A 72089-nucleotide genomic window follows, 5' to 3' on the forward strand; every position below is an offset into this window, starting at 1 on the left:
TTCAGATTTATGGTGACTGAATTGCACATCTATGAGTGGAGTGGGCTCGTCGCATACTGAAGTGGCTCCCAAAAATACACCCTTCCCCAAAATGTGTCTACCTATCTGGAACTCCGGTTTCGGGAAAAGTTTGCAGACATCAGCACCCAGGACTGGGTCAAAATTCACAGGGCAATCAGTAGAATGCTGTGTTAGCATCCGCATGGATTACTGGCTCCCCGGCTTCTAATACAACCTGTTATGCATGCACACACACCCACACACACTCTAATATAGACTTTTGCAAATAACTCCTTAGCCACTACTCCCATCCAGGCAGATTTCTGGATTGCATTCAAACTCTTGGCTGTGTTTCAGGCAAGTGATTTCATCACCCATTGACTACATTTAGCTTCAGTTAACTACATTTGTAAAAGGACTACATTCCACCCTGACCCTCACCCCAGTACAGTTCACTGTTTACAGGCTGGTACAAAGCAGAATAGTAACAGAGAAGTTAACATAAGGGTCATATTTTTAACACCCCAGTACATGGTAGCAAGAATGTGTGAGGTTTCTATTAAAATTCCATGTAATGCTGGTGGTGGGTCAGCAGCGGGACAGTAAGCCCCTGGCATGTAATTCACCATTAGTGGATACGTGCTGTTACACACAGCTGGTAATAACTTTTGCATTGGTTCATAAACTGGAAATCCCTCCCATTATTAAATTAACAACAAACATGGAGCCAAAAACTTGCCAGGCTCCATGGCAACTTCTGCCTCTTCTGTTTCTAACTGCATCAGAAAGCTCCTCCGAGTAGGGACCCATGATGTGCTGCAGCTGCCCCAGCAGCAAAGCTTCCTCAGGAACTGGTTTCAGTAGTAGAGTCATTTCAGTAGCCTCATCAAGCACCTGCTGGCTCCCTCTACTCCTATACTGGATTTGTGGATGAGAAGGTTAGGCCCCCGGCTGGCCAGGCTGTCATGAAGTGCTGGTGGCTCAGTGCTTGGGACAGTACCCAGTACTCGGTCCAACTTCTCATAAAAAGTGCAGTGTGACAGCAAGTTCCCAGAGGTGTGTGGTTCTTTTCCCTGGCTTTCCAGTAGTCGGTCTTGAGCCACTTAATCCTCTCTCTGCACCGGGCAGCAGCCTGGTGAATCCCCAATGCTACCAGCTTCTTTTCTATTTCCTGGTACGCATGGTCATTCCTAGACTTCTTGCTAAAATCAAATTTCTTGCTCGCCTCATCCCACAGATTCACCAAAATCTGGCTGTGCTCCCCTAACAACGAAGTGGCACACTTGGCAAAGGACTACTTTTTGTTGGTGGCCATAGCTAATGCAAGACATGATTCACTCTGTTTGTAGCTCAGCAGTCAGTCAGGGTTCCTTCTGCTTCCTTGGGGTTGATTGTCCTCTTTATCCCAAGAGTAACAAAAGAATACTGGCCCATGGGATTGTGGGATAGTGTTGGTGGACTCTCAGGGCCCAAGTATGGGGGCCCTGGGCCCAATCAGGCCCCCTTTGCAAAACTATGATGTTTGATCCCAAGCCCCCACAGGACCCAGCTCAATCCCTCTCCCTCCTGCAGGGCCTGGGCCCAAGTCAGAGAGAATTGTGTGTAGATGGAAGAGGGGAGTGAGCCTGAGTCTGAGCCCAGGCTTACATTGCAGTGAATACTAGTGGTGCACGTAAGCCAGTACGGTCAGGTACGCTGTACCATTAAGACGCTGTACCGGAAAGACACATTTTCAAGAATGAATTGTAGAGCCCTGCTTGTATAGAAATGTATACCCATGGATGTGGATATCTGTGGAAAGAAATCAGTATCCGTTGAACCACAGGGCTCTCCCGGGAACCACATCAGCGAAAGGAACAGAACTTGGGGCCACTGCTCCCAGGAGCCAGAATCCTGCACCGGCAGCTCCTCTGGCACGGCTGTGCCAACCCCAGCCCTATCCTCTGGCGGGGCTGTACAGACCCCAGACAGGAGACACAGCTGCATGGAAGGGCTGGGGGTGGGGCAGGGGCAATACAGCTATGCCAGAGGAGCTGCCAGTGCATGGTGCCTGCAAGTTCTGCTCCTTTCACCACTGCGGTTCCTGGGAGAGCCCTGTGGTTCAGGGGACACCAATTTCTATACGCAGATATCCACATCCATAGGTATAAGACACCAATTTCTATCCGCACAGGGCTCTAGTCACGGAACATTTATTGGAAGGGGTTGGGGGGGGGGGGAACGACAGTACTGTACTGATAAGAGTTAAAAATCTACTTGCACCATTGGTGTATACATACCCTATGACTTCATTAGAGGGGAAATCAGAGGCTACGGATGGTAGATTGACCACAGTGGAAAAAAATAGGAAAAAAAAACAAAACAGAACATAATGGAAAAATAAAGGAAAAAACAAAGCAAACCAATCTTAACTGAGTATATCATCTTCAAACTCTAAGTATTAACCTCTGGTTAAAAGTAATGCTTTACTTGAGAGACAGGAAGAATGATTAGAAAGCCAGGTGTGTTCCCAGAACGTATGCATTCTGGGCACTCCAGCAGAGAAGGAAAATCTGGACCCCACAGCATTTATGGAAAAGCTGCTGCCCAAATTGCTTAACTTGAATACATGTGGAAAAAAGCAACTGAATACCTGTGAGGGAGCAGAATGAAAGCAATAACTTGGAGGTACCATTATAGCACTTTTCATGCATTTGAGACATGTAAAGAGCCCTGGATGCAGCAGAAAAAGGAGGAAAATAAATCCTATGAAAGGGAAGGAATCCAGCCTTCACCAATTCTACTTGTGCTACCTGGGCAAGAAGAAAGAATCTTAGAGAAATGAAGTGACTATTTCATGGCACAGGTAGTGGAAATAAGTGTATGATGGTACCCAAATAAACACTAGGCACAATTTTAAATCTGGAACACACACACACACACACACACACCTTGACATTTTCTACAATATCTTTAATCAATGTTTTATATTTAAATAGTTTTCAAAGTCATTGTTGAATTTTGTTTACTGTAAATCACATTTTCTTATTAAAAACCAGGTTCTTGGTAAATGAAAAACATTTAAACATTTTAAAATTACTTCAAGTTTGGTTTACAAACTCTGGTAAAAATATTACAGAAATTTTTACAAAACAGATGAAAATTGGTGCATTTCAAACCCTGCAAAATAGAAACAGTTTAATATTATTGGCAAAATCTTTTTTTTTTTTTTTTTTTTTTTTTTTGCATTTTTCAGCCAGGTCTAATATTCTGGGATCAAATAGCCACGGATGTAGTGCTAAAAAGAATCTCTAGAGAGCATGACGGAATAAAGAATTAATATTTCTTTAGGAAAATGACTAAAGTACAAATGCAAGAAGCAATTAAAATCAATTATTTAAATTAAGGTTTAAATCATGATTAAAATCCATGTTTTAAATCATTTTGATTTAAATCAATCTGCCTGGAAGAAAGAAACAGAAAAATAAGAGATTACAGAAGGAAAGTAACCAGATATAAAGGGGTATTTGTGGAATATTAAACTACCATCATTGTTTGGGGTGGAGGAATGTATAATATCTCAGTTGCCTTTTTGGCATCGGATAGTCTAAATGAGATGTTGATCTGGGGTGGGGAAGCAACCAAGATACTTATTATTGTCTTTTTAAAGTCTTGGCTGATTGCAGTCATCATTTGTGCTTACCAAATCCCAGTGAATTTCAGACATTTTATATAAAAGAATGGTAGGCAAATAATTTCATGACAAGATGCTGCAGTTAGGTAATTTATTATTTAAGTATCAGAGGGGTAGCCGTGTTAGTCTGGTTCTGTAGAAGCAGCAAAGAATCCTGTGGCACCTTATAGACTAACAGACGTTTTGCAGCATGAGCTTTCGTGGGTGAATACCCACTTCTTCGGATGGCTTGCATCTAAAGAAGTGGGTATTCACCCACAAAAGCTCATGCTGCAAATCGTCTGTTAGTCTATAAAGTGCCACAGGATTCTTTGCTGCTTATTATTTAAGCACCACTACTGTGCTTGGTGCTGTGCAAGAAACACAAACTCATGGACCCTGCCTGAAAGAACTTTCCAATGTAAAAAATGTAGCCTCAGTCAGTGAAAATAAACTTATCAGAATCTAATTAATCAGTTCTCAGTGATTGATAACTATTAAAACGTTGATTTACAACTAAATATAGCCTTTACACAAATGCTATGCTTCTTTTTAGAAACCAGGAGAATACACTGTATTTATACACATGTATTTAAACAATTATATAGCTTAACTTACATTTATTGAGAGTCTCAATTTTTATATTTTGTATTAAGTTCAGAAATAGTGAATCATCCTTTACTAAGTGATGATTAATTTACTTGTGATTAGTGTCAAGCTCAATTTGGATGGAAATTCAAATTCCATTAAAAATGAACAAAAACAGCATTTTATGTATGTATTTATTTTATAAATAAAGCTACCTTAAATGTACTGGAAACAGAAAAAAAGTTTAACATAGTTTATCAAAACATGTTTTGCATTTAAAACTGATTAATTAAACAAAGGAAGTATTATCTGCAGCTAATAAATTAAATTGATTATCTCTGGTCACAACATCCTTCAAGATTTTAGAACTAGTAGAGCTCATCCTTTCATGACTAGTTTTAATTCATCGTTTGGTGGAGCAAAAACAAGCTTTCCAGTTTTTCCATCTCTCAAATGGTTTCTTAACTTTGAATGAACTAGTAATTGAACTGAACTAGTTGAATAAACTGAAGTGAAAAAAATATTCTCTTTGTACCTGCAGAAGAGGCTGCTGCTGTCTAAAGCTGATTCAGCATCAATACACTCTGGTCCTAGGTGCTTAGCCACTGTTTTTAACTAATTCGGTGGTTTGACTTTCTTTAAAGCTTGCTAGCAAATATATACCATTTAATATTTTTGTGTTTAGTTTAAATGATTTTAATAGATTATGTTTAGGCTTTAACATGGGTTGTCAATTTCAAATTTATTTGTAAATAGATTTTTTTTAAAATAAACCTGTATTAAATTTAAATTTAAAAAATCCAAAGTTTAAAAATCTGATTTTTTTAAATTATTGATTTTTATCCACCGTGCTTTCTTCTTTCCTTACACAAATGCATGAAGGTTACTATTTTTCTAGCAGAAAGAGTAGGACAGTTGTTTTCTGCTTTGCACAAGAGCACACAGTGAACAAAACTAAAAAGCTTAAAAATAGGTAACTTGTGGTACTATGATAGTAACTGACACGGCTGCTACTCTGAAACCTGTATGATATCAGTTACTGTAGGATAGTAACTATGTAGCTCTTGCTTTTCTTTCAGAACATGCTGAATTCTATGACTCACTATATCCTTTTTCTTAATAAATATTATACATTGTTTCAGTTTGCTGCAGTACAGTATTTATTTTACTAGGGATGGATTTTATGCACTTTCCAAATTAAATGTGAGCAATATAATGTTCTGTTTAAAATAATAACACAGGTTGCAGGGGACATGGATTCCTTTTCTAACTTTTATACAGGATTTTCTCTCCTCTCCCACCTCAACACTCTTTGTGAAAGAGGACAGACTGATGGTTATGAACATAGCCATCTTTAATATGGGAGACTGAAATACAAGGCAAAGATGCCTATTTGGATTTCCTTTTCTTTGTTCTCTGGAGCCTGGATTTAACTGTGCCTGTTTGTTTTGACAGCCAGGCCACCCAGTGACTTTAAGGAAGAGTTGGATCTATGTTTTATACATAGTAGTGTATAAAATGTAAAAGTTAATAACTAATTTTTAAAAATATGTAGCCTAGTAAAATGAAATGACATGAAGTAGTAAACAATTTTAAGGACAGAATCTGATAATGCCTTGATAATTGTGGATTAGCCTTCTTACAGTATGTGTGTAAATGAATTCCTAAAGTATCGGTCATTCTATTCTTACTTTTTGTAGACTTTTTGTGGTGAAAGTTGCTAGGCACCTTATCAGTATTTTAAACACACAGGGTGAAATCCCAGCCCCACAGAAATCCATAGGCATTTTGCCATTGACTTCATTGCAGCCAGGATTTCACTCATGCCATTCTTCTTGTACAAATGTTTTGCTCTTCATTTAACTAAAAATATATTACAACATTTTTCTGGCAAATATTAAATCCCTAGAACTGAACATTTTTAATTGTTTTAAAATTGCCATCTGCAATAAAATTAAGCTAACATCTAATGTGACTCCCAAAACTCCAAGAAATGAATCTGCACTAACTCTGCATAGTTGAGCCAAGTGCAGTTACAGGTTAGTAACATAAGAGTACCCCCTTGATTTTTTTTTTTAAAAAGGCAAATATATAAACGCTATATTTTTAACATTTAAGAATATATCGCACTCTTTACATGTTGTTTCATCCTAAAGTTTACAGTAGATGTGTAACATTTATGAAAAGCTGAATGTTTGTCTCTAGATATGTCCATTTGTCTCCACGAACCTTTTAAAATATGCTTTAATTAAAGTACACAAGACTCTTAAGACACATTATACAGATATGAAAGTCACACCACCACTCCTCCCATTCCCCCCCAACGAGCATTAATACAGTTAGAGATTACAATGATTGCACAGTCTTTGGGGCAGGAACCTTGCTTTTCTATCTGCACTCTGAAGCATTTGGCATGCTTTTGGGTGTTGTGAAATAAACACCTATATAATCATATTTCCATGAAACAAATCAAAAAATAATAAAATAAAAGCTAGTTTTTCAAATTGGGCTCTTTACCACATTCCATAAGGAACTACATGGTGATATTTCACATTAGTACTTTGAAAACAGCTCAGTTAGTTTGAACAGCCAATTTTGTATTTTTGAATCAAATTCAATAAAAAGAAATTCCTATAAGTAGAAATTTCAGAGATACTCTCTTTGAATGTACTAATGCCATATTTAAATGCAGATACTGAGTTTATTAACCAGTCTACAGTTTGAACAGTGTATGCAGGCTTAAATGGTGTTTAGATTTAGTGCATTCCTTTTCACTTAGAGTTACATTATGTCACACTTTAGGCATGCTTTTATTTAGATGTATTCAATCGCTAGTGGGAGTTTATACCTTGCACACTGGACAATTCTCTGAGTGAACAACAGTCCAGCATGAAGAAGAGTTTCATGTAGAATACAAATAGGAAGCATTAGATGACTGCCTCCTGGGGATACAGAGTTCTCCAGGCTTCATCACTTTAACTGACGTAGAGGCTCAGGATTGGTCAACCTGTTCACCCTCAGGGGCTGTCTGGAATTATAGATCAGGGACCTTATTGTCATACCCCAGCTGCTGCACAAAGACACTAGAAGAAAGGAGATTTACGAGTATTTCAGCAGCACTGAACCAGGGATAGAGAAGCTATACAACAGGGAGTACAGTGACTCTAAATCTGTAGGCATTATGCAAAAAGAAAATGCAGAGTTTGGTGTCAAGGGAGCTCTCCAGAAGCAATAGGACATTTTTGTAAAATCTCTAAAGAATAAATTTAACAGTTATTAAAGAACAACACCCTGTTATTGCAGTCACTGAACTTTACATCACAAGGAAAGATGCAAGGGATTTTCAGGAAGACATCTGTCATTTAACAGTGACAGTGACCTCAGCACTGACAAGCAATTCAAATCCCCAGTGATGGAAACACATTAACCCTTTGGTAAAGGGTGAGTTGAGACCTCTAGCATTAGGGCTGCTGCATGTTACTACAGCACATTCTACTGAGGCTTTTAGCCTCAGAATAATAATAAAATAATAAGTAAAATAATAATAAAGTGTTAGAATATAGTTTAATTAAAATTGCTGCACACAAAAGATTATTCACATATTAATTTAACTTCACTTATACAAAATGGACAGCCTGATAAAGGGGCATTAGGATTTGATGGGCAGCATTAGGTTCCTCATTCAAATTTTTTTATAAATGTGCTACTAAAAAAACCTGGACATGCACATTAAGGGATTGAACTCCTACATTAAAGTTAGCAGTTCAAAAATAAAAGACAATAATTTGTTACACTAATCTGGAATTCAGCCAATCAGATGCAGTATGGGGATGCTCTATAGATCCTGATGGACAGCTGCACAGTTTTTTTCATTGGTAAAGGCTAAGATCCAGTGCTGCAGCCTGATCAACACAAACTAACCCTTACACTCATGCAGAGTCCCACTGAAATCAATGGGGCTCCACACAGGCATGGAAGTCTGCTCAGAAGTACCGCACACTTGATGGATGTGCCAGGAAGGAATCCTTTCACAGGCCATGGAGGCTACCCTAACCCAATGACTCAAGTAGCCTCAGTAAGCCTTTGGAGGGAAGGGCAAGAAGATCTGAGCAGAGATGGAACTTCCAGCCCTGCCCTCCCCAGGCCCACTCTCTGTGCACTATCACACAGGGAGCTAGCATAGACCAGGGCACCATGAAAGAGATGCATCCTCAAATCCAACCCCCTCCCCCTTTTTAGGCAGCAGAATCATGCCACTTCTACAACCAAAGGGGTGTCCACAGCCAAAGAGGAGACTACATTTTCCCCATAGTGAATTCTGTTGTAAAACTTAATAATGTGCAATTGTATAGTGCTTTCCTTCCAGGGATTTTAATGCACTTCATAAACATTGAGTTAACTTCATAACACCCCTAGGAGCCTATGGTTGAGTCAGGAATAGAACACAGGAATCACTACATGAAATTCTATAGCCTGTGTCATGCAGGAGGTCAGACTACATAATCATAGTGTTTCTTTCTGGATTTAAGAATCTATGAATTTAGAGTAATCTGTCACCTGCTAAAACCTAGGGCAGCCTGCTTATACCCTACCAACGGCTGAAGGCGTGACCTAATCAATTTAGGCACCCCACTCTTTCCCTTCATGTGGGTTCCAGAAAGTGGGCAGGCTTGTCTGGTAAAGGTCTCTCCCACAGCCTATGAGGAGGATCCATTGGACCCGCAACTCAAATAATTACTTGGGACAACAGAAAAAAGAACAGGGACAAGTGTGAAGGTCAAAGGGTCAAAAGTAGGAAACCTCTGCTCTTTATCCCCTACAGAACCCCGGACAGCACCCACTGCTCCTCAAAGGTGTCAAGGGAGCCAGCGGACGCCAGTGCTAGGAGGAGGTCCCGTAACTTTGTGGGGCCACAGATAGGGTGTGCACATAGAAGAAGTTGGGGGGGAAGTGCAGCCAAAAATGTTAAAGGATATCCAGGAGGATCCGGAATAGGAGCTGCAACCTGGCACACTCCTGGTATATGTGCACCAGGGTGTCCCTCACACCACAAAAGGGGCTGGCGTCAGGGCCAGGGCTGAACTGCGTCACGTACATGCCTGTGCTCACAGCTCCATGGAGGAGCCACCAACTGATATCCCAGCCGAGGGCTCAGGGAGTAAAGCACCTATCCTTACCCCCAGGGCTCAGGAAGAAACCTAGTCAATTTAAGTACCCACCCTTTCCCTCGGAGCATAGGGCACTATGGGTCTGTGGAACCTTTTCCCAGTGAAAGAGCCTTACACAGTTGTGCTCTAAACCTCTACTTATTAGCAACACACACAGAATATGTATACCAAGCAAATCTCTTATGCTCACCACTCCCAATATACAGACAAATTTCACTCAATGGCCAGTCACGATCCACTCATCTGGAGGTTCCCGGCGATGCCTCTGGACATCACGGTCATGCAGAGGGTCAGAGTTCCAGCAGCTTGATGTTGAACTGCAGTCTGGAAATGGTTCCCAAAGAGCATTGTTTTACCTATATAATGTAAATGAAAAACAATCTTCCCTCCTTCAAATTTACTAAACCTATCACATTATCCCACACTCCTAAACAACAAAAATGTTAGCCAATTACACACTGGCACTGATGTGTCCTCCTTCCTACTCGTTTTTCTTCATTTTACCATTCATGCCCAAATTGTAACTTAGTTATGACCTTGTCTGTTTATGCTGATGGTCAGCATAAAAACACTGGGTAGAGCTTATTTTACCATTTATTGAGTCTCTCTCGCTATATCCTCTCTAATGTCCCAGCATCTGGGTGTGTCTATTTTACAACCTTGGTGGTTATAACTCTCATTAGAGACATTCCTGAGGGGTGTGGGGGAGGAAGTGGGGTGCTTTAGCCACAGAACATTCTTTTTTCAGTTTTGGTGATGAACTCCCTGAGTTTCACATAAGGCTGGTTTGGGGGGCGGGGTGGGGGGATTGATCAGGTCTCAGGCCTACAAATCCAAGTGAGGGCTTACCATTATATACATAATGGTACCGTATTTTCAGCGTAATTTTTCATCCCATTACTTACTGCATCATAACCTTGTTTACTTTATTGGCCATCGCTGCCCATTGAGCAGATGTTTCATTCATCTGCCCACAGCGATGCCCAAATCTTTTCCTAAGTTGTTTTAGTTCATTTAGAACCCAGGAAGCTGTACAAGTAGCTCAAATTATTCATTCTAATGCACATTACCTTGCATGTATCCACCCTGAATTTTATCTGTCATTGTATCTCCATCCCCCTAGCTTTGTCAAGTGCCTCTAAAGTTCTGCAGAATCTTTTCCGGTCTTGATTAACACCACAGAGAAGACTATGAATAAAAAAAGAAATCAAAAGATATGAGAAGTTACATGACCAAGGAGGACAAATCGTTCTTTCCTGGCGTTGGAACGAAGAGCCCCCAGAATGAGAGAGATGTGCTTGGCATGAAAAATCAAGTTGCAGTGCAATGAAAATCTTAATACTAAGGGACTGTGAACTGAAGTGGGGAAACTATCCCAGAATTGTTAGTGTACTTGTATACTGTAAAAGCCCCTTGAAGGGTTACTGTGACCAGCTGAGGTGCCCAAGCAAACAGTCCTCTGGCTTACACCAGAAAGAACTGGGGGCAGGCTGTTCACAGGGAAGAGGACTTTGACTGTAGAATGATTTTTTTTCCTTTTTCTACCAAGCCGATTTGGTGACCTGACCTACAAGTCCCACTACAGACGTTTATCAGTTTGCTCAGGCTTTTTGTGGGGGTAAGTTGAATAGACAGGAGAGTGAGAGGGGAGAGTGCTTTTGTGGAGGGAGAGAAGACTCTTTTTGGTTTTAGGCATTAGACCAATTTGTTATATTTTTATTATTTATATATGAAGAAATGTACCCCATGCTCTATATGCACTTGACTAAAACATTCAAAATCTTATTTAAACTGGACCATCTTGAGGTGTAGGTGCTCAGCTCTTCTAAAAATAGAACTACTTTTATTTATGTTACTGCATATGACTTGAGATGCCTAGAATTTTAGGCACTCAAGGCCGAAATTTATTACAATTCTTATAACTTAAGAGTCCATCTGCTTTACCTAACTCCCCTGACCAACAATGACCAAGCAAAAAACAATCCTTTTCGGTCATAGAATCTACCTGTTGCCAAAGAATTGTGCTCCAGTACTAAGCTAAGCTTTTATTTTAAAAAGTTTACAGTCTACAGGGTTGTGAAGGTAACCTTGAAAACAATAATGCAAACCAACACTGTGTTGTCTTCCCAAGTCTGCAGACAGCCTGAAACAAATGCTCAGAGGTATGAACAGTACCATCAATCTCCATAATCTCACATCTAATGACAATTAAAACATTAATATGAAACATTTTATTTCTGTTTCAAGAGAAACATTCACCTAATGTGGTTATCCTACAACCCCCACATAAAAAAATCCCAAACTGTCCCCAAGTCAGCTTCCAAAATCTCCAATTTCCTCTCCATCTTCTACAATACAATTATGCATGGTCAGAAGAAAAGCCTGTACAACACTGAAAATGACAAAAAAAATTAATTTAATATCAGAATAAACAGGAGCTACTATACCACTATGTATAATATAAATTATTCATTCATTTTCATATTTAATTCATGACAAATCTCCATTTTTATTTAAATGAATCTGCTGCAGAATTTCAAGTCTGTTACACCAGCATGCCACAAAAATTCAAAGGCTGTTGCAGATTTTAGACCCTACTCACTACAGAGGACACAGGGAGGAAAAGAGACACTGCTTCTGACTGGTATGGAATCTTTTCTGACAAAAGATTTTCCCTAGAGTTTTAACAACTTCAGTGTGCAAGACTACATTTAGGTGGAGCAAACCTATCTGAAGAGAGGCTGTGTTACTCATATCCCAGGGTCACTTACAAAGAATATGCAGTAATATGACAATTTCTAAGGCTTGCTCAGCAAATTTTTGCATATTGGCTTCTCAAAAATGTTGGAACAATAGACTGATATTTGAAGCAGAATTGAATCTTCCTGAGCCCTTCCTTACCTTCTGGCTCTCCCCACTTCCCTGGGTTTGCCAGCCCCACACTCCCACCTCACAGGGAGTAACTGTAGGCTACTTGCCTTTGTAGCCCCCAACACAGCTCCCTTCTCCCACTACTAAACCATGAAGCCTCAGCTGCTCTCAGCTCCTCCTGGGCTTTATAGAGCCCCTCATAGTCCTGTTCAGCTGAGCCTCGTCTAATTGACTCCCTGGCTCTTCCTCCAGCTGCAGTCTTGGCAGTTAGTTGGCCCACCTAGCCACCTTAACCCCTTCACACCTTATCTGGGGTGGACACCCCCATCACAAGCACCCTCTTGCTTCATTTGTTGCAGACGTTCGGTGTGTGGTGAATGAGACAAGGGATTGCAGGAAAAGACAGGGTGGTCTCATGGTTTAGGCAGCTGAATGCTACCTTGGAAAACTGGTTTCCACCCCTATCTTTGTCAGAGTCCCTGGGTGATGCTTCACAAGTCACTTAAACCAAACTTTTCATGGGTGGTCACTGTGTGTTCCTCATTTTTTTGGGTGCTCAATTTGAGACCTTAGGGTCTGACTCAACTGCAACTGGAGTCAGTGGGAACTGTTCTGAACGTTTGCTATTAAAATGGCAAGTACTTTGAAAAATCAGGTTCCATCTGTAAATGGCGATAATGCCAACACCTCATGGGACAGTGGTGGTGTAAAAATAAATTCATGAATGTTTGGGAAGCACTCAGATACATTAGTGATGAGTGCCATAGAAAAGCTGATTAGGAAATTAACAATGCTGCATTTACCGCAATGTGTTGATGGAGAACAGTAAATAAAGCATTGGGCCACACAATTAATGAAGATAAAAATATTGAATAGCTACACATTCAGTGAGCACCAGCTATCCTTCACGTATCTCCCTGTACCCAGGGCAGTCGTCTCTTGCTATTCAGGTGCTATACTGTGAGAGATCAGTTTCTTAGGCTTGTGTCTAATAGGAAGTTGAATTGCTTGGACTAGGTGTGTGCATATGGGGATGCGGATAGGGTCACATTTAAACTAATAATTCTTGCCCACTCCCAACACAATCTTGTAAATTGCCCTAAACCAGGAAAGTATTGGAGAAAATAAAGCATCTTAATTCACACTGCAACATGTCCACCCTGCCTGCTTCTCTTGTCCCTCTAAAGCTGCAAATCTGTCTTGCCATTGTTTCTAATACAAACTAATCAGCCTGTAGTTTTCCAGTCTTAGATACTGTCAATTGGAAGACCCAAGTGGCCTGATGACCACTTTCCTGGGTGTTTTGTCTTTCAGCTGAGGCAAGGAGGCACAAAGGGAACTAAGTTGTAAGTTCTGGTGGAGCTTGGTTCCCTTTGTGCCTCCTTGCCTAGTGGGAGGTAGGTTATTATGGTGCATCACACAGTAGTGGTCACCTCTACAGGCATGGTTGTATCTCTTTGCCAGACGTCAGCCTCTTACCTCCAAGAGGCTGATGCTGCTGTTCTTTTTAAGCAGTTTGTGAACATTGTCCCTGTTTACTGAGGCAGGCATTGTGATAGGGTCTCTCTGAAAACAGGATCTGAAGCCTCTGAAGACTCCCTCAGGAGCAATCAGGATGATCACTACCACAAATAGGGTAGAGAACTGTCTATCTGTAAACTAACTCTGTCTTGCATGTATCGTTCCCCAAGCAACTTGCTGTGAATGACCCTTTAAAATGTCCTGATGTACCCACTGTCCAAAGTAGTACATGATGCAGCTTTCCCTCATCACCAGAAGACTCCCACGATCCTTGATGTTGGTTCTAGGATATCATCATAGTGATGATTGACTTTTGCTAGACCAATTTGACAAAACTCAGTTGATTTATTTCTCTTTCTTAACTGATTTAACTCCCACCATGTGAACTGTTTGAGGCAGTACAATTGCCCTTTTGGGAACTGATGGTAAAGCCGTGTTTCAGAAGTGCTCATAGTTCTTTGGCTGGCGTCTCCCGATAGTTGACATCTCAGATATGTCATTTAGAAATGACTCCAAGGGGCTGGTACACTCCTTGGTCTGACTGTGACCAGGACAGTTGTGAATGGCTGAGCTTTGACAGAGAACATGAAAGTAAATCTGAAGAGCTTCCTGTGGCTTTCTGATAGTGAAATGCATACATGCCTTCCTGATAGCTGTGTAAGTACTTGTGGTATATTCTAGGGTGGTGTCAGCATCTCCATCCCAAACTCCCTAGAGGAGTCGGGTTTATTTTTGTTGAGATTCTAGGACTAAAGTAAGCCAATTTCAGACTGGCACTCTTGGGTAAGTGTGTAATCGTACCAACAATTTGCATTGTCTGGAGTAGGGGAGCCTGAAGTCACATTCTGTCTCTGAGGTTCCTACCGCCGTACTTTTTCTCAGGATGATGGAAGACCCATTTGATTGAATCAGATGAAACAGATACAAAAAAGAATCCTGTTTTTCATGGAAGGGCATATGGCAGAGCCTACTTTTCTTTCCTTGCATTACATCTGCAATGACGTTGTTGAGCTTTCTGAAGTTGGGTTGAGGCTGCCACGTAGTGTGCCTCGTAGATGTTTTACATATACTGTCCCCCACTTGCCGCCCAGGTACTTCATCGATTGCCACTAAGTTCAAAGATGCAAAGAGATTCTTAGAGTCTGTAGTGGAAGTGGCAACTAAGGAGAAAGATATTTAGAGTTTGTTTAGAAGGGCTTATGAATCCTTGCCCTATAACAGGAGCAGCTTCTTGACCTTTCTGAACCAGGCCAAGAATACATGTGCAAAGTATATGGCAGAAGATACTTACAGAAATCTATCAGCAGCACAATTCCTCAGTTTTCTCATCAACTATCTGAAGAATAGGTTTTGACATGCTGCCACAGTTCCTGTTAGTTTCCACCACTGCTGCTAAAGATGATTGTTGGAGCCTTTTACCAGGGGCCAAATTATTCTTTGATTGCCTGTTGATCCACTTAAGCAGGGCCAATGGCTTGCAAGCAAAACCCCCCCCCAAAACGGTTACCTACCTTTCGTAACTGCTGTTCTTTGAGATGTGTTGCTCATATTCGTTACAAGTAGGTGTGTGCGCGCTGCAGGCACGGTTGCTGGAAGGTTTTTTTCCCCTTGCGGTACCTGCCGGTTCAGCTGTGGAACCCCCTGAAGTCATGCCTTAATGACAGTGTACATAACTCCCTGACAATCCACCACCTCTTCAGTTCCTTCTTGCTGGATATTCTGACAAAGGGGAGGCGGGTCGGTCTTGGAATGGACATGAGCAACACATGGTAGATAGCTGTTTTTTTTTCCAAGTGATTGCTCATGTTGATTCCAAGTAGGTGATTCCCAAGCAGTCCCTAGGAGGGGGTCGGAATTTACTAAGTCACAGACTGTAGCACTGCTCTGACAAATGCAACATCATCTCTAGCCTGCTGTGTAATGGTGTAGTGCGACGTAAAGGTGTGACTAGACGACCACATCTGCAGATGTCTTGAATAGGAACCTGCGCCAGGAATGCTGCAGACAAAGCTTGTGCTCTTGTGGAGTGTGCCATTAATACTGGGGCTGGTATCTTTGCTAGGTCACCACACACTCTGATACATGCTGTGATCCATGAAGAGATCCTTTGGGAGGACACCAGGAGCCCCTTCATCTGCTCAGTAATTGCAATAAAAAGCTGTGTCGATTTCCGAAACAGCTTTATCTGTTCAATGGTCAAAGCTAATGCTCATCTGACGTCTAGGGAATGGAGCAGCCATTCCCGGTTATTAGCATGTGGCTTAGGAAAGAAGACTGGAAGAAAAACATCCTGGTTCACTCAAAACTGCAAGAGCACCTACGGGAGGAAAGCTGAGTGCGGCCACAACTGCACCTTGTCTTTATAAAACCCAGTGTAAGGGGCCTCGTACGTCAAGGCCTTGAGCTCAGACACCCTCCTCACTGACGTTATAGCCACAAGGAATGCTACCTTCCAAGGAAGGTCAAAGAGAGGGCATGTTGCTAGGGGCTCAAAGGGCGGGCCCATCAGCCTTGAGATTCCATGGAGGAATCAGCTGCCTTACTTGCGGGTACAGTCTATCTAGCTCTTTGAGGAAGCAGCCAACCATGGGGTTAGCAAATACTGACCATCCAGCTGAAGTAAATAGTTCAGGGTGAAGGGAATCAATGACTGCAATGGAGGAGTGCCCTTCGGCAGAAACCAAACTGAAAACCTTTTCCACTTAGCCAGATAAGTGGCCCAAGTAGATGGCTTTCTGCTGCCAAGGAGAACCTCTCTAACCCAGTCTGAGCATGCAAGCTCTAATGGGTTTAGCCATGGAGTTTCCATGCCATGGAGGTGAAGAGACTCTAGATTGGGATGCTGGAAGCGACCGTGGTCCTGTGTGATCAAGTCTGGAACTATGGGCAGAGTTATAGGCATCTAGCAGACTGACAGGTCTAGCAGCTGATGTGGCCACGCTGGTGCTATCAAGATTATTGATGCGTCCTCTCGTTGGACCTTGAGGATGAGCGGGAAAGGCAGAAATGCATACAGCAGGCACCCCTTCCAAGGAAGGAAAAAGGCATCCGTGCGCAAGCCTGGGCTATGATTCAGGAAGGAGCAGAATTGCTGACACTTCCTGTTGCCATGTGTCCCGAACAAGTCTATTTGGGGAAATCCCCATCTTTGGAAAATGTTGATCGCAACATCAGGGCAGAGATACCACTCGTGGCCATGAAAAGACTTGCTGAGGTGATCGGCCAATTTGTTCTGCAAGCCCGGAAGATACAATATGTTCAAATATATTGAGTGGGTGATGCAGAAGTCCCACAGCTTGAGGGCTTCCTGACCCATGGGAGAGAAGAGAGCACCACCCTGTCTGTTTATATAGAACATTGCTGTGGTATTGTCTGTCAATACCAATACACATCTGCCCTGTAGATGGGTTTGGAGGGTCTGGCAAACGAGGCGCACCGCAGACAGCTCCCTGACATTGATGTGCAGCGAAAGTTCTCCCTGGGACCAAAGACCTCGAGTCCTGAGTTTTCCTAGATGCGCCCCCCCATCCCATTAACAATGCATCTGTGACTTCCAGACCTCAGCCATTGCTGTCCCTAAAGGGTATTCTCGCACATACTGCTTGCAAGTCGAGCCACCACCGGAGGGACTTGAGGACCTGAGGAGTGAGTGTGACCTGTCTAGGTGGTCCTGATTCGGCCTGTACACCCGGGCTAGCCAAGTCTGCAGAGGCCTGATCCACAGCCTGGCATGCTATACCACATACGTGCAAGCAGCCATATTCCTGAGTAGTCTTGGGCAATTCCGTGCTGTAGTGGTAAGAAATCTTCTGAGATCCTCTATGATGGAGTTCATGGCGAGGAAGCTAGATTCCGGGAGGAATGTTCTGGCCTGACTGGAATCCAGGAGGGCTCAGATGAACTCTATTCTTTGAGTGGGGGTTATGGTTGACTTTGCTACATTCAGAATGAGGCCAAGCCTGTGGAATGTTGTCCACAGGCTCATTTGGTCCTCCACTTGGGCCTGGGAGCAGCCCTTGATTAGCTAGTTGTCTAGGTATGGGAATACTTGCACCTGCTGCTTCCGCAGGAAGGCTGCCACAACAGCCATGCACTTGGCAAACACCCAAGGAGCTGCCGAGAGGCTGAAGGGGAGGGCCATGTTGCTGACCACGAATTGGAGGATCCATCTGTGGCACAGAATTATGGACACGTGAAAGTACACGTCCTTCAAGTCGAAGGCAGCGTACCATGTCCAATGATACCTTAGAAGACCCGTCTTGCATAAAGTATGTGTTATGTCATATCTATATAAGCAAATTTTCATAAAGAATATGGAGCACAGCGTCAGTGTCAATGATCACATCTTGAATATGTTTTTGTTTCATAGACCACCTACCTTATATTTCGCAAGAAGTAACATTCTCTTTCAGCCAACCCCTGCTCACCTTTTCACTCCAGATTATATCAGTGGTCTAGAAACTCCAACCTGGTCTATATCACATAAATTATCTCTTAGTTTCCACCACCACTAGTTTCTTCCCTCTTCCCCCTAAACTCCTTTATTTTCAACCCTGTCTGCAATATAAAAATGGCAGTGAAATAGCTACAAATTAACAGTTTGTTAATGTGTTTTGATTAATCCAGTTCAAAAGAGGACTAGATCAAAGCATATTAAATGTTAATGCATGTCACAAAGGTCCACAAGGACAGATATTCCACAGCAGGCTAACACGGGGCTTTCACCTCAACTGGATAGAACTGTATGCAGAGTGTGCACAAACACGCACACGCTCCCCACGTATACATACAAACCAGATGGAAGCCTGGAATGCATATTGATAGGTGGGGACTGAAACTGTGAAGCATCAAATAAAGGGTGCCATGTCAATCATTGAACTGCAAATGGAATAGTAGGTTTGCAAATTGAGTTAGTGGGATTTATATTTGAATTTTTACTTACAGACATTTCCCCACAACTACTGAGAAAATTATTTTTTGTTTGTATTTAACTACACAAAATAAGAACACCCATGTTTCTAAAACATTTTATTGCTATAAACTGGTACATTTTATCACAAAAAGCTGCAAGGCATGTTTATAACATGTACACTACTATACAGTGTGCAATACAGTCCAAAAAATAGCCACACTCACAGCACAATTTTTAAGTTTATGCATCGTAGCCCTAAGGGGTAAATATTATGAGCTGCATAATGTATTGTGTCACACAGCACTTGGAATATTTACCCTCAAACTACCTTCCTCAAGTGATTAGAACAAACACTAATAATATAGCCAATTTTCAACACCAAAAAAAGGAAAAAGAAAGCTTAAAAAAATATACAACACAAAATGTTTTAATCAGCTCTAACAATTTGGTTGCTATAAAAGCTCAACTAAAATCATCTTAATGTCATTTTAAACAAATGGGAAACACAGAAGTTATATAAACAAGTTCTCCGCATAATGGAATGCATGCATAGGGTGGGGATGTTACACAAGTCTCATCTGTGAAACTATTACAAAGTCTTACATTTAGCCACTTCAGAACAGAAATAAAAAGGCGTTTTTCAATTTGAATTTTTTCATTTTCATGCATTTAGTTATCTTCAGTTTGGTCAAGGGTGAAGTCAGTTTGTTCTTCTGTTTCTTCCTCCTCCTCCTCCTCTTCCTCCTCTTCCTCTTCAGCAGGCTCATCAGCCTTGTCTTCTTCTTCTTCTTCCCCTGCCTGCTGATCCTGAGATTGGTCAGTAATTTCAAAAGGATTTTCACCCTAAAATAGAGAAATTAAACTGTTTAAATATTTTGAAATCTAAGATATTAAAAATGAAACCTTAATTTTATTTAGCAAAAACATGCGCCGTCAAGTCATGTAAGAGAAAAAACTGTTGAAATAATGCCAAAATTTGTTACACTATTTCTGGGGCAACACACGGAGATCAAAAAATGGATTTTCGAGGTTCATGATGGACTACATCTAATTTTTATATTTTAAACAGACACCACATGAGTATAAAGTGAGAAACGGAAGCACAAATCTCTAGATGTTAGAAATCATGATCTCAATACTTGGCTCTAATGAAGTCAGAACTGGCACTTAACAGTTTGAGCTGCTGCAGACTGAAAGCACTCAAGTGTTAGATATGCAGATAAAACCTCAGTATCACTTCAGCATTAACAACTCAATAGATAAAACAGCATGCTTAAAAGTCACAAAGAAGCAAATCTTCATATAGCTCCAGCAGCTTTGCTCCCGGGATTGAAGGGTGAATTTGAAAAAACTGGTTTCCTTCTACCTTCTCTTATTCACACTAAGTCAGTCTATTCATTCTCAAGAAGACAATTCTATTCTTTTCAAAAAGGTGAACTGTAAGGCCAAATTAAAATCAAGTTAAACCCAGAATTATAAACCTTTTAATGGTCACTGAAATTGTCTGATCTGAAATTCATATTCTTGGTTATCCTCAGTGAACCAGGAAGTAGCAAGCAGATTTCAAAGACCAAAGTTTATTTTAAATAGATTAGTCAAAACTTAATTTTTTCCTGAATGCTCTCCCTGTTTAGTAATGACATTCAATACAGAACATTTCTGTTTTGCTGTACACCTTTAAGAACTATGTATTAACAGTAAGCAGTAAAAACAATGGAATTACATGAAATGTAGACAGCTGTTTTGCACAAGCTACTAATTAAAGCACAACTAGTTTTCCAAGAGTATTACTTAAAGGTGATCTGAAAAGGAAAAAAATATTGGGCTTCTGCCTTTTTTGCTTATGATGTGTAAAGAAAGCCATATATGTTTGGAGTTTATTTTTTAAGATGTTTTTCAAGCACCACAGTGTTGTTCAAGGTCAACAACAGACATGACTGGAACTTGATAACATCAATATTTTTAAGTGTAGTGAGGCGGACGGGCCTCCCTCCTCTGGGGTGAGTGAGGGAGCGTTACCCGCCCCCCTCGCCGGAAGGAGAAGGGTGGGGCCAGAAGCATAAAAGACCAGACCCGCAGCCCATTCAAGGGGAAACCTGCAGAGGGGAAGGTCATCCCGCTGGGTCTGGAGCAGCTAGAGGCAGATCCCCCGCCTAGCCCGGTCCATGCCCCAGAAACGGACGACGACTGGCCTGGAGTGCCCGCTGCTGTTTACCCAGAGGAGCTGGACAACGCCTGGACGCAGGAGGTACCCACCCCAGGGGAGGCAAGAAGTGGCCCAGGGGCAGCTGCTGTAGGGCTGGCTGCAAGGCCCAGACCCCCAGCGTCGGCGTGTTGCGGCTGGATCCCTGCCGACCCCGGGGCAGCTAACTCTGCCCTGCCAGAGCCCTGGGCTGGGACGCAGTGGAGTAGGGAGGGCCCATGTCCCCCTGGCCATCTCACCCTGAAGAGAAGTGACCCCAGTCTACCTATAAAAGACTGTCGTTTGCTGGCTGCCTGAGCCCCCTTAAGAGTGTGTTGTGTGCTGGCCGCCTGAGCCCCGGCAAGCCCAGTACTCAGATAAACAGAGACAGGCCTGGAGACAGGCTATCGTGGCCCTCCAGGAACCTCCCTCCTCTGGGGTGATTGAGAGAGCGTTACACTAAGGTTAAAAAAGCAACACTTGAATCTGGATTTATGCCTTTTTTTGAGAGACACACACACACAGCCTGAAAACAGAGTTTACTTACCTTACAGTAACTGGAGTTCAAGATGCTTTTGTCCGCATGGATCCCAATGCAGACACGTGCACCTAAGATGTGGAAGTGTCCACTGGGGTTGTGAATGCACTCTGTGTACCTTCATGGATGGTTCTTATAGGAAACGTATAAAGCAGCCCAAACTTCCAGTCAGTTCTTTCACTAATACAGAAATCCAGGTAAGAACTCTATATCAGTGGGGAAGGCAGGTGGGTCCTGGGATCCATGTGAACAAAAACATCTTGAAGAACTCCGGTTACTGTAACATAAGTAACCTCTCTTCTTCAGGCATTTATCCACATGGATCTGACTGTAGAACTAGCAGTTATCCTTCAAGGAGGTGGGTGACGGAGTCTTATCTAAATGACAACTGTAGAACAGCCCTACCTAACTTGGCATCTGATCTAGAACCTGTCACAATGAAGCAATGATTGGTAAATGTATGAATAGAACTTCAAGTAGCTGTTCTACAAATTTCAGAAATAAGAAATTTCTGAAAGCCACAGATATCAACTGTATCCTAGAAGAGTGTATCCTAACTTGAGGGGGAAACAGGTGGTTTATTCAAAAGAATAGGAAATTTTAATGCAGTCTAACCTATTTACAGAGTCTGAGAGGATAAAGCCTGCCCCTCAGACTTATTGCCAACGCTACAAAAAAAGTCTAGATGATTTACAAAAAGCCTTCGTTGTGAAAAGATAAAAGGGCATATCCCTAAGAATGTCTAAATGTGTGGAGTTTAGTCTCCACAGAAGAGAGTCATGAGGCTTAAGAAAAAATACCAGTAAGGGAAGAAACTGATTTAGATCAAAGTCCAAAACTACTTTTGGTAAAAATCTTGGATGTAGCCTGAATGTAACTCTGTCCTTATGAAACAGCATACGGAGAGTCAGCCATCAAAACCTGAATTTTGCTCACCTTGTGTGCTGAGGTGATGGCTACCAAAAACATCACTTTAAATAGAGAGGCAATACAAAGAAGATGACAAGTTCAAATGGAGGGTCCATCAGACATAAGACCCACGCTCAAGTCCCAGGTAGCAAATGGTTCCTTAATATTGGTGGAAATATATGAATTAGGCCTTTTAAAAACATAGGGTGATGGGAAAATCAAATGACCATCAACATACGGATTATATGCTGATGTGCAGCCAGATGGACCCTAACAGAGCTAACTAAAAGCCCTGAGTGTTTCAAAGACAAGTAAGTATTTCATAACATAATTAATTACAAATTCAAAATAATGTATTATAAAATTATTTTATTTATTTTGGTCTTGATCATGTTTAGACATCAATGAGGAGACAGAGTACCAACTAGTAGCTGAATCTTTGCAGAATACCACCACAGAAATCAGGTTAGGTTTAATGAAAAGAAGGCTGTGGGTGAGATATGATTGCTCTCTATGAATACATCAGAGGGATAAATACCAGGGAGGGAGAGATGTTATTTAAGTTAAGGTCCAATGTGGACACAAGAACAAATGGATATAAACTGACCGTGAACAAGTTTAGGCTTGAAATTAGATGAAAGTTTCTAACCATCAGAGAAATGAAGTTCTGGAACAGCCTTCCAAGGGGAGCAGTAGGGGCAAAAAACCTAACTTACTTCAAGACTGAGCTCAATAAGCTTATGGAGGGGATGGTATGATGAGATTGCTTACAATGCCATGTAGCTCAGGGATGGCCAACCTGAGCCTGAGAAGAACTCAAGTTGGCCATCCTACTCACTACCACAGGCAGTTAGAAGGAACTGAGTGGCAGTTGGTGCTTCTCTGCCTTTTATACCCTTCCTGTGAGAGGTGCAAAAGTACACCGGTTGCACATGCAGCCCAAAGCGACACTTATGGCTAAAAGATTTCAGATTTATATGCAAGAAAACCAGGAAATTCCAAGTTGAAAGTATAGAATGCACTTTTAAAGTCACCTAAACAAATTTACTTCTATTCTCTCTCCCCCCTCCCCCCTTAGCTGGCATGCTAGAAATGTTTTGCTAAGGATATTGAACTGTAAGTCCAAATTCTGTGTATTTGCAGAATTTAATTAAAGACTCAAGAGGCTGGAGCTCATGGTTTCAACTGATGCATCCATTCTAAATCTCACAGCATCAGAACAGTTTGACATTTTAAATGTTGGTTATTTGGCATATTGATTGCAATCTTGTAATTTTTCCTGAAGACTTTACTCTTGTCAGTATAGATTGAAAAATCTGTATTATTTTGACACCTTTGTAGGGACAAAATGATGGCTATTTTGACACCTACTTATAGTTACTCTCACTTGAGTTTAAATATCAAAGGAGAGTATATTTAGTTGATCCAGAAAATTAGGCATTATATATGAAACTGCATTGACAGGCACCCCAACAAATGTCCTGCTCAAGGGTTGCAAAGGTACTTTAATTCTAAGTTTATGGTGGCACCGACTGCTATCGGTAATGCTGATTTATTTGGACACTGAAATAAATTATATCAGACTAGTCATTTTCTTCTGCAGCAAACAGAAGTGGAATAATCAAGTGATCTCTGGACATATTAGCAATTTAGTATGACAGTTATGAGATGTGCAATGGAATCTTTGAATTTATGTTACTGATGAAGTAGGATATTTGGGCAAAAGGATTAGTGCAGCTTTAATACAAAGTCACAGAATCTGAAACCTCTACAAGAGTCGGTGTCATACATACTGTTATTTACTAATAGAGCATCACACTGCACCTAATTTACAAACTCAACATGAGTCTCTGCTTAAAAACTAAAAAGGAGACAAGACTGGACAAACTAGGTCACCCCAAAATGGGAATACAATAGGAATTTTTTTTAAAGTGTTAACAGCTGACTTATTGGCATCACAAAATTGTTGTGAGGTACTTAAAAGAGGGTAGAGAGGTGGCTCAGTGAATCAAGATGGGAGGGTATTCCAGGGATTGGGGTGCTGGAAGAAGGCAGAGGAGACAAACATGCACTAAGATTAGCATCAATGGGGGATGTAGAGAGAACAGGGTAACTCCATAAACAAGATCAGAGATGACAGTATCATTTTTCCATTCATATCTTACCTTGACATACAGCTCATATCGTGCCTTCACTATTGGGTTATTCAAGATGCTGGTAGCAGTCAGTACACTCTCCCTTTTTATTTGTTCTCTGTAGGCCTATGAAATGGATTTAATTGTAACTATTACAAACCTGATCTATTTAAACAGTCATGTGATACAAATTTAATTCATGATATATTGGTTAGGGGCTGCTACATTAGCTGCTACATTAGAGCTGTTACACATTTCTTGTCAAAGCAGGAAACACTAACTCTTGGCATCAAAGGTCCAACCTACACAACACAGCTGTATTTGGATGTGGGTGAGTGGACTGGCCCATGGCTTTAGCCTTGTTTAGGGACAGTTAAGTCCTCATCTACATTACAAACTGCAACCATGTAACTGGTTTCTCTGAATGAATTTAATGCACATTTATACTTACATTGGCCGCTAATCATTTTCTGTACTTTATTATTATAATTATTAAAAATACACAATCTCAGTAACTGTATAATGGACAAGGAATGTCCAAACTACTGCAGATTTATATTATTCTCCAAGCCCCACTCACCAGCTACCACCATTTTTCCAATCATGTTCCTCTTTCAACCATTCACCTTACTAGATTAGTTAAATTAAAAATGCAGCATTTTAAGTTGCAATGGAAATTTTGTTTCTGTGGATCACTACTACTTCTCAATTGTTCTAATTCTTTCTATATCAGAGACTTTTCCTTCTGATTAAAAAAGTGCTTAACAATGAAAAGAAACACCTTGGCTTTAAACAACAGCGAGGTGGCATGCATATGTCTATAGGAAACCTGCAGAGGAAATGATGGCAGCAGCAACACCCAAAATATATGAATGTAGTCCTTGCACTAGGTATACATTAAAGTCTGCTACAGACAGGAAAGGCCAATGAACTATTAATGCAATATCACTATAAATAATTACCTAAATCAATGCTCTAAACTCCTATTTATAAATTTAAATAACTATTGTTCCAACAATTCCTTTCAGTTATCTCATGCATTCAACCAAGAACAGTACGCCTGAATATTTAGTGCAGTAAGTTTTCTTACTAGTTTCAATTTCTAATAGAGGAATTTAATAGAGAAGTATGTCACCACTGATTTTCTTTTGATCCTTATTGGCAGCCATAAGCACCTTATTATTAATGTATACACTGTTACTGGAAAGTTGAACCTTTGTAAACCATTACTTTCACTAAAAAAAAATAGCATATCAGAGTGTATACTTATTAGTCAGAATATAAATATAAATCTTACACTGAATCACAACTAAAAAACCCCGTAGCTACAGATCACAAACTCAGCCCTCTTGTCAAATAGACAACTTATGTTACTGCTCCTCATTAGATACCCAGTATCAAAACAAAAGATTCTAAAGTTAAAAAGGAAACCTGCGTTCTAGTTTCTCTTCAGATTAGACTGTACCTTCAGCAGTTCACAGAACAAAAGAACTGAGCATTACACATTTCTAAAATACTAAATCTTACTTGTTTTCCCTTTGTGTGATCAGGAGATTTTAAGTGCTGTTGAACAGAACTGTGTAGTGCAGGAACATACACACTGCAAGCACTGCAGTGAACAGTCTCAACTTTCATCATGTGGTCATCAGCAGTAACGCCTAGCAAAGAAAACAAGGCATTACCACAATTATGAGGCTCTACTGTCTATATCAATTATACACAAGCAAACATTTACAAAGCTCAGTTCATGCTAATTAAATTTGCCAAAGTAAGACACAGTTGCATAACTGAAAGTCATAAAGATGCTCCTGGGCAAATAAATCAAATTCACTTTAATATTTCAAAGATCTGATTTATTTAAAAAACAAAAATACCAAAGACTCAGGTCTAGCACTCTTAAATGGAGCTGGTGGATGACAGTCTTTATGTTTAGAAATCAGAACCAAAGGCAGTCCTGACAGATCCTTTTTCTTATGCATTTTAACCACCTGCCCGGGGGTCTTAAGTGGTCCTGAGCCCTTCAGAATTGTGAGCGAAGGCTCACCTGACCTAGACAGAGTCAGGGAGAGGTCTCTTCTTTTAGGAGTAGACCTGGATGGGGATCTGTCCTTGTATCTATGAGAGTACCCCTCTTGTGCAAAGCCCTTGGTGACAATTCCTTGGGCTTAGCAGCTCTAGGCTCCACTCTCAAGCTCATCCTCAGAGGATTGCTGCTCATCAGTCAAAGTCAATATACAGGGGAGTCTCCCTTGCCTGAATACAAGTGAGATCTCATGGCCTTCTCCATGAGGTGTTTCCCAAGCTGAACATCATGAGTGTCACATATTCATGGGGGAAACAAGTTTCAAATACTGCACTTTGCTGAGATATGCACCTTCCCCAGACAGCAGTGGCAGCACTGGTGCTAACTGCTCATGGAGAAGGAGCAAGGGCAAGATATGCAATTCTTGAACCCTGGGACACCAAAATGGGAAAAGCTAAGACAAACTAGCTATATTATCACAAAACTTTAACTATGCTAAATATTAAAACTATTTACAATATATATTTACAAGCTGCTATGAAACAAGCTGGGGAAAACTGTGGACCCAGAGGATTCTGAGGGCAGGTCTTCACTACCCGCCAGATCGGCGGGTAGGGATCAATCTATCGGGGATCAATTTATCACGTCTCATCTACTGCGGATAAATCAATCCCCGAACACACTCCCTGTTGACTCCGGAACTCCAGCTCGCGAGAGGCAGAAGCGGAGTCGACCGGGGAGCGGCAGCGTAAATCGCTCCTCACGGCCAGGTAAATCGACCTAAGATACACCGACTTCAGCTAAACTATTCACGTAGCTGAAGTTGCATATCTTAGGATGACCCCCCCCAGTGTAGACCAGGGCTGAGTCAGGTGATGTAGCAGTAAGATGGAACAGGAGAAATGTCAGCCTGCACTGACTCTTATGCTTTCTGTCTGCAGCACAAGGATAGCAACTTTGCATGTGAAGGCCACCAGACACTGCTTACTAAGGATTTCGGGTACACGGCATGCATAGGTACCCATGTGTGGAAAACACATAGGGACCAGCACTCAAAGAAGAACCTAGTTTTATTTAGGGTACTTAGATATTTTTAAAGTTAAAAAAAGAAAAGAAAAAATAATTTTCTATAGGACTGATCCTATTACAGTAGCTGTATGAATTGCCACTCTGCCCTACATAAGGATATACGAATTTCTCCCCCCAACCCCGACAGGAAAACCTGCAGGACTCAAATTCTACTTAAAAACTTACAATATTTGCATTCAAGGTTTTCTGTTAACAAGCTAACATGAAAAGGTTTTCCTATATATACACACATATATATATATACACACACACACACACACACACACATATATATATATACACACATACACACACACACACACAGAGAATTTAAGGGGGGGGTGACTTTTTAGAACTGCTGTAAATAGTTGAATTTAAACTATTGTAAATGTTATAGTACACTGTAATTTATACCGCATTTAGCAGATATGACATCCACTGGACCAAAGGTCTAAGGGCTTCCCTACACATGAAGCGTGTGGATCTTTGATCCAGTGGATGTCTTATCAGATAAGTGCTGTGCTAATTAAGACAAGACAAAGATCAAGGGTAAGATCCTGGCCACTATATGCTCTACAAAAGGGCCAGAGTAGCATGAGGGAGGATTCTTCTCAGTGCACACTCTCTGGAAAACAGCCACAATGCTGCCTGCGGAAGACCCCTTGTAAGACCCAGCATAGAAGCTCCACCTGGACAGAGAGGGGTGTTGGGGCAGGGCTGCTTACACAGTACCGCAGCTCATAAGGCAGGGAGGTCACTGTAATTCAGAACAGTCTCTAGGGCTAAGTTACACCAAGGGCTTCTCTAGCCCCAAGGACAGCCCCAGAATGGCTACAACAGTGGCTTAGAAGTCATTTTAGCCCCAACACCTCCTCGAGTTGCGAGTTTAGTGCTGCACTTCTTAAAGGCCCAGAACAGAATCTCATCCCAAAAGAGGAAGGGTGTGGAATAAGTGATATGTAATGTGACTCAAAATCTTAGTAATAGTACCTAGTTTTGGAAGGTTTTGAGACCTTTAACACTACAGATGCACTGGAGACCAGAATTGTAGAACTAACAGGAGGAGACTTGCCTTTGGAGTAAACAGCTTTTAAAGAGAGTCCAGCAGATTTTATAAAGTGCACAGGAACTGATTTTAATCCAAACATCAGATCAGCATGTTCAAATGAGAATAAAATTAAATTAAAAAGAAAAGAAAAAAGACCTGAGTATTCCCAAAACATGCACTTTCATATGGAGTCTGTTACTTGCCTTCCATTACATCTTTTTCAACAATTTGCACATTTTCAGTTTGGTTGTTGGTCTGCTGTTTGCGCATAGCTGTCTTTTTGAATTTATTCACCATACACTCCTAGAATGCAGGAAACAGAACATCAATTTTAAATGACTGACATATTTTTCCACCTACACAACACCCCAAATCAGAAACGTACTAAATTTTGAAAGTTACTCAGCTCTTTCTACTCCTGATTATTAGATGTGTATATATCAACTATTATTAGTTCCAAGGGAATGTTCTGTCATAGTGACTAACAAAGACATTCAAAACTATTAGCTTCAATAATGGCTTATTTTGTTACCTAGCTGTGAAGCGATGCTACTTTTCAAAAATTCTGAACTTGCCTTTCTGTTCAGTAGTGTTTACTGTGGACAACACTTTTCCTAAGTTAAATGATCTAATGAAAAATTAAATACGTTTTGAAGACAATAAATGGTACAATTTAATTTAAACTCCAAAATCTACAAATCAAGATAATTTAGATGTATTCAAGTTGGTAAGGTCTGACAAAATTCATCCAAGGGTATTCAATCTCAGAACCATTAACAATTACCTTCAAGAAATCATAGAGGACAGAGCCCTTCCCCATTATCTCCCCTGCTCCCTCCCCATCCCACCACTGCTTCCTCTGCTCCCTTCCTCCCCCCCCACCAGAACCTTTCCCTGCCCCCCGTCATAGCCTTTCCCCACTGCCTCCTCTCCTCCACCATGGGAAACGGCATTGGCAGTGGGGAGGCAGCTGGACACTACACTACTAAAACTTGAAGTGTAGACATGGGAGGCACGGCATAGGCATGTAGAGAGCCATGTAGGGTATATACCCTAGGGGTTCGGGGCACTTACTCTATTCTACCTAAGCCAGGCCTCACTGTATACACTGTATTTTTACTGGTGCTACCTTTGCATGCTGTGACTGAACTCTATACGTGCACTGACCGTGGTATATAAAGAGGACCATAATTAATCGTTCTCCATGTCCACTGAAGGTAGGACAAGAAGTAATGGGCTTACTCTAAAGCAAGCAGAGAGATTTAGGTTAGATGTTAAGAAAAATGTTCTAACTGTAAGGGTAATTAAATTCTGGAATATCCTTAGGTTGTAGAAGAGTCACTGGAGGCTTTCAAGAAAAGGTTGGACTAACACCTGTCAGGGATGGTCTGGGTTTACTTGGTCATGTCTCTCAGCACAGGAGGCTGTACTAGATGATCTCTTGGGGTCCATTCCAGCCCTACATTTCTATGAACGTAATGACTTACGTGCAGAAACTCCATCACTACTTTGTCAAATTTGGTTTGCTTCTGAATATGATCCAATGTTTCCTGGTGAGCAGCACTTTCCAAATGAGCTTCAATGTCTTTCTCTTCAAAGGTTCGAAATTTACAAAATGAGCAAGTGAATGCCATTCTAGCAGGAGAAACGTATGTTAAAGGTGTTACTGTTCAGTAAGTTTGTGTGGGTTTTTTTTTTTTTTTAAGTGTTTTTCAAGAATTACCTACATGGCTTATGTGGGGACATAAATTCAGTCACCTGTGACAAGTAGGAAAGTTTTCCCTAGTTAAGTGTAGAAAATTAAGCCAACTTTTTCTATAATTTTTATTAATGACATTTACATAAGAGAAAGCTAAATTTGCAGTGCTACGGTTCTGAAGGTAAGGGCCAAAAGTGAGCTGAATGCAAACCCAGCCAGTGATGTCTATTTGAATTTTCAAACAGGCACATACTGAACTGTTACTCAACATTTTTTTAACTGTAGCATGAAATAGGTTGGTTAATTTTATTGCTGATATTAAAAAATTCTGTCAGTGTTTAGCAATAGTGAAACTATCAGGTGTGTCAATCTCATATTGGTGGGGAAAGGTACAAACAGCAGGGAATGGAAAGAGGACCCAAAAAATGGAGACAGTTTGAGGAACAGATGTAGTCAGGGAGCTTTTCTTTCCTTCTACCCATATAATACGTAATCCTATATAATCACAAAACTACCAAAAAAAACCCCACACTTCAGAATAAAATCACATCAGGGAGATCTCAATTTATTTTTACTACAAAGCTGAAATCTTACATCAAAATTCCCCTTGCACTCTGGAGAGTTTGAGATCCCGGTATAATCTTAATGAATCCATTTTCCTGGGGCACAGTTTAGTGGAATATACTTGAAACTGAATACTCCTCTTATTTACTAAAGTATTCCATTTTTGTGTGAAAACCAGGCCTCCTTGATAATTTGGCACTTTTGTAATGCTTAAAATGGAGACAAATGAAACACAGAATAAGATCAATTCCTATCCTGAGGAGCTTAAGAAGGATAGCAGGAATACCCTTTCAGCATGTAGATTCATCTAATTGTACTAGAAACATATGGCATAGTACTGGAAGATGGTACCACTGTAAAAGATGATTATCTGAACATCTCATGATCATAGTGGTGTGCAATAATATACTTTCAGAAAAATTAATGGTACTATATCTCCAAAATGTTTCAAGTACTCTACTTGAGCAATCTCCTCTCTAACAAGAGAGATTGTTTTTTTAAAAACACTTGTATACCTAGCACCCTTTGATGTATTCCTCTATAGAGAGCACCCAGCAAAAGGTGCTACAAGGGCAGGGATAGGCAACCTTTGGCACGCAGCCCATCAGGGTAAACCCCTGGCGGGCCGGGACAGTTTACCTGCAGCATCCACACGTTTGGCCAATCGTAGCTCCCACTGGCCGTGGTTCACCGCTCCAGGCCAATGGGGACTGCGGGAAGCAGTGGCCAGCCTATCCCTCAGCCCGCACCGCTTCCTGCAGCCCTCAATCGGCCAAACCTGCGGACGCTGAAGGTAAACAAACCATCCCGGCCGCATGCCAAAGGTTGCCGATCCCTGTACTGGGAATGATGATATATGTTAAATAGAAAACAACACCAACAGCACAAACCTGTATCCATCACCATATTTTTCACTGTTTTTCTCTCTTCTACGCCTCTGTTTCTCTCTTCTTGCCTCAATTCGGCGTTTTTCCTCCTCTTCACTTTTGACCTCTGGTTTGGTACCTTAACACACAGTGAATTGAGTTAAACACTTTTTATCTCCAAAATCCAGAGAGTAGAAAGTGGAATGCTTGACTTCCCCTGCCTCTTTAACAACCATCTTTTCTAGTCCCAAAATGTGAAATAAATTCAAGTCATAGTGATTCAATGGCATAAGTTTGGGGTATTTTTAATTTAATAAAAAAAAAATTAGTAACCATTAATATTTCAATGCAAGTTTAATGGTTAAGGGCCTGAATTAAACTCACAAATTGAGGAAATTCAGAGTTAAAGCCAACCCAACCCCATTTTGCTTAGATACTAAAGGCATTTCCAAGTAAGTGACCAGAAGGGACACTGGAAAATTGCAATTATTCAAACACTCCACAATTTTAGTGTTTTGTGGCAATATTTGCTGTTGCATAAAACATAATTTATCATTAAAAAGAAATCAGTCTCTAGCCACTCTTTTTGTTGTGAAGATAGCTTATACAATGAAAACAAATACAAAGATGATCTACAAGGAAAAAACATAATTGTTAATGTCTCTTTTTGATTATGATGTATAGGCACTGAATATCAATTTTTAAATCCTCTCCCACAAATTTTTGGCTTACAGCTTAAAGATAAATAATAAATCTTCCTCCACTACTCTAGCCCTCTAGCAAAAACCAGGATGAATTTTCTTAGCAGGGATAGTAGAATCTTAAGCAAAGAAATTCTGTAAAGTGTTTCTCAGGCATTTGAGGAAGAATATGTTGCCAAGTAACTAAGTTTTTAAGTGTCTGACTAAAAATCCCTTCCTTTCTTAACTGTTCAGTTTTCAGTCTTTTGCCAATCACAATAGTTCTATATTTCTGCTCTACGATTCTATGAACATGTGTTTAAAAAAAAACAAAAAACAAAAACAAAAAAAAACAAAAAAACATTCAGGCCACTGTTCACAAGAAGTAAGAAGGTATAATTTGTTTTTCCTTTTGCAGGTCAACTTTAAAGAAAGGTCATTTCCCCTGAAACGTGTGTCCAACCAAACAATAGCAGAAAATGTGTACACACACCCATGACAAACTCATCTCAGTGAAGAGAATTTCAAAAAGCTAGCTGGGACCAGAAGTAGTATTAAGTGTTCAAAACATTCACAATTACTTAAGAAGAAGAGCTGTGCGTCCCTATTGGCCTCCAAAGACATTTTGTATTTTATTTTGTGGAACAGGCTCTTCACCTTCCATGTAGGACCTGAACACTACTCTGCTCCAGCAGGAAAGAGAATATCCCCGACCTGTATCATTCTTTTTTACATTTCCCAATAACGTGCTCCAGGGTTAAAATTTTCAGTGCAGCACCTTACCTTCAACCCAGAAGATGGGCAAAGGATTTCTTGTTTAACTGCTGCATGAATCATCTGGTATGGAGTTTTGTGGAGTGAAATGGCCTGAGCATCTTACCCTCAAGATCAGTAGATACCTTTAACATGCCCAGCCTCTCCAGGCCAGGAGAATGGAAGCCTGAGTCCAGATATGAACTTGAATCTCCCATTTTCCTGCATGACATTGCATTCATTTAAAAGCTGCATAAATTTTCACATACATTTGCTAAAGTGGCATTATTGATGGGTCCAGAGATTTGCAATGTTTCATATAGGATCTCACTGGAAAAGCACACCTGCAAAATAGGTTAACTAGCAGTCCAGTCTTTACAATTTACTATTTAAAGTTAATGATCTGCAGTATTATGCAATTATTGAGTGAAAGTCTCAGAAACTGTTCTGCAGATTTCAGTTGGTCTTGTAAGCAGAGTAACCACACAAACAAAAGGTGTATTATAGTTTAATGGAAAGTCCATTACATAGTATGAAAAGTATGCCCATAGCATTCCAAGAAAACAAACTTTGTACAATTTGAAGCAATTTTTCAGCATTCCTTGTTATCAGACAAACCATATATACAATAGCAAGACATATCAGAAAAGGGGATTTAGGACAGAGTTTCAGCCTCAACATTGAAATCCCTTCTTTGTGTGTTTGAAAATATTGTGGTTAACATATAAGCTAAAATTTGTTTAACAGAAATCAATTATTTACCTGTTTCAGGAAGATTATATAAAAATACTTTATTAATAAGGGCAGCTGTCAGTTAACTAATCATCATTTTTATAATTAACCCACCTAAGATTCAATGCAATATTCAATAAGTAAAAATATAAGGATAACCTACTGGTAAGACAAATAAAATGTAAGTGACCACTAAGTCTAAGATACCAAAAGAATCAAAACAAGCATAACATACAAATATGATCAAAACATAATGAGATGACAAGCATATAAACATCAAAAATTGTGAATGATTTCCAGTTAGACAACCATGCTCCCCACTCCAACCTTTAGTCTAATATTTAGCACCATGTGAGATACTCAAATCATTTTCCCCTCAATGTTTGTAAAGCACTTGGAAGATGAAATGCACTATGCAATTGTTATTACAGAACACACATTCAAGTACATTGATCCTGTCAAACCTGTAATCACACAAAAGCAAGTGCAGGGGCACGTGTTCTCTGTCTTACCTGACAAGGCAAACTTGCCTCCAAAGGCCTTATACTCAACATCACAGGCATCTGTTGTAAAATCTTCGTCCATATCTGCATTACCTGCTTCAGTGTCATTATCATAATAAAGTCAAATCCACAAATTTCTCATGTAAAAAAAAATTAAGAGCTTAAAGTATCATGTTAAACCCAGTAAAAATGTCCAATAAATTTATTCTCAACATCTGCGATTAACTACAGTGATTAACTTGAATTAAAGGGAATTAGTTAAAACCCAATTTATCAAACATTATTTCATGTGTAATCAAATCAAACAAATGTATATCACAAGTATTCAAACCATTGTGAATTACAGTTTCATAATCAGGAATGAGATTTAAACTGCCCTGTATTTAACTGTTTGAGAGATACCTTTCTGAGACTTTGAGGGATCCAGATTATGATTTAAATAAACTTGTTTGAGAAAGAGTTCCCATTTGCCAGTTCAACAAGAGAAACACTAAGACATGACTGTTCCAATATGGAACTAAGATTTTCATACCTATCTCAATAGCCAAGTTCATCCATTGACTTGCAGCTGGTCTCTCCTTCAAGGCTGGATTGCCTCTTCTTTCACTCCCCCTGCATCCATGCCTATCCTTTCACTTCCCCTGCCTCCCTTCCTTGATGCCTCTTATGTTTCAGCCCCTCTGCTCTTATTTTTTGGTCATCCTTGCTCTATCCCAGGCCTGCACAACTCGTAAAGTGGCGAGGGCCACATTCCTCCAAAGAAAACAGCTGAGGGCTGAAACCTCCAAGCCCCGCAGAAACACCCCGCCCCAGAGCCGCCCAGCCCTGCGGAAACAAACCCTCCTTCCCCAGCGCTGCCCCACCAAAACAGCTGTGGGCCAAAAAGGAAGGTTGGGGGTGGGGAGGTGATACTTTATTTTAAATCAACCAGGGGCTCCCAGCTAAAGAGGTGGCTGGGAGCCCTCAGGGTCAAATTAAAGGGCCCGGGGCTCCGGTGGCTGGGGGAACCCGGCAGGGCCGGCTCTAGGTTTTTTGCTGCCCCAAGCAAAAAAAAATTTGGCTGCTCCCCTTCCCAGCCCTGGGCTCCCCCCTGTACCCTCCTGCTGACCCAGTCCTGGGCTCTCCCCCCACCCACACCCTGCCACCCCAGTGCTGGGCTTCCCCCTTTCCTCCCCACCAGTGCCCTCCCTCCACCCTGCTGCTGCCCCAGACCTAGGCTCCCGCCACCAGTGCCCCCCCCCCACCTCCTGCCGCCCCAGCCCTGGGTCACTGGTAACTCGCTCCCAGGGCGGGTCATTCAGCAGGAATTTGGGATGTGCACAAAACACAGACAGGATTGGTTCCCATATGGTTACAGAGCTGCAGTAAAGTGGAACAATTTTCAGCTTGTGTGATTGGAGGATATCTGGATGCATATTATAAGACTGTCCTCCATAAATGAGGAAAAGTTGAGGTGCCTTTATTATTCATTTGTTCCACTCTTTCTTTCTATGGAGAATTTGCCAATGCAATATCACTGTCTTCCTTTCAAACAAACAAAAAGGCAATGGCTGTTGAAAATAGCAATTCCAGTCCTAATAAGCATTTCTTGCTCAATTTTATCCTACTTTTCTACAGCAAGTTACAGTGGATCAGTATATTTGATTTGGGAGAAATGAAGTAAAAGCTGCCCAACTGAGCTTGAGCACTCCTGAATTTTGAGGTGTTCAAATCTGGAAGGCAGGTGCTGGGGGGGCTCCACGGGGGAGCATGGCAGCAACTGTCTGGAGCTGCACGGAGCCAGACACGCTGGTCTGAGTGGCACGGTAAGCGGGCTAGGGGTTGGAGAAGGGGCAGAGGTTCGGAGGGGCAGTCAGGGGACAGGGAGCAATTGGATAGGCATGGGAGTCCCAGAGGTTTATCAGGGGACTGGTTGGGGGTGGGGTCCTGGGGGGAAGTTGGGAGGGTCTCAGGAGGGGGCAGTTGGGGACAAGGAGAAGGGAGGCTTAGATAGGGGTGGGGTCCTGGGGGCAGTTAGGGGCAGGGGTCCCAGGAGAGGGGTATCAGGGGACAAGGACCAGCGGTGCTTAGATAGGGGGTGGGGGTCCTGGGGAGCAGTTGGGGCAGGGGTCCGGGGAGGGGGCAATCAGCGGCCGCGGGCTGGGATTCAAAGGGCTCTGAGCTCCCCATGGCTGCAGGCAGCCCAGAGCCCTCTGATTCCCGGCCACGGCTGAGATTTAAAGGGCTCTGGGCTCCCTGCCCCTGCAGGCAGCCCAGGCCATGCTGCGGGCCAGGATTCAAAGAGCTCTGGGCTGCCCGCAGAGCGCCGTGTGCGGGGGATTTAGAATCCCCTCGGGGGCCGCACAGTGAGGCTCCACGGGCCGCATGTTGTGCAGGCCTGCTCTATCCTCTAGTTTCTCTGTCATCTTTTACTCTTTGTTCCATTCTGTACTCCTCACCACACATTATGCTGCACTATTTGACACTTAACTCCTCAATCTACCCATGTACTTCAGGGATAGCATAAATTTACGAAAGTAGGTTGTATGCATGGGATCCATATGTGCAATGTTCCTGTGGTAGCTCCCTATCCAAACTAGAGCAACAGAGATTACAAACTGGTCAAAGAATATTTTGCCTGCTTTAAAAACTGGCTTGTTAAGAGTTCTGAGCTCTAGGAAAAAATAATTTAATCTAATTAGGAATCTAAATTTTATATACAAAAATTATGTATACACATTTTACATACAATATCTTAATTTCACGATAGTGGTAAAGCATGCTTAAATCTAGAATTTAATCTTCTCTAGAATCCCAATATTCATAATTTAAGATGGCAAATCTAAACTTTTTCAATCTTTCAATCTTTTCAGTAAGAAAGTGACAGCCCTTTCCCATCTGGGAAATTCCATCAGGAATATAACTATTGCTTTGGTTGGTGGTTCTACCCAATTTTACAGGTGACCAAGTTGGGTAAATTAAAAATAAAAATCAATAAACACAATTATTTCCATCACATGGTAACATATCACTGGAATTCACAAGGACCAGTGGTTTCCAGGCCATGACAATGTGGTGTTCTCTCTTCTCATTTCCAGCTGCTAAATCATATTTGAGCAGCTAACAATGCATTAAATACTGTTCCTAATATTACTTTTATACATCTTAAGCATTTGCTATAGTTGTTACAGGGATATTATTCCCTTATCAGCTGGTATGCAAGTTCATGAGTAGGGGACTGGGGGCGGGGGGAAATGTGTCCACAAGTCACTATTTTAAGACATGATCCTCAGTATGAAAAGGTCTGAGAACCCCTGATCTTGGACAATTAAGCATCCTTTTCAAATGTCTTCTGACAAGGGAATACAAAATTGAAAAACTGTCAGATTAAGAATCTATATGCTGAATATACTAGTGGATCAAAGGTGTATAAGGATATTTACTATTAGTTACTGAGTATGATTTACACGTGGTTACATGGCTTCTGACACTGAAGTGACTATGCAAAAGCACCATCTTACTCAGAGCTGTTCCACGTATGTATAAGTCAGATCTGCTTATTTTACTTCTTTTTACTCCTTTTAGGCCTGCAGATCAAATACAGCCAAGAAAAAGCAAAGAGGATTCTATCGTATCTTGTAAAACAACAGAATAGAACTCCAAGCAATTAGACCTTTACAACCTAACCGTAAACAATCTGTAAAAGCAGCAAAGAATCCTGTGGCACTAACAGACGTTTTGGAGCATGAGCTTTCGTGGGTATTCACCCACGAAAGCTCATGCTCCAAAACGTCTGTTAGTCTATAAGGTGCCACAGGATTCTTTGCTGCATAAACAATCTGGTTACAAAAGTATCACTGAGAACAAATTTCAAGGCAAGAGAGCTTTATTACTGACTAATGGAAGATGGAAAGAACATAACTTGACTGGGGTTATGTCTACACTTAAAATGCTACAGCTGAACCGCTGCAGCATAGACACTACCTTTGCTGATGGGAGCAGATGGAATTATTCTGTCAACCTAGCACGGTCTACACAGGGACTTAGGTCAGCTTAGTTTTGCCATCAGGGCTGTGGATTTTTCACAACCCTGAGCGACGTAGTTATGCTGACCTAATTTTCTAGTGTAGAACAGGCCTCAAATCCATTTAAAGGACTGGTAGGCAGAAAAAGCGTCCAGTAAACTGAGCACATCTGATATGGAAGCCAGCGACTGAAACTTGGAACAACAAAACGTGGGGTGTTCATATAAACACACCCCCCCCCCCCGTTTTGTTCCAAGTTCCAGTCGCTGGCTTCCATATCAGATGTGCTCACTTTTCAAGGGGGGAACCTTTTCAACCTGCCAACATACAGAGAACTTAGTGCTTACTAAAAAGCTAGCTTGTTCCAGTGAACGTGTTCTGGTCACAAGACTGAGGGTCAGCAGACTTGGCTTTTCAATTATACTATTCAAGGCAGTAAGCCAAGTAAATTCTTCAGAGTTTCATCCTCACATTGGAGGTTCAGTTAAATAGCTAGTTATGTTGCACAAACAATTTCACATCCTCAAGGTCAGCCAGACTCTGTTCTCATTTAACTATACTCATTTTTGCTGTGAAGTGCCACCTGTTAAAAATTTTTAAATGCATGCCTGTGCATATCCAACTAGATGTACAGTTGCCAGCTAGTATTAACACTCGTTTTTTAATAGGATATATGCAGACACTATGTACTACAACCAGAATGGGACAGACAAACTGCCCAAAATCACAAATTTTCAATATGCTAAAATGTAAGCTTTAATTTTTACATAAAACAGATTTTTTTTTTTAACTTTAAATATTTTGATTTCATAAAGCCAGTTTAACTGGTAAAAGTCTTTCAGTCAAAAGCATTTAAGAAATTCTTCTTCTTAAAAGGTGCACTTCATAAACTCCATCCCAGAGTGTCCCAAAACTGTATTTTCCAATTCTAAGGATATTTACCTTGGCAGCAGAATCCTTGATAAGTGTCTTTAGCTCTATAAGCATGAAATGAGGAAGAAATTTAAAGAAAATGAAATCACTGACTAAAACTACTCTGTCATTTATTAGTATTTTGTCTAAAGCCTTGAACATTAGAGAAGTAGGAAATGTGGTCAGAAGAAAGGAAAGATTAACATCCAACTCAGACTGTATAATGTAGATATAAAAGTATTACATAAAATTCATTTCCCTGAATTTAAGCAGCATTTTATAGGCATCAATATTTTTCCTATCTTCACCCCAAACAGGCAGATTCCACAATATTGGAATGAAAGTCATGAAAATTGCAAAGTACCATTTTGAAGTAAACCTCCATACTGTGTAATTTATTTTCAATTACGTTGTTACACACCTTTTACTTTCAAAACTTCATAATTCCTGCTTAGAGCACCCTCTAGATTGTGTCCCAATTATTTGTATTTTGCCACACAAAAAATTAAGTGGTATCTCCCACCCTCCCCATAACCTTAGGGCAGGCAGACGAATGGCTTGTCTATATCGTGCAGCAGTGTGCGCTAATTCTAAAGCGCACCAATGTGCTGCACACTAACTGGCTTATATAGACCCTGTTGGTGCATACTGAAAGTCTGCACAAAGCACCAATAGGCTCCACATGGGCCAGTTAGTGTGCACCACATTGGTGTGCTTCAGAATTCATACCCAAGAGCTCACATTGCTACACAATGTAGACAAGTCCTCAAACTCCATTCTGAGAAGCACTGTCCTCCAGTACTTTAGGAAGTACGTTACGCCATTACAATATGCTATTGGTCTACGAAGATCAGGGGAAAAATAAGACATGCTCTGGACATGGCTTTGTCCGAGGGGATCTGCCAAGGCAAAGGTACCTCACAACAAGGTGGACAACACTATAAGGCAGTTAGTGAAGACGTGGATGTTTCTTCCCCAGAGGGCCAGTAATGAACTGGTGTACATCTTGCATAGGCAAGGAGGCGCCAACATCCCTCAAATGGGTGATCTGTGTGATGTTGCAATGATCACTCACGCTTTCCACTTTCTAATATGCCTGGACACACGAGGAACATCACGGAGAGTGTTATGCATGATGTCATCAGGAAACAGATCACCAGGGCCCCCTCCAACCAATACATTGCCACTCGGCACCTTGGAAGGCAAATTTGGACGAGATGGGGAAGACTGTTTCACTTTGGACTCATGCTCGCAATGTTATGTGACAGCTGGAGAAGAGTCAGCTACCACAGAACATGGTGTGAAGAACGTCAGGAGCTGGGAGTCCTGATGCCACAGGTCAAGAATACGGAGCATACAATCATCACTCAGAGCTAGAACAATGTTGGAGATGACTCTGACGGATGCCAACCATTCGCAGTATGTGGAAACACTTGAGACGGAAGGTGGACCAGGCAAGGCCTTTGAGGTGACATGCAAGTGGGACACCAGCAACCACTTCCTCCCCAGGGGCAGTTTCACCCAATTTGCTGAGTGGAGATTCATTCACAGGGCCCAGCTCAACTGTGTCACGCTGAACAGAGCTGTCCACCACAGGAATCAAGACAAGCAATGCAAAAAGTGCAGCTATGCCAATGAGACTTTTGTAGCTGCTAGCCCCATTCCAGAGCCTGGCAGCTGTGCCACAATGCCATCCAAAATCGCCTAGTCAAAGTCATCCTGCCACTCGTGGGGAAGATTGGTGTGAACTCTGCTATCCCTGGAATGGACAGTCAACTGCAACCAGACATCATCATCACTAACGAGGAACATAAGAAGACTGTCATGGTGGACATCACAGTTCCCTCTGAGAACAGGATCCTGACCCTCTGCGATGCCTGAGCTCAAAAGGTGGAGAAATATGCCCCTCTGGCCGATGTCTCGAGAGTTAGGGGTACGAGGTTCAAACACACGCTCTGATCGTCAGAGCCCTGAGCGCATGGGACCCCAGTAACGAGCGAGTGTTGCAAGAATATGGAATCAGTCAGCGCTATGCTCGGATGATGTGGCAACTTATGGCGTTGGATTCCATCGGGTGGTCAAGGGACATCTATTTAGAACATATCACCAGACATCAGCAACATCAGGAGAGCGGGGCTGGAGTGCTGCTGAGAAGTGAAGTCAGGAAAGTAATTGAAATACTTCTCTGATCGATTATATTTACTCAGGGACAACCTATCCTAAATTCTCAATTATTGAGGGACAATCTACACTCATTGCTATATTTGTTTCCCACAAGCTACTCTTAGTATAACTTTTTATGAGTGATGTACCTGAATATTTGGATGCTAGTATTTTAACTGTACTGTTAAATGTATTAACCTTAATTTGGGATACTGCAGATTATGTACTATATGTATTTTATGGCTTTTAAACCAAACTTTGTACTTTTGGATAATTTAAGCATTATACCCAGATGTATAGAAACTCTTTCCTTGTGTATTAGATAATTTTAACATTAGCTTTAATAAAAAAAATCAAATCAGCCTCTTTATGGGGGGTGGGTGGGAAGAAGAGTAACTGTACAGGGCTGTGGAAGAAAAGACTCAGGCAGATATACTCCAGACCTATTTTTGTATGACAGTGTTTTTTTTAAACTCCATCTCCTGACTGCCTGTCATTTCAATCTCTTTCAAATTAGTAGAATCTCTGCTCTCTTGAACTTCTGTAATGATGCCAGTAGCAGAGTGAAAATGGTTAGGGCTGCTCAACTTTATCTTTGCAATCCTGTTGCCAGCACCACGGACAGATTTATTATGCAGATATGATCACCGGGATCAAGCCTTTAACCTGAATAAATAGAAAAAAATACAAACAGGCACAAGGAAATGTGGGCTCAGTAACCTATCTGAACATCTGGATGGAAAGAAGTAGCAAGCTACTATGGGGGAAATTATTTTAAAATTTAAAATACATTCTGACATTTATAAATTGTGCCCTGGAAACAGTTCAGCTGGAGAAAGACCCATAGGGATTTGTAACAAGAAAACACTTTTCCCTACAAAAGGAATAACAACATTTTGAATATGGCACGTATACCTGAATATCTGAATATGGCATAAAACAGCTAAGGGAAATGGAGGTCTTAGAAAATTGTTAATGAACAGGTCATAACTTAAGGTCAATAGCTTGACTGTCACTACTAACCTATTCAGTTACCTGATGGATGTTTTGTGGCCTGTATAATTTGGGGATTACTAGTTCCAGGTGTATAAGTCTTCACATCACAATATCTATCATCACAATTGTTACTTTTTAGTGATCCCGAAAGGAGATCACAAATTGAATGATCAGAGAGAACGAGTGACTATCCAACCTCTAGATAAAAGTCTTTCAAGGTCAAAGTACAATGGCAGGGCCAGTGTCTGTGCACGCGCGTGTAAGCTTTCAGTGTTGCTGTTGTATCTGTTCTTCGAATAGTGCACTTCACTTTTCTAGTGCAGTCAATATAGTATCTCTCAAAACACTAGACTTACAAAAATCAGTATGTTTAAAAAAAAAAAAAGCTTTATCATTCTTACAGTGCCACTTATCCAGGAATGTGATTAATATAAATTTCTACAATCAAGTCACCTCCACAAATGCCAGCTTAGCACAACTGGGCTACGCAGCTCCAAAAGCAAATTAGGAGATCTTTTAAATGTACAGCACAGCTTTGAGGTACCTGAATGTGTATTTTACAGACCCATTCTGTCACACCAACTTTGGACAAGTCAAGCAACACTGTCTCCTATGTAATGCGTATAGGAATGTTTCCTCAGCACTCACTGCAATTAGTCCAGGAAAAGTTTTACAGTACTCCCGAAGTGGAAGGCAAGGGGACAAATATCTGTGATACCCCGCTGTCCATCTAGAGCTGTGCAATTCACAGTATTATTACAATGTCAATATATTAGACAATGGCTTGCATGTGGAAGTTTCTCCAATATGTGCATATTAACTTTACCTCAAGTTTATAAGGCGATTTTTAAACTTATTTTGCAGGTGTAGTTTGAAAACAGGATTTACAGAAAACATTGCAGATCCATCAACAACACTTAATTAGCAAGGATACAATAACATATATGCAATTAGGACTTAAAGTTCTGGTGTAAGAAAACTGACTGCTGGGCATACAACTTAAGATTTTTGATCCTTAAATTCATGTGCTGCGAAAGCAAACAATTCATTCAAGTTCCAGTAACAACTTTCTGTCATTCCTTGTCATAAACAAAGAGATACGGGTAACATAGAATCCCTCCTGGGAAGTTGTTCTAAATCACTTTACCTGTAAAGGGGTTAAGAAGCTCAAATAACCTAGTTGGCACCTGACCAAAAGGACCAATAAGGAAAGAAGATACTTTCAAATGGGGGGAGGGGGGCCAGGGCTGTTTGGGCTCTCTTTGTTGTTCCCTCCCGGGAGGGAGGGAGAGAGAGACCAGGCAGATAAAAGATCTCCTGAAAACATACCTGAAATGATCCATCTAAGATTACAAAAATTATCTTTTGTTTTAGCGTGTAAATTTTCCCTATGCTAAGAGGGAATTTTTTGTAACTTTGAAGCTGAGTCTAGAGGGGAATCCTTTATGTTTTAAATCTTTTTTTACCCTGTAAAGTTACCTTCCATCCTGATTTTGCAGGTGTGATTCTTTTACTTTTTCTTTAAATAAAGTTCTTCCTTTAAGAACTTGATTGATTTTCAGTGTCCTAGAGACAAAGGACTGGTACTCATATTATTCTCAAGCCTCCCCAGGAAAAGGGGTGAAGGGGTTTGGGGCCTTTTCCTTCATTAATGAATTTCTTTTTTTCTCAGCCACAAACATCTTCCCTTCCCATTTACCTTTTAATGACTTTCATTACTTCCTCACTCCCTTTGTTCCCCCTTCCCTCTTCCTCCCCATCCATCACCTCTGCCACTCTTTCAGTTGCACTGTATATAAGTTTCTTGTGGTGTGAGCAAAAGGGATGCTCAAGAGTTACTAACAAGGTAGGAACAGAGCACTGTATTAAAGAACCAGAGGGACTTGGTTTACAGGGAAGCAGAAGCAAATTGCTTTCATCCTTGTCAAGTACATTAAAATATATATATATATATAATTATATAAAAATATATATAAAAATAAATAAAAAATAAAATAAAGGCACCCTGAAGCATTAGTTATGGCAACTGACAAGAAAAATTTATAACTGGAATCAAGTTTCCATTCCTCTGGCTTAGTCAACAATGTACTTTTAAAAAGACTTGCCAAGTCTCAACAGCTACAATACAAAATACTATGGAATAGTAAGCATTTATCATGCATCTTTACTGAATTCATAGCATCTGAGCAGGCACTGATGCATCACACTGCAGTTTTTCCCCACAGAGGATTGGGAATATGTTTTAAATCATAGATCATAGACTATCAGGGTTAGAAGGGACCTCAGGAGGTCATCTAGTCCAACTCCCTGCTCAATGCAGGACCAATCCCCAACTAAATCCCCAAATGGCCTCTTCAGGGGCTGAACTCACAACCCTGGGTTTAGCAGGCCAATGCTCAAACCACTGAGCTATCCCTCCCCCCAACAAGGATAAAGATATGCACAATCCCATTCTTACAGCCTCAGAGCCAGACATGAAAAAGAAACCCAAAGTAAGGTTCAATACTTAAAAAGAATGCCCTAGTTCAAGCTTAATGTCAGACTCCCACGTTTAATATTTGCACCAACACGACACTTATTCTCATTTGATAAGCTATCTTCACAATAAAAGAGCGAGAATATTTAAATAAACTAACAATTTGTTGAAGAAAAAAAGATACACCTGAATGGATTTACCTTCTACCTATATGCATTTCTAACATGCCCATAATATCTACACACCAAGGTGGCGATCTGATCTAGTTTTTCAAGCCCCTAGTTAATAAAGCTTTGACTTGTGCCAACATCAAGCCCTAGTAGAGAACTTCAGTGCTGAAGAATGGCAAAACATTATAAATGCCTGTGTCTAAAAAAAGGAAATTAAACAATGCCATTAGTAATATTTTTCATTTAATTACTTACTAGGTAGTTTATTCTGATTCATCATAATAGGTTTTGTCAGTTTGGGTTTCTTGATAAATGTCCCACCAGGTTTGTTATATGGCTGCTGTATAATTTTTCTCTTTATTCCTCTTGCAGCAACTGCTGCAGAACTGGGTTTGTTATGATAGTCAACAACAATTCCAGGTCTATGCATCCCTCCAAAGTCTCCCATATGCTGGAAATTTGTGAAATCAAGAAAAAGTATTAGTATATGAAATCAACAGAAACAACACAATTGCTACATGTAAATATTTATAAATACATTTAAGCAGATAAAAATCTGCTCTCCAGAACAAAACTCTGCTAAATTAAAACATCAAAACTAGGTGCTTAATGTCTTTGTTGATGCTTCACTAATAGATTAAATGTGCACCTATGAACTGGGTTTCTGCTTATTCAGAACCATTAGTCCAGACTATAAGTATGCCTATCAGAATTCATAGCTCAGTACACCTCAGCTCCTTCTCTTTAGAGTCTCTAGTTGATACTTCTGTTCTCTTCTCTGGCGAGAAAGCCATCCAAGTTCTTTAGAACTCAGCTGACAGCCAGAAAAGAAGTTTTCTTTGTGGGTTTGGGACAAGGAAATAGAGAGGACCGTCAAGATTTTTTTATTTTGATAGCAACCTAAAAGATGACTAACTACTGGAGAACATTCAACATACTCTAGCAACTTTATCCTGTAAGGAGGATTTAAGACAGTGAACCCAGTAAATTTAGGACTTCTTTACAAAATTGCTTTTGGAGGCAAAAACATCCATGCAAAAAGAAGCTGAACAGGTCAGCAACAGGGACAAGGAATTGGGCTAGATGACAAGTCCCTTAATTCCTTTCTGTCTTGTCTCTGAAAGAGACTGTATAATGGTGCAGAAGTCTGGAGAGTTGTATCTGTGACAGTCAACTCTTTGGAGGCAATGGAGTAATCTGAAGAGGAGGAACCAAGGCGTAACAGCACAAAACTGATCTCCTATTGGCTCATTTACTTGATTAACAGAGGGTAGACAGGAAAGTCCATGTGACTGGATGGATGAATCAGATAAGCAGAAATACCTATACTGTCACAAAAACAAAACTAAATGTTTTATTACTCAAATTAAGACTACCTTAGAATCATTTAGTGTAACGTACTATATGAAAAAATATATATTCATAAACAGTGAATACATTTTAAACACACACGGCTGGAATATAGTACATATTTAAAATAGGTATATTTACAGTTTTAAAAAAATAAAAGTCCATGCATAAATTCGCAAGTAATTCCAATTTATCTATTTAATTATCAAGATACTACTACAAAGGTATCTAGCACGTGTGTTCATATTGCATGTATTTAAATTTGATGTGAAGTACACACTTGAACAAACAGTCTTTCCAGGTGATCCACATTTTTACAAACAAATATTTCCATCATCTATTAAAGGTGCAATGCATTTTAAATATGGTAAGTTGTTTAGCTTTTATATTGTCCTCAAAGAATTCCTTTATGAAGGGTAAAACTGATAACATTAATTTTTAAGAAAAAAAGTTTAGATAAAAGTACTATACTATATTTTTAGACAGAACTTTTAGCTCTGAAACAGTTCTAAAAGGAGGGCATCTGAATTTAAAACCCCACCACTTTCAGTTTGACAAACAGAGGGATATAAAAATTAGAATCTCTTTCAATTACTAAGCTGGACATTAGCTAGCAGCTATGTGTAGGTTTTCTGGACTAAATTGATTATGGCAGCTATATTACTTAAGAATACTGGATAAGTAAACCTTTTTAACAAAAAACCAAAACACACAGTCATTTAAAAGACTCAATACAAATTATTCTCATCTACATTTTAAGCTACAAATAAGCGATATAGTTTACTATAACAAAACTGCTTCATAAAGAAACACGGTATGTTTACAAATTGTATAAGATAGTAAGTTATCTCTAAAGTATAGGCAAAAAATGTTCAATAGGTGAACTATTTGCATGAAAAAAATCAAAGATGGAATTATAAAATTAAGTTAAAGAGACACCATCAACTTAAATATCAATTCTGTCTGGATATTTTTCCCTGTTATAACATCTAAGATTAAACAAACTGAAAAATGTAGAGAATGTTTCTCCAATCTTTCAGCTTTTCTACTTTGTGCAGTCAGTTTCACTATTTCCTATTTGCCTGGCTCTTTTACATAGCAACATGGGAAATGCGTAAGTAAAACAAAATTGGCAGAGGTAGTGGGATAAGTAGATGATGTATATGAAACTCATTTTAATTCCTTTTAAGATGACTAGATTTCAAGCTGATGACATCCTTTTAAACAATACTTTAAGAAAAACCACTATAACTGCTTGCCACCTACCTTTGACATTTCCGCCCCTTTCCCCAGATACAAGTTAGAGTAAGAACTAAGTTAAAAATGAGACCTCTTGTTTGGTCAAGCATGTGTTTAATAAAGAATTAACTAAAATTTCACCTGCCCATATGAAGAAAAAAAAAACTGTTTTATGGCATACACAGCCTAACGTTTTATTTTTACATATACATTGCACCTTTAACCTACTCAAAACTTCAAAAAGGTTCAAGTTAACCTTTTATAATTATCCAAGAACTTTCTCACCAGCAATTATGCTAGTGTTTACAAGGAAAAAGGCAACTCCTTTTAACCCCTTTTAGACCAAACCTAGTACTTTTATCTTCACCTTTCAAACAAAAGGAGAGATTTAACAAAACCTTTTCAACTAATCTTATATTGCTCTTTACTTCCAAAACAGAGGGTCTCCGTACTTCTTCATAAATCAACTTCAAAGGGATTACCAGGCTGATCGACCATGACAGTTTGCTTGGTCAGAAGTACACTGTGATGAACAGTGTATTAGTTTTAAAGCTGTGGTCTTGAAAGGGTTTAAAAGAGTGACTAGTGAAAAGAATCTGAAAAGATTCTGTACTTACTCCTCGGCCTCGGCCTCTGCCTGTTGATGGTCCTCCAAAAGCATCATAGCTTCTGCTTCCAAATCCACTTTCAGGATAAGCAGGCGTTCCTCTCCCCCGAGAGCCTACAGGTGCAGGCTTCATATGGGGTGAAGAAAAACTGCTGTAGGAAGAGTAACTCTCTCTTCCTCTGTCCTCCATAAACCCAGGCCTCAATTTTGAACGTGAGTAAGGTGCTTCCCAGCTAGACCCGCCCTGGTTTCTACCTCCGAAAGAGTCAAGGCTATTCCGGTAGGAGCTGTCAAATCGACCACCATAACTACCTCCGAAGCGGCTTTGTTCGGGTTCATTATAACCATAGCCAGATCTGTACAGATCTCGCCCACCCAGAGAAGACCCGGAGTCGTAAGACTCATAAGGTCCAAACCTGGAAAAGTTGCACAGTGGGGAAAAAAAAAAAAAGTAAGCTTACTAGTGTTATACATTTCAAAAGACAATTTATCAGTTGACATTTATCAACTAAAATCACTGTATATTATACTGGTTTGTACGGTTGTGTTACTGTTTTTATCTTGATTAGGGCTGGGCAATTCAAGCTGTGACCAGATAGAACGCTATCTGAGTCATTTTCTGTACAAACAATTCTAAAGTTCAGTATGTCTGAACTTTGTTCAATTTAATTTCTCAGCAGTATTTACTAAACATTATTTGAGCCCAGCCCTAGTCTCAGGAAAATAATCACCTGCAGAAGCTCACAGGGTACTCAAACTGTTTCTTTTTCAAAGTCATGCCTACATTTTAACAATTAAACAGCATTTAAAATAGCTTAATTTTCAATTGGGAAGATAGGCCAAAATATATTTAGTATTTATCATACAACAGAGGTGATTTTTACACCCCCATAGTTTTACTTTAAAAAACAGAAAACTAGTGATATATAGTACTCATTTGTATTTTTGGACATTCTTCTTGTAAATTTTAAAATTTTCCAGTCACAGAGATCATGATCACCAATACCCCTCCATCTTTTATTTGTAGACCATTAAGTCTAGCAACTTCAGCGTTTGGAAAATCTGTACAAATATGTACACATTACACATGGAGATGGTCCATGGGAATCTCAAGCTAGAGTGATAAGTAGCAGAACTCTTTAGTTATTCACTGGGGTTTGTTTTGTTTTTAGTTTTTTGGGGTAGGGAGGAGGCGGGGCAAGGAATCATTATAATCTCTAACCATGTTGGGAAGGGGAGCTCATTAGTCTCCCCAGAGAATTAAAATAGGGCAATTCCACAGAAATAGGGCAAGGCAAGCCCTTTACTAACAGAAATACAAACTAATAAAACGGACTCAATTGCTTCCCATGTCTATGGGAACACGAATGCCTTCATTTTAAAGACGTTAGTCTCAGAAGACCCAAAACTACACACAAAATGACACTATTTACAGAAACAGTCCATGCACAATTGCAAGGTTTTATGGCAACAGACATTTTAATGTGTTTCAAGTCTCCAGTCAACCTCAATCATATACAGATTACTAAATGGTAGGTACATCTTATTCCTGGATCTGTGCACAGATTTTAATTGATCATAACATTTATCATTTGCAAATCCTAATATCGATCAACTAGTAGTCTAACAAAACTGCAAAGTATTTTTTCTCTGTTCTCCCTACTTGCCCAATGACACTGCAATGGCATTTTCTCTATTCTCCCACCTGTCCTTGCCCAATGGCACTGCAATGGCTACATACAGTTTCTATACAGTAGTCCTGCTACCTCCAGTTGAGGATTCAAGTGTGCAAATGAGGATACCAACAAGTTATTACATTTTCTTCCAGCTTTATTTTGTCCCAGTTGAAACTAATCTGCACAGGATTTTAAAACCTGAAATAAACCAGTTGGTATATACTGTATGTGTAAATTTAGCCTGAAAGAGTATCAGGAACACTTAAGCATTAAATATGCAACACTGCACCAGAAATTTTACTTTTAGACCAATGCATCTTACAAAATAGCCCAGAATACGCAATTTTGGTGTAATTAGTACCTGCCAATAAAATAATCTGGACATGACTTTAAGTCATAATACCAGTGAACATTCTCACAGTTTACATTAGAATTGAAGGGGTAAACATAGATCCTAAATGTTCCTTGGAAATGGAATGTTGATTCTATTCTTAGATTCAATCTAAAGCACTGAACCAATTAAAACATTTTACCTATAGACCGCTAAATTAAGAGACATTAAATTAAACCAGTCTAAATTTACTGATCAGCCACAGACTGCTGAAAGTCACTAAATACAAAAAGAGCATCATACGTTTTAGTTAAAAAAAAGTAAGTATGTTATTATGACTGCAAGAATTATCCACAAAGGTACTGACTTGGACTATCAAGATGTCATAGCATAACTTTTACAGTCTTTATTAAACATGAAGAATGGAACTCCATATATATCACACAACATGCCTAAGGAACACTTAAGTTGGAAAAAGATATACTTCAAAATTAACTGGATTTGTTAAGCTCTTGAGACAACTGAATGATTATTTTACCTGTTACCACCTCCTCCTCCACCACCACCACCTCCTCCATGACTCTCCATCCCGTAAGATTGATTTAGATAAGAGTCCATGGATCTTGGGCCACCATAAGCTCCATGTCCATAGTCACGGTCCATTTCTTAAAAGAACAAGAAAGAAGCATTTATTAGAAGTTCTCTTTTATTTTGAGAAACAAGTAAAGTAGATCTGCATGATGGTATCCATAGATTTGGTAGAGCATGCAGTTGACATGCAGCTCTTCATCTTTTTGATCAAGATTGTATTGTAGAGTGTCCTTGCTTGCCTACAGCCTGTCAAAGACCAATGCTTGGATGACAGTCAGCTTGACTAGCTAGGTTCACTCTGGGTAAAATGGAATTATTACTGGCTGTAGAAAATACCTGGAATATGGAAATGACAACCCAATAAAGGTTGGTCCACCCGCCACTTTGAAAAATTCTAAGGAAAACATTTTACAAAATCAAAAAGATGTTAACCCTGTGGACCACAAATTTATCCAGCTCTGGGATTAAGAACCTGTTGTCATAAGAGTAATTTTTAAGTGATCAAGTTCTATGTTGATTGTTAGAGTGACCTCCATTATCATATTGTTTGCAAATCAAAATTAATTCTTGCTACCACCAAAAACTTCTGTGATCTATGTTCTCTCATCCATCATAATCATTAAAGATTCTGCAAAGAGAAGTGAGCAGTTAGTTTTGTTGTGATGACTGGGCATTGTTAATCAGCTTGGGTACACATGCATTTGCAGTCTCCCTCAAATATATTTTTTTTCCTTATGTTCACAGTGCTTTCCACAAAACATAAATTTACTTTAAGAAGTGTCTAATCCTTTGGTCACATAATCTTCCAAGTGTGGAGAGATGCAGTGAAGAGTCTTCAGACAGACTGGAACATTGGCGCTAAAAGTGATATGGACTTCCCCCATTTTGCTGCCTGATTCAATGTCAATTTCAACTTCAGAAACATCAAACTAATGTGCTTATCTGGTGTGGTCAAACACTCTATTCTTTTAAATGGATATTCCATACAAATAAGGTTTCAAAAATTAAATGTGTAGGGTGACAAAAATGTTTACCATAGTGCCCAAACTGATGATATGAAATGCAAGTTCTGTCCCAGTTTCAACATAATCAGCTGGCTAGCTGACAAATCACCCACAGACTGATCATCACTCCCTGCCTGCGCTACCCAGGAGAGGCCCTCCTTCCTGTTTTAAGGTTTATTAAACAAAGGCAGTGTTTACACAGATATTTCAGCAATTCTCCCAACAGTGCTTTAGCACTAGTGCAGGTTCACCAATAGAAGCACTAACACTGATTGGGTGATAACATTTATTATACTGCCCCAGGATACCGTGCCCACAATGGTGGGATAGGTATGATAACACACAAGTACAACAGGTGTTGGAAGGAAAGCTGTGTGTCAATACATTTCCACTGCCAAACTCAGGATCTGGAGTGAACTTAAAAGCTTGAGATAAAAAGCTTTTAATAAAAATCTTCTGCATCAATTTACTTATGCACAGTTTTGTTACTGTTTTAAGGGTTTCCTATTCTTGCATCTCCCTGTTGGAGGCACAGTGAAGTGGTCCACAACTAGGAGGAGCATATGCCCTTTTACAATCCATGGAGTTCCTCCCTCACCCCTGCAGGAGAGGTATGAGTAGTGGGAAAGCAATGGGAAGTTACGCAGAGAATTACTTGGGGGAGATTGTTAGTCTTGCATCTAGAATGGTGCACTAGTGTCCCTTTTTCTGTTCCTAGAAGGCTAGAAGTTTCAAAGGCAGCTCCTCCACTATTGTTAGCTATTGGTATTGAATTCTTGAGTACTAGTCTGTATGTCTGTGCTTGCTAAAATGTTTCTGTCCAGCAGACTTTATATTTCCTGTTCTTTATTTACACACAAATCATTTTGCCTACTTTATTTAAAATCAAGAAGTAATTTAACTATTAAAACAACATTTTATTGAACCTTTTCACGTTGGCACTTTTTCATTCCTGCTGAGGGGGCGGGGGATTTCAGGAGAGTCAAGACCAGATAAAGATCACTTCGGCTGTTCCCAACCCTACCACAACAGGGGCAAATGCATAACTACGTGCCCTCTAAGCTGTGCGGCCCGCAGCTGCCTATTAAGCACCATGCAGGCGCTCAGTGCTGCAGTGGGGAAGAGATGCCTCTCCCCTGAGCCCAACCCAGCCCCAAACTTGCTGTGGCCAGGGAACCGGCACCCCTCCGCCGGCCCCAAACCTGCCACAGCAAGGGGACAGGCACCACTCCCCCAGCCCAGCCTGGACCTGCCACGGCTAGGGTAGAGGTGCTTCTCCCACCCAGCCCAAGTGCTTCCATGGGGAAAGAAAATGGGTAGTGGGGTCCTCTCTCCACTGTCGCCATGGGGAACCCCACTGCACCCTAAACCCCTCATCCCCAGCCTCACCCCAGAGCCCGCACCCCCAACCGGATCCCTCACCTGCCCCCGCACCCCAACCCTCTGCCCCAGCCCTGAGCCCCCTCCCACACTCTGAACCCCTCGACCCCACCCCGCCACATGAATTTTGTTATGTGCACCAAAATGGAGATAATGTGTCACCTTCATATTGGTGCACATAACAAAATCCATTCTGCACATGGGTGGGAAAAATTAGAGGGAACACTGATGCATATGTGTGATAGGGGACAAAGGAGGGAGGGCCAAGCTGAGGCAAAAATCAATGCTCCTAGGACAGCACAAGTTATATGTAAACTTTTTTTTTTAAAAGTTAATGAAAACCCTGCAATAAAGCAATATTCCAGAATACCACTGAAAATTGAGCTGATGTTACTCTTTCAGATTATTAATTTACTTTAAAGCTCCTTAGAAAAGTTAGCCTTTTTGACTTAACACCTGAAAAAAATACCTAAACATATGTTTTAGCTTGAAATTGCTATTGCATTATTTTCTGGGGCCCTTTTTTTTATATATATATATAAACACCCACAAATCTGCTGAGCTAATAAAAAGCTTAAGAGTTTGTGAGTACCCAACTAACGTCATCCCTAACAGGGGCCTGCCCTTTCAAGGCATTCAACATAAAATCAGGAAGTACTATAAATATATTTAGAACCAAAAGGACCAGCATAATTTTCAAGCACAGATAACTAAAGAATAAAGTCAAAAGAAAGAATAAGAAGCAGGGACAGAAAAAGAAAGTTCTTGCTAACACTGATTTGAAACAGCTAATGCAAAAGAAAAACCTTTAATAATTTCAATGCCATCCTTAAAGAAACTATCTTTAAAAGGAAAGTTTAAAAATCTAAGCTAAGGGACTCCTCTTGACTGACAATTCCTGTATGCAGTGTTGTTGTAGCTGTATTGGTCCCAGAATATTAGAGAGGCAAGGTGGGTGAGGTAATCTTTTACTGGAGCAACTTCTGTCCATTTCAGATGGACAAATTCAATATCTTGCCATTTTACAACCAGAGTTGCCTATAGTAATCTTAAGTCTTGGTTATGCAACAATAAGTCAAATGTTTTCTGGCAAAAATTGTGTGTTAAAGTTGACTATGTCCCTTTTAAGGCCCCTGTCCCACAATTAGATCCAGAAAGTCACACCTCTGTGCATAAAGAGCCCCACTCAAGTCAATGCCTCATCCATTCGTATAGATGAATTTGTGGAATGAGGGTTTATGTGCACATAAAACATTTAGGAACTGAGTTATATGTACAGACATGAGCATATTTAAAACGTGTAACAGTTAACATTCAGGTATGTTCTAGAACATGTATGCACCTAGTTCATTTTCTTTCCAGATTAAAATGAAATTGATTACAGCAGTCTATGTATTTACATTAATTTACTATAGTTTTAGGTAATGTATTCCACAAACCGCTCCAAGTTTTTACTATCCCTTCATAATTTCAGACCAAGATATAGGTCCTAGAAGAGTTACAGCAGTCATCAGTCACCCTTTAAAAAGTGCTTAGAACTGGCTAAAAAAATTCCATCACACAGAAATTTGCCAAAAACTCAAACCAGAGTTAATTGAGGAAAAGGAAAAAGTCCATTTACTGTACTAATATGCAGTGTGTCCTCTATTGCCACCTACTGGACATTTACAATTTAACTTTCAATCCACACTGCTTGTAGGGTAGAATTGAACCAATCTGGATGCAACAATCTACAGGGCACATGGCAAGGATTAAGGTCTGATCCTATACAGAGTCTCTGGCATCACAACTGATTTCTTCTAGTACTTTTAAAAAGTGTTCTCTTATTTTAACTAATGCAAAGCGAAGCCATTTTAGAAGCATCTTAAAGTTACATTCTAATGATATGATATACACAACTACCCCTCATTCAGAGAGAAAACTGATTTTGGATTCATTTTAATAATGATAAATAATACCAACCAGATCTTTTACAGTGTTTTTCAGCAGACAGGTTTTAGAGTCATCCCATTTGGTTAATGATTTTACTGAATGTTTCAATATTTTAAATGCCCATATAAAAATTGCATTTTTCACTGCAGTCTCTTCCACTGACAATGCACTTTCCACTAGAAAGCTGAAAATTACTAAAGACGGGCATTTTAACTTAATATCAAGATGAAAGATTTTAAACGGGTTATTTTGGCTTCTATAAAAGATAATCAAACTTTGGATTTATTGGGAATACATTCAGCCAAAGGCTGAAATACCATACCATAGGAACTGCCACACTGGGGTCTAGTATTCTGTTTCAGATAGTGGCTATTTAGAGGTGCTTACAAGAAATCCTATAGGGAACAATTATGAAACGATCTGCCTATTGGGGGAACATCTTCAGTCTTTTAGTGGATTGTTTATGTACTGAAGCATTAGGATTTAGAAGAACTACATTTTTTTTAAAAGCCATTCTAATGTAAGGGTGGATATAGTTAATGAGAATACTGATGTCTAACCCTTTTTTGAATCATCTCATCCTTGTAGTTCTCGTAGAAATGAATTCCACACATAAAGCTGAGAGTCTGTCATGGAAGTCAGGGAATCCATGACTTTCTGGGACCTCCATGACTTCTGCAACTGCAGGGTGGCTGATCCCAGAGCTGCTTGAGCAGCTGGGGCAGTCCGGGGGCCAGCCACTGCTCCTGCAGACCCAAGCAGCTTTCCCCAGGGGATGCCAGAGCAGGAGCAGTGAGAGTGCCCCGGGCCACCCCGCCCCCCACCCCTTTCCCCAGAACAGGCGTGGCACCCTCCAGGTCAGCCTCCCTTTCCCCAGAGCAGGCGTGGCACCCAGGAAGCCACTAGAACCACCTAAGAGTTAGTCAGGGGTGTTTATAGTACAAGTCATGGACAGGTCACAGGCCATGAATTTTGTTTATTGCCCATGACCTGTCCATGACTTGTACTAAAAATACCTGTGACTAAACAAAGCCTTAATTATGCATCATGTTAACATTTATTACTTTTAACACTTAAATCTGTGGCCTCATTTTTAAAATCCTTTTTCATAAAACAAGAATAATTTGCCTTCTCTGAACCATTTATTATTTCAGATTCCTTTCAAGTCCCCTCTTACTCAAGTCATCACTAAACAATCCCAATCTTTACTCATATGGAAGTTTTTCCAGGCCTGTAAAAGTGGGATGACAACAAACCCTGCTCTATTTCTACTATGTCATTTGTGATATAGAGTAACACGAAGTGAGCACAGTATTCCAAGGAATAGCATTCTATTTTTTTCATTATTTTCCATCCCATTCTTTGACTAGCTCAACATTTTATTTCCCATCCCCGCATTTTTTTTTGAACGAGCAGAGGTTTGTATTGATACGTCCACGCAGACACGCAACTCTTTTTCATGCCTTTTGATTACAATTAATCTAGATCCAGATGATGTGTACAGCCAGCGCACGTTATACCCATTCAAGCGAATAACCTTGTTATTATCACCAGTGGCTTCTCAGGCAGATCGCTTTGGACTGGATTTGCTGCTCACACTTGAAACTGAGCCGCTGTGTATATTCACACCACATCGCAAGGGAGTGTCTGGGGAGCCGCAGCTGGGACGGGTGGGCCAGCGTGCATGCCCTGGTGCTGGGCTGCCACGAGGCAGCTATTGCTCCTGTCACAAGCTCGCACCAAGGGCCCCTCACTCCCCTCCGGCGCGAACCCCCCACCCCACTGCGCCGAGGCTGCTCCCTGCTTCCCGGGCACAGACCGCGCCGCTGCCCCAGGCCGGGAGGCGGAGCCGGGGGCGCCCGTTCCCGCTGTACGACACAAAGCGGACGCTGCCATTTTGAGACAGAGGCGGGTCCCGAGGCGGCGGCCGGACTCTCCCCTCGCTCCGGGGGATGCCCTCACCTTCCCCGTAATCCATGGCAACGGCGGCGGTGCCCTGTGTCCGGGATCGGCGGAGGCCTCCTCAGGAGCACGACAGCCGCGACTCTAGCGTCTCTCAATGGCGCCTTCTACCACAACGAGGCTGGGGGGGGCACGGGAGCGACCGCACACAGACGTCGGTCCTCGATTGGTCACGTTAGTGGCGTCACGTGACGATCTGTGGGCGTGAAGACCATCGAGAGGGCCTAGAAATGAAAGACAACGCTGAGGGGAAGAGCAGTGGGCGCCGCCATGTCTGCTTCGGGCATCGATTTTTAGGGCCATGTAGGTCACTGGCTGACTAGTCGGCAGCCGTCTTGGTTTCTGGTGGCGGCCATTTTTGAGTCTGGCATATAGCCTGAGCGCAGGCCTTTGTTTATTAAATCACTTTTAAATGCAATACAATGGCGTGGTTAACTTTTTGTTTTTTAAGGTATCCAGCCCAAAGGTAGCTGTATTTAATAAAATAAAAAACAATAGGGATGTGCGTGCCTTTTAATTTCCATCCATATAAAGCTTGACATTAATCACATAGAAATAATCATTTAATAAACAAGAAGTGCATCAGTCACCATTTTCTAACATAACTTACATTTCCTCAGATCCTTAATGTTTACATTTCTTAAGTTATATAATTCCTTAAATAAATACATATATAATGTATCCTCTTGGTTAACAAAAAGAAGTACCAAATTTAGTGTACAGGCTAGATTTAGTTGATCACTAACCAGTGATCAACCATTTTAGAAAATGACTAACCAGTACAAATGCAGAACAAGATTAAAATTGATTTAAATAAAATTCCTGCTTGCTGATTTAAATCAATATACACTGATTCTCTTGCTTACTCCCTCAAACTGAGGGAGAAAGTCAGTCCCCTGTTGAAGAACTGCAGAGCTGTTTGGACAGTGGAGTGCTTATTTACCTAATATCTCCATCTCATATACTGAACCCAATGTTTTTCAACGCCGACTTGTCTATGAACCCACGGCAAGTTACTATAGCCTATTACAGGAGAGAGGAACATGAGACTAACCCACGACCAGGCTCCTTTTTTTGTCCTAAACCAAAAACTAGGTTTTAAAGCAACTGTAAGTATCTTTTCTACCCTTGATCTCTACATGGAGGCAATTGAGAATACTCCTGATCTTGATCTTTGGAAATGGTGGACTGAGAAGGTCACACACTATAGCTTTTCTTATAGAGCAGTCCCTGTTCTAAAAATCTAACCTCCTTTCTCACCCCTGCAAAGGTGTGTGCAGAGAGGATGAAAATTTTCTTCCAAATGGAACCTTCACCTTGGCTCTATCACAGAGTTCTCAGCCAAAGATACATTATTCTCAGGGAGAGCCAAGTATTCAGCATGCAGTCTGTGCACATATCCCTTTGAACTATGCAAGCAAAATATTTTTGTATTACTTATTACTATTACTTATGTATGTAAAGGATAGAAATAATATGTAGGATTAAACCTTTTTGATAAATTAAGCACAAATACATTGTGCACACCCATTATATTTTTTGTGTGCACAGTGATCTTCATGTGTAGAATCATACACACATGTGAAGACCTCATTGAAAATTTGTACCTAAAACATCACTACCTGAAACTCAACATACTCTTCAGGATGCTAAAGAATTCACTGAGCACACACAGTGAATCCCCACCACTTTTCCAGTGAGCCTGACTGGGCAATCGGAGATGCCTATGTAATGTCAAAAAAGACATCAAGAGGAGAAAGTAACTGCTAAGTATAGGTAGCTTTATAGTTGCATAATCCAGAAAGGTTGCATAGCTCCTGTCGATCAATAGATGCACAAATCATTTTCCTATGAATAAAGTATTTGAGGACTAATTCAACTAAAATAAAGTTTCTTGTTTCCACATCGGAAGGGCATAAAATGGACTCCATAAACACCTGATGAAGTAGAAGCAGACTACACAACAGCCTATTACAATCATTCCTTTACCACGTAATTCTATAGTTTGGAGTATTCCATTTAACACCAGACAATGGCCCAGATTCTCTGGACTGGCTGAGCTGTGTTCTGCACAAGTCTGGAGGGAACAGAAATGGGACTAAGGCACCTCTGTGGCTCATCAATCCTGAGGTAAAGTGGCCTTGCTACAAGACCGAATGGACTTTCTGCAAATATTCTCCATTGTTGTCTTAAAAGACACTGTCTCTGAACATTCCACTGACAAACTTATGTGCTAGAATACACTGGAAAATTAGCACAAAATGGACACAAACAGTAAATGCAAATTCTACTTAACATTCAGAGAAATAAATTTGCAATGTGCACCTAGTTCTATTCTGTCAATTTCCCTGCTATCTTCTAGCACAGGGGTCGGCAACCTTTCAGAAGTGGTGTGCCGAGTCTTCATTTATTCACTCTAATTTAAGGTTTCGCGTGCCAGTAATACATTAACGTTTTTAGAAGGTCTCTTTCTATAAGTCTATAATATATAACTAAACTATTGTTGTATGTAAAGTAAATAAGGTTTTTAAAATGTTTAAGAAGCTTCATTTAAACTTAAATTAAAATGTAGAGCCCCCCACACCAGTGGGCAGGACCTGGGCAGTGTGAGTGCCACTGAAAATCAGTTTGCGTGCCGCCTTCGGCGCACGTGCCATAGATTGCCTACCCCTGTTCTAGCACCTCTTCACTCAAGTCTAGTCTCCATTGACAAGAGCACATAATTCTCTGCTGTTTGCTATTGAGATTCATGAGATCCCTATCCAGCATACGAAAATTCAATTCCAAAAGGATAGACGTAACCCACAGAGACAATCAACATCATACAAAATATGCCTATAGAGCCTGATCCAAAGGCCACTGAAGTCAGTAGAAAGATTCCCATTGACTTCAGTGAGCTTTGAATGAGGCCCATTCAAAAAAAGATTAAAAGTCCAGCATAATTTAAATATAAAACACAAAGTTCTGACTAGAATTACTGCTATATACATTGGGGTCATTTTACATTATAAAGCGATTACTGACAGATGAAGAGACTGTCTTGGGGACAGTGATATGTCTCATGAGGAACACACGGGTATAGAAGGGATGTATGACAAAAAAAAGTGAACACAGAACAGTAACAACAGAGGTGCTTTGGGCACTAAGCATTGCCCCCAATAAGCTTGGGACTTAGAAAATGATAGAGAGTGCTAAGAAACTGGACCTGCAAGCAGATTGAAGGTGCAGCAGGCGTAGCACACAAGTCTTTCGATTCAAGATAAACAGGCCAATAAAAGTGTATTATTTTAGCTTTAATTATGATCAGTTGGCTGCTGTTGGTTTGACCCTTTTTAAAACAAAGGCTCCTTTTTTAACTCCCTGCAGGATTCCCAAAAGTGAAAAACAAAGCAAAGAAAAACAAATGGAGAGACAAAAGGGGAGCGAGAATAGAATAGTACTGTGCTTTATGATCCAAAATGTGAATGTTTTGGCTAAGCACAGAATCCCTCTCAGAATTCTCATCCTGCTCTTGAATTCATGTTCTATTCCGTCCTTTATTTTACTGGTGTTTTTGTCAATTATTTTGAGCAGTCCATGCATAAGAAAATGATTGGTCATCTAGTCAAGCATCAGAAGCAGTGAGACTATTATAAAAATATCTCTTTTTTGTAGTTTGATAGTATCACTACCCAGATTCTCTCTGTGTTTTGGATGCCATGTTTTCTGTTACTTTCTGTACATTCAGAATATTGTCTAAAAACTGAGGAAAATTTGCAAAAAGTTTCTACTGTTGGGTCAGCTCCACTGGTATTACCAATGTTGGGAGCCCTCCTGTGGACAAGTCATCAGTGTTTTAAGCATTTTGGCCTTGATCCAAAGCCCAATGAAGACAATGAAACTCTTTCCACTGATTTTCATGGACTTTGGTTCAAGGCCCTGTCTTCTAACCCTATTTAGAGCAGGTTTAATTGACAAAAAGATTTCCAGGGCCTCTCTCTATTCCAAGGGCCCAGTGCGGCTAACACCAGTTGAATTGAGCTACCTTAACACAGGGCTCTTTCATTTGACACATTTAGAAGACTAACCACTTTGATTTCTTCTCTCACATTTCAATACAATATTCCATTGGGTGGGGGGGAGAGGGGGACTGGAATCATTCTTATTTCTAGAATTTGAAATCTAATTCCTCCATTTCAATTAGATATAAGCAGACCCTGATTCTTCAAGCAGGCAGACCAATACAACCATCCAGAGCCCACTGACTTCAGTGGGCCCAGATGCACATGTGGCTCTAATTTCAAGATTGATCAGAACCATAGTCTGGCATTTCCTAGACTGCTATATTACTGCCTTTGCACTACATTCAAAAAACTAAATCAGACACTAGAGTGGGAGGGAAGGGTCAAACTCATTCTGTGATGGGATGGCCACATAGTACATTCCCACAATCAAACCCACAGGAGGTAGACAGAGAGCTCAGTAAATTCCATGAGCTTTTACTTCACATGCTCCCCTCTTGAGGAAGAGGGTTGGGAATGTAAGACCCACAGAACCCAGAGATCCTCTGGGAACTATTGCACACAGCACCACAGTTCCTGAAACTTTCGCCCTGCTCCTTCCCTGACAACATAGTTCCTCAGAAATAAATAAACAGCATTCATAAATCAGAAGAATAATTTGAAAGAACACTTAATTTTACAATAGTGAAATATACTAGAGTGGCAGTCAGAGTCATTTTATTCACCAGTTCAATTTTGATATGTTTTGCAGTGTGTGGTTGGGAATATTACACACACACACACACACAGAGAGAATGAAGACTTAATAATCTCACCTCCCTAGAGCATGAAGATCTCTGCACAGCAGCATATTAGTAACCAGCAAATTAACAATGAAGTATTCTACTTTTCAACATGCAAATACCTCATTAATAAGGCTACAATTTAGTCACAGGTATTTTTAGTAAAATTCATGGACAGGTCACAGGCAATAAACAAAAATTCATGGACCGTGACCTGTCCATGACTTTTACTAAAAATACCTGTGATTAAATCGTGGGAGGGGGTGCTGGAGGGCAACATCCAGGGGGCTGCTGCTGGGAGGAGACTGGAGGAGGGGATACCCGGGCCCAGTGGCACCAGCTTCCGGGGGCTGCGGACCACAGCTACTCCAGCCAGTTGCCCAGGGACCAATGCCCTGGGCCACAGACTGCGGTTGCTCCGACTGGCCTCCCAAGAACTGCTGCCTGGGGCCATGGACCTTGGCTGCCCCAGGACCACTGCTGGTGGCTGCCGGAGCAGCTGCTGGTGTGGCTGTCCCCAGAACCACTCCAGCAGTGGCTGGTGTGGATGTCTCCGGAGCAGGGGCGGCTCCAGGTCCTAGCACGCCAAGCATATGCTTGGGGCGGCAAACCGCGGGGGGCACTCTGCTGGCACCGCAAGGGCGGCAGGCAGGCTGCCTCCAGCGGTTTGCCTGCGGAGGGTCCGCTGGTCCCGTGGCTTCGGTGGACCTCCCGCAGGCACCAGCGGACCCTCCGCAGGCAAACTGCCGGAGGCAGCCTGCCTGCCGTGCTTGGGGCGGCAAAATCCCTAGAGCCGCCCCTGCCCTGGAGCCTACTTTAGTGGCCCTGGGGTCAGCCACACTGGTCCCCTACAGAAGTCATGGAGGTCACAGAAAGTAACAGAATCCATAACTTCTGCAATATCTGTGACAGACATGGAGCCCTACTCATTAACAATTATGCTTACTGCTTTTTAGATTTACAACTGGCCTTCATTTTCCACAATTTGGATGTCAACTGCAGTTATCTGATCTGTAGATCAAAGTGCCTTTTCAGATGTACAGGACTCTGGCTGGACTGTATGCCTTGGCTACCCCTCTTCCCTCCATGGTGGACCAGGGAGAGAAAAAGGGACCCTAGCTGCATTGCTGTCCTAAGCAAATATAGGATTTGGAATCCTGCCATTGCTCCTTATTCTCTTCCTAGCAGCCACCAACCAGTGCCTTGTATCATTTCTTCTTTCAGCTTGATGTTACAATTTCTGCTGAGTCATATGCAGGGGGAGCCTCACTTCTTTCCTAGGAAAAACGCAAGTGGTGAACTAATAAATAAAATGTATTTATATATAATATATATTTTCACATGGGATTTTTGTGGTTTATTTAATATACTTGTCCCTTTAAAAAAAAAAAAACCTCCTTAAAACAGTGGTACTGGCTGGGATACAACTGGGAGTGGTGACAGTAGAGACCAATACGTAGGCCAGAGTAAGACCTGAGGAAACATGTCTCCCTTTAGTGGCTAGCACCAAGGATACAAGTCTCCTACATACTCATAAGTAGGACTCCGTGTTTGTCACAGAGGTCGTGTAAGTTATGGATTCCGTAACTTCCTGTGATCTCCATGACTTCTGCAGTGGTCAGTGTGGCTGACCCCAGAGCCACTCAAGCTCAGGCAGCCCTGGGGACAGCCACACCGGCCACTGATGGAGGCGTTCTGCAGCCAGCCACTCAGGCAGCCCCGCAGCCAGCCACACCTGCAGCAGCCCAGGGCTAGCCATACTGGCCGCTGCTCTGGTGGCTCTGGGCAGCTGGCCCCAGGAACTGCCCAAGCAGCGACCATGTGGCTGGCCCCAGAGACTGCCTAAGCAGTGGTCCCAGGGGCGATGGGAGCAACTGCAGCTCAGTGGCTCCTGGCAGTAGTACTGGGGCAGCCAGAGCAGTGGCTGGCCCCTCAGGGCTTCTCCTCCTTCCCCTCTCCCCACCCCCCACCGCCAGCTGGTGCCATGGGCTTCCCCGCCCCAAGATTAAATCAGGGCTATTTATGGTATAAGTCATGGCAGGGCCAGCTCCAGCTTTTTTGCTGCCCCAAGCGGCGAAGCGAAAGGAAAAAAAAAAGATAAAGTGGATCGGCGGCACTTCAGGGCCAGCTCAATCGTGCCACTTCATTCTTTGGTGGCAATTTGGCGGCAGGTCCTTCCCTCTCTTCCTCTTCGGCGGCAGTTCAGCAGGAACTCAAAGAGAAAGAAAGGGACTGAGGGACTCGTCGCCAAATTGCCACCAAAGACCTCGACATGCCGCCCCAAGCACCTGCTTCCTTCGCTGGTGCCTGGAGCCGGCCCTGAGTCATGGACGGGTCATGGGCTATGATTTTTTGTTTCTTGCCTGTGACCTGTCCATGACTTTTGCTAAAAATACCTGTGATTATATCATAGCCTTACTAATGAAGTTATTTGTTTAGCTCATGTAGTAGAGGCTTCTGCTTTTGCTGCTGAAGAGCCTGGGTTTCCACCCTGCTGCTGAACATGGTGTCTGTGTATATAAAAAACCTTGGGTTTGCTACAGGAGGACAGAAAGGGAAGAATGCAGCCTTCCTGAGGAAAGGGGGCTGTCTCTCAGGGGACATGCTACTCCAAAGACAAAAGTCTCTTTCCATACCAGTTGGTCTGGGTGGAGCAGAAGCAACCTATCACAGGCAGCTTTGCTCAATCTACTGTTCTGCCTTGGTTCTCTACCTATTCAACACTGCATGGCAGTGTCCCTGTTGCCCTCTCAGTCTGTGTTTTGGGGGAAGGAGGTGGGCAGAGGCATGCTTCCTAACTCTCCTCTCTGTTAATCACTTCTCCAGTTCAGACTTTTCTCCATATTCAAAGTAATTGGGATGCAGTATTGCCAACACAAAGCATTCAAGAATTATGAGTCAGGGTCCTGACAATTATGAAATTGGCTTAAATACCATGATTTTTTAAAATGTTATTTTTATTTGCATTCTAATTTCTAAGCCATTAGGATGCACTTGAGTGAAATTTTCAAGCTTTTCTCTACAGCCATGAGGGCTATAAACTTTAAGCTGAAATTTTCATTCAGGGTTTGTCTACACTACCAAGTTTTGTCACCAAAAACTGCTTTTTGGCGACAAAACAGTGAGTGCGTACACACTGCGATGCGACGTTTGTCAGGAAAAATGCCCGGTTTTGGCGACAAAATACTTCCACCCCTACGAGAGACGTTTTTTCTTTTCCCTTCCCTTTATTATCAACAAAGAGCCAGTGTAGACACCATGCATGCTTTAATTGCTTTATCTGGGTTCCTGGAAGTGTCCCACAATGCCCATCCTGACCACTCTGATCAGCAGTTTGAACTCCGCTGCCCTGCAGCCAGGTAAACAACAATCCCCCCATCCCCCTTACAAGCCTCAGGAATTTTAAATTCCATTTTCTGCTTGCTGGCTCAGGGAGTGTCTCATCACGTCTTCCCAGTGACCAGGGCTGGCTATTGCACCAAACACTCCGGCCTGGACCACAGCAGAGCTGTTGGATCTGATCAGTCCATGGGGTGAGGAGTCTGTGCAGTGCCAGCTGCGCTTGACCTGTAGGAATTGGGACCTATGGGCACATTTCTCAAGGCTTGGGTGTAAAGGGCTATGATTGGGACATGCTGCAGTGCAGATCGAAGATAAAGGAGCTGAGGTAGGTGTACCATAAGGCGAGGGAGGCAAACGGTCACTCCAGTGCTGCACCTAAGACCTGCCATTTCTAGAAGGAGCTGGACAGTATCCTCGATGGTGACCCCACCTTCACTGCCAAGAGCCCCGTGGATACTTCAGCGGGAACGGAGACAGCGGAAAGAAGACCTAACCCGAAGGATGAAGTTATTGATGAGAAGTGGAGCTAGATGAGGATGTGGAGCTCCCAATAGGGCAGGCAGCCAGGAACTTTTCTCCACTCCTGAGGTGCCCAGCCAGTCTCAGCAGTTGCTCTCCGGTGAGCAAGAAGCAGGAGATGAGATGCCTGGTAAGCAGGGGTGGTGAGCTGTATGGACCCATGGTGCCCCTGCTCCAGGAATATTCAAGAGCACGGGGGCCCGGCTCCACCGATGTTTGAGGCCAAGTCTCTCCACCAGCCCCACCTGCTGCCCCCGTGCGCCTCTCCCGGAGCATCTGCCGGCCGTGCCTGCTGCCTCTGGGTGATTTAAAAGAGCCATGGGGCCCGCACCACCACCAGCAGCGCAGCAGGTCTAAAGTGGCTTCCTGCCCACCCTCAAAGCTATGCGGGTGGTGCCTGCAAGCAGTGGCGTGCAGAAACCTCCAGCCCCTCCGCCTAGAAGCCACTGCCAGAGGGATGCGTGGGTTGCTTTCAGGAGCCACCTGAGGTAAGCACTGCACCCCTCACCCCCTCCCACACCCCTGCCCCAGCCCAGAGCCTGCACCCCACACCTAAACTCCATCCCAGAGCCCGCACCCATAACCCCCTCAGGTACCCAAACTCCCTCCCAGAGCCTGCACACCCTCCTGCACCCCAACCCCTGCCCCAGCCCAGAGCCCGCACCCGGCACCCAAACTCCTCCCAGAGCCTGCACCCTCCTGCACCCTAACTCCCTTCCAGAGCCTTTGGCAGGTATGGGGGCGGGGGCGGGACTTGGACCTGTTCTGGGCACCACCAAAAATTACACAAACCTGCCACCCCTGCTGGTAAGTGGCTGTGGCTTGTGTAGTGTGGAGTTGGGTTCAGGGCATAGAAATGTGGGAGGCTGCTGTGTTTCTGTGAGCTGGACATTTCCCCTGGTAGCTAATTGGTACGGCAGAACAGGGTGTTGATGCACACTGAGCTCTCCCAGGAATTCTCCACAGAGATCTCCAGGAAAGTTTCCTGGAGGTACCCAGTAATACTCTGCCGCAGATTGCGTGGCAGTGCAGCTTTGTTCCTTCCCCCATGGTAGGGCACTGTCCCGCACCATTCGGCAATCACTTGTGCAGGAACCAAAGCAGCACATAGGTGAGCTGCATGTAGAGCAGGCTGGAAGCTGCGAGCATGCAACAGATGTACCCTGGTCTGCTAGAATGATCTCTGCCTGTGGATAATTTTAGAATTATTTCCCTGTAAAGCTGCATCACAACCCCTGCAAAGACTGTATGTTCTTCTGTCCAGATGCAGCACCCCCTTCCCGCCCCAGCCCAAAACTCACCGTGTTTTCGGTGCTTGCAGAGATGTGTGCCTGGCAAAGGTCAGTGAGAAAGTGATTGGTATGTTGCAAAAGGTGCATACAAGTGAAATGTTTCAGTGCTGTGCTTGAATTTAACAATCCTGCTTCTGTGCACTGTCCCGTACTTCACCAGATGTGACCATCAGAAACACTCCACACATCCCTGCTGACCATCTCTGCCAGATTAGAAAGAGGCCAAGACGCAGCAAAGAAGACATGTTCTGAGAGGTACTGAAGTGCTCCAGTACAGAGAAAAGGGAACGAAAGGAGTGCTGGGAAGTCAAAAGGCAGGACAGAAAAGAGAATCAAGCATTTGCTAGGGATGCAACTGAGCGGATGATAAAAGTAACGGAGGAGCAAACAGAAATGTTCAAGTTTTTAATAATGCTGCAGAGAGAGCAGGTCTGGGCTCGATCTCCACTGCAGCACATGCAGAATTCTTTACCAGCCTGCCCCCCTCCGCCCGCACATTCCTTTCCACTGTCTGGGACTCCTCAGTTTCTCATAGACTTTAAGGTCAGAAGGGACCATTATGATAATAGAATCATAGATTATTAGGGTTGGAAGGGACCTCAGAAGATCATCTAGTCCAGGGGTGTCCAAAGTTTTTTGGGGGAGGGCCAAATATAGAAAAAAAAAAGAAAAACGGGCCACACAGAGCCACACAAACACGAGCGGGGGCGCCGAGGCCGCAGACTGGCATGCATGCGCATGGCCCGCCGCCCGCCCAGTTGAGCCTGCGCGAGGGCCGGCGCGGCAGGTGCAGGTTCGCCCCGGCTCCGTGGACCACCTGCCGCAGGCATGCCGGGAGCTCAACCCCCGCCGCGGCGGCCAATAAAAAAACTGGCCCGCGGGCCGTAGTTTGGACACCCCTGATCTAGTCCAACCCCCTGCTCAAAGCAGGACCAATCCCCAAATGGCCCCCTCAAGGATTGAACTCACAACCCTGGGTTTAGCAGATGATCATCTAGTCTGACCTCTTGCACAAAGCAGGCCACAGAATCTTACCCATCCACTTCTATAACAAACCCCTAACCTATGTCTGAGTTATTGAAGTCTTCAAATTGTGGTTTGAAGACCTCACGCTGCAGAGAATCCTCCAGCAAGTGACCCATGCCCCATGCTGCAGAGGAAGGCGAAAAACCTCCAGGGCCTCTGCCAATCTGCCCCAGAGGAAAATTCCTTCCCAACCCCAAATATGGCGATCAGTTAAACCCTGAACACGTGGGCAAGACTCACCCGCCAGCACCCAGGAAAGAATTCTCTGCAGTAACTCAGATCCCATCCCATCTAACATCCCATCACAGACCACTGGGCATACATACCTGCTGATAATCAAAGATCAATTGCCAAAATTAATTGCCAAAATTAGGCTATCCCATCATACCATCCCTTCCATAAACTTATCAAGTTTAGTCTTAAAGTCAGATGTGTCTTTTGCCCCCAATACTCCCCTTGGAAGGCTGTTCCAAAACTTCACTCCTCTAATGGTTAGAAACCTTCATCTAATTTCAAGTCTAAACTTCCTAGTGTCCAGTTTATACCCATTTGTTCTTGTGTCCATATTGGTACTAAACTTAAATAATTCCTCTCCCTCCCTAATATTAATCCCTCTGATATATTTATAAAGAGCAAGCATATCCCCCCTCAACCTTCTTTTGGTTAGGCTAAACAAGCCAAGCTCTTTGAGTCTCCTTTCATAAGACAGGTTTTCCATTCCTTGGATCATCCTAGTAGCCCATCTCTGAACCTGTTCCAGTTTGAATTCATCCTTCTTAAACATGGGAGACCAGAACTGCACACAGAATTCCAGATGAGGTCTCACCAGTGCCTTATATAACGGTACTAACACCTCCTTATCTTTGCTGGAAATACCTCGCCTGATGCATCGTAAAACTGCGTTAGCTTTTTTAACGGCCATATCACATTGGCAGCTCATAGTCATCCTGTGATCAACCAATACTCCGAGGTCTTTCTCTTCCTCTGTTACTTCCAATTGATGTGCCTCCAATTTATAACTAAAATTCTTATTAATCCCTAAATGCATGACCTTGCACTTTTCACTATTAAATTTCATCCTATTACTATTACTCCAGTTTACAAGGTCATCCAGATCTTCCTGTATGATATCCCGGTCCTTCTCTGTGTTAGCAATACCTCCCAGCTTTGTGTCATCCGCAAACTTTATTAGCACATTCTCGCTTTTTGTGCCAAGGTCAGTAATAAAAAGGTTAAATAAGATTGATCCCAAAACTGATCCCTGAGGAACTCCACTAGTAACCTCCTTCCAGCCTGACAGTTCACCCTTCAGTACGACCCGTTGTAGTCTCCCCTTTAACCAGTTCCTTATCCACCTTTCAATTTTCATATTGATCCCCATCTTTTCCAATTTAACTAATAATTCCCCATGCGGAACTGTGTCAAATGCCTTACTGAAATTGAGGTAAATTAGATCTACTGCATTTCCTTTGTCTAAATAATCTGTTACCTTCTCAAAGAAGGAGATCAGGTTGGTTTGGCACGATCTACCTTTTGTAAAACCATGTTGTAATTTGTCCCAATTACCATTGACCTCAATGTCCTTAGCTACTTTCTCCTTCAAAATTTTTTCCAAGACCTTACATACTACAGATGTCAAACTAACAGGCCTATAGTTACTCAGATCACTTTTTTTCCCTTTCTTAAAAATAGGAACTATGTTAGCAATTCTCCAGTCGTACGGTACAAGCCCTGAGTTTACCGATTCATTAAAAATTCTTGCTAATGGGCTTGCAATTTCATGTGCCAGTTCCTTTAATATTCTTGGATGAAGATTATCTGGGCCCTCCGATTTTGTCCCATTAAGCTGTTCAAGTTTGGCTTCTACCTCAGATGTGGTAATATCTACCTCCATATCCTCATTCCCATTTGTCATCCGTCCCTTATCCCTAAGCTCCTCATTAGCCTTATTAAAGACTGAGGCAAAGTATTTATTTAGATATTGGGCCATGCCTAGGTTATCATTAACCTCCATTCCATCCTCAGTGTTTAGCGATCCTACTTCTTTCTTTTCTTCTTATTTATATGGCAATAGAACCTTTTACTATTGGTTTTAATTCCTTTTGCAAGGTCCAATTCTACATGGCTTTTAGCCTCTCACTTCATCCCTACATGTTCTGACCTCAATAAGGTAGCTTTCCTTGCTAATCCCGCCCATCTTCCACTCCTTGTAGGCTTTCTGCTTTTTCTTAATCACCTCTCCGAGATGCTTGCTCATCCAGCTTGGTCTACAACTCCTGCCTATGGTTAGTCCTATCGGTAGGACTTACCGCCCTAGGGTTAGGGTTCCTATGGGTTGGGCACTTGCAGCTAGGGTTAGGGTTCCTATGGTTAAGGCACTTGGAGCTAGGGTTAGGGTTCCTATGGGTAGGCCTTCCCGCACTCGGGTTAGGGTTGCTATAGGAAGGGCTATAGGAAGGAGCTAGGCTTTGGGATCCTATGGGTAAGACTTCCCGCCCTAGGGTTAGGGTTCCTATGGGTAGGGCACTTGGAACTATGGTTAGGGTTCCTATCGGTAGGACTTCCCGCCCTAGGGTTAGGGTTCCTATGGGTATTGTACTTGGATCTATGGTTAGGGTTCCTATGGTTCGGACTTCCCACCCTATTGTTAGGGTTCCTATGGATAGTGTACTTGGATCTATGGTTAGGGTTCCTATGGGTAGGACTTTCCACCCTAGGGTTAGGATTCTCAAGGGTAGGACTACCCGCCCTAGGGTTAGGGTTCCTACGGGTAGGACTACCCGCACTAAGGTTAGGGTTCCTATGGGTAGGGCACTTGGTCCTAGGGTTTGGGATCTTATGGGTAGGACTTCCCGCCCTCGGGCTAGGGTTCCTATGGGTAGGACTTCCTGCCCTGGGTTAGGGTTCCTATGGGTAGGGCACTTGGACCTAGGGTTAGGGTTCCTATGGGTAGGACTGCCCGACCAAGGTTTAGGGTTCCTATAGGTAGGACTTACCGCCCTTCGGTTAGGGTTCCTATAGGTAGGGCACTTGGAGCTAGGGTTAGGGTTCCTATGAGTAGGACTTCCCGCACTAGGATGGGAACCCTAACCCTAGCTCCAAGTGTCCTACCCATAGGAACCCTAACCCTAGGGCGGGAACTCCTACTCATAGGAACCCTAACCCTAGCTCCAAGTCCCCTACCCATAGGAACCCTAACCTTAGCTCCAAGTGCCCTTCCCATAGGAGCCCTAACCCTAGGGCGGGAAACCCTACTCTTAGGAGCCCTAAGCCCAGGGCGGGAAGCCCTACCAATAGGAACCCTCCCCGTAGCTCCAAGTGCCCTACCCATAGGAACCGTAACCCTAGGGCTGGAAGCCTTACCCATAGGTACCGTAACCCTATCTAAAAGTGCCCTACCCATAGGAACCGTAACCCGAGGGCGGGAAGCCCTACCCATAGTAACCCAAACAATAGGGAGGGAAGCCCTTCCCATAGGAACCCTCACCCTAACTCAAAGTGCCCTACCGATAGCAACCCTAACCCTAGAGCAGGAAGGCCTACCCATAGGAACCCTAATCCTAGCTCCAAGTTCCCTACCCATAGCAACCCTAACCCGAGTGCGGGAAGGCCTACCCATAGGAACCCTAACCCTAGCTCCAAGTGCCTTAACCATAGGAACCCTAACCCTAGCTGCAAGTGCCCAACCCATAGGAACCCTAACCCTAGGGCGGTAAGTCCTACCGATAGGAACCCTAACCCTAGCTCCAAGTGGCCCACCCACAGGCACGCTCTCCCTAGGGCGGGAAGCCCAACCCATAGGAACCCTAATCCTAGGGCGGGAAGTCCTACCCATAGGAACCCTAATCCTAGCTCCAAGTACCCTACCCATAGGAACCCTAACCCTAGCTCCAAGTGTCCTATCCATAGGAACCCTAAACGT

General features: G+C 41.9%; 1 protein-coding gene and 1 long non-coding RNA gene across 5 annotated transcripts; both read right to left on the minus strand.

Moving 5' to 3' along the window:
• Positions 1–6603: 6603 nt before the first annotated feature.
• On the minus strand, positions 6604–12428 carry LOC120370044. Of its 2 annotated transcripts, none has more exons than XR_005583578.1 (4): positions 12310–12428; positions 10479–10596; positions 9599–9732; positions 6604–7268 (listed from the first exon to the last, which is right to left on the minus strand). It is a non-coding gene; the product is annotated as an uncharacterized LOC120370044 (long non-coding RNA). The 2 variants fall into 2 exon arrangements; XR_005583577.1 differs by having other exon boundaries at positions 6604–7323.
• A 6385-nt stretch (positions 12429–18813) lies between these two features.
• On the minus strand, positions 18814–57435 carry ZNF326 (zinc finger protein 326). 3 transcript variants are annotated; one of them, XM_039484090.1, is made up of 10 exons: positions 57206–57435; positions 50875–51001; positions 48340–48745; positions 45389–45584; positions 31769–31883; positions 30103–30250; positions 28819–28918; positions 26004–26134; positions 24507–24602; positions 18814–19555 (listed from the first exon to the last, which is right to left on the minus strand). In XM_039484090.1, exons 1-10 carry the CDS (start codon positions 57219–57221, stop codon positions 19382–19384), a joined length of 1509 nt encoding a protein of 502 aa, XP_039340024.1. In that variant the 5' UTR covers positions 57222–57435; the 3' UTR covers positions 18814–19381. The 3 variants fall into 3 exon arrangements, with proteins under 3 accessions (XP_039340024.1, XP_039340027.1, XP_039340026.1); XM_039484093.1 differs by lacking the exon at positions 57206–57435 and adding an exon at positions 56781–57053; XM_039484092.1 differs by lacking the exon at positions 57206–57435 and adding an exon at positions 56680–57053.
• Positions 57436–72089: the final 14654 nt, after the last annotated feature.

Source organism: Mauremys reevesii, linkage group 8 (genome assembly GCF_016161935.1).
Source record: "Mauremys reevesii isolate NIE-2019 linkage group 8, ASM1616193v1, whole genome shotgun sequence".
Classification (NCBI taxonomy): domain Eukaryota; kingdom Metazoa; phylum Chordata; order Testudines; family Geoemydidae; genus Mauremys; species Mauremys reevesii.

Coding starts and splice junctions, on each gene's coding strand:
- ZNF326 (XM_039484090.1), bottom strand. Junction 45,585..48,339: donor GCAGAGGCCGAGGCCGAGGA/GTAAGTACAGAA, acceptor ACAAATTTCCAG/CATATGGGAGACTTTGGAGG. Junction 31,884..45,388: donor GAATCAGAATAAACTACCTA/GTAAGTAATTAA, acceptor CTGTGTGTTAAG/GTACCAAACCAGAGGTCAAA.